A 52,259-nucleotide genomic window follows, 5' to 3' on the forward strand; every position below is an offset into this window, starting at 1 on the left:
GTAAAAGACCTGTACTCAGAAAACTATACAACACTGAAGAAAGGACTCAAGGAAGACACAAACAAATGGAAACATATTCCGTGTTCAATGGATCAGAAGAATTAACATCATCAAATGTACATACCACCCAAAGCAATTTACAGATTCAATGTAGTACCTATTAAAGTACTGATGAAATATTTCACATAGAACAAACACTTCAAAAATTTATATGGAACCATAAATGACCCCAAATAGCCACAGCAATTTTGAGAAAGAAGAACAAAGTAGGAGGGATCACCATACCTTTTGATCACTATACCTGACATCAAAATATATTACAAGGCCACAGTAATTAAAACAATCTGCTACTGGCATAAGAACAGACACATAGACCAATGGAACAGAATAGAGAGCCCAGAAATAAACCCAAGTCTCTGTGGTCAATTAATATTTGACAAAGGGAACAGAAGCATAAAATGGAGTAAAAATAGCCTCTTCAACAAATGGTGTTGGGAGATCTAGACAGCTACATGCAAAAAAATGAAACTTGACCACCGATTTACACCATACACAAAAGTAAACTCAAGATGGATAAAAGACAAATATAAGTAATGCTACCATAAAGTCCTAGAGGAGAACATAGGCAGGAAAATCTCAGATATTCCATGTAGCTATATTCATCGATATGTCCCCTAGAGGAAGAGACATAAAGGAAACAATGAACAAATGAAACTTCATCAAAATAAAAAGTTTCTGCACAGCTAAGCAAACATGAGGAAAATGAAAAAGAAACCAACTATATAGGAAAATGTATTTGCTAATGATATATTGGACAAGGGTTTGATCTCCAAAATATATAAAGAACTCACACAACTGCACTCCAGGAAGAAAAACAATCCAATTTAAAAAATGGGCAAAGGACTTGAACAGACACTTCTCTAAGGAGGACATACAGACAGCCCAGAGACATATGAAAGGATGCTCAGCATCACTAGCCATCAGAGAGGTAACAAATTAAGACCACAATGAGATACCACTTCACACTGGTGAGAATGGCCACCATAAACAAATCAACTAACAGTAAGTACAGATGAGGTTGTGGAGAAAAGGGAACCCTAGTACATTGTTGGCGGGAATGCAGACTGGTGCAGCCACTGTGGAAAACAGTGTGGAATTTCCTTAGAAAACTAAAAACAGAACTGCCTTTTGACCTGACAATTCCACTGCTAGGATTATACCCTAAGAATATTGAAACACCAATTCAAAAGACCCTATGCACCCCAATGTTCACAACAGCACAATTTACAATAGCCAAGTGCTGGAAGCAACCTATGTGCCCATCCGTAAATGGGTGGATCAAAAACCATAGTATATTTACACAATGGAATACTAGGCAGGAGAAAGAAAGAAGGAAATCCTACCCTCCTCAAGAGCACAGATGGATCTAGAGAGCATTATGCTAAGTGATATAAGCCAGGTGGTGAAAAAAAATACCATATGAACTCACCTATAGGTGGAACCTAATCAACAAAACAAACAAGCAAGCAAAATATAACCAGAGACTTTGAAATAAAGAACAGACAGTAGCCAGAAGGGAGGGGAAAGGGAAATAACAGGGGAAAGAAGGGAAAGGGTCACCAAGGAATATGTATAAAGGACCCATGGACAAAGCCAAAGAGGGGAAGGATTGAAGGTGGGAGGTGGGGGTGGCTAAGGTGAGGGAAAGTGGTGGCAGGAAAATGGAGACCATTGTGCTTGAACAACAATAAAAAAAATTTAAATAAAATAAAATCATGAATTTGAAATTTTTTAAAATAAGTAAACAAAGCAAATCACCTGAACAAACTACCTTTCAAATCTAGATTCCTATTCTTGAAGTTGAAAGTCATATCTCTGTTTATATGACAGGTCTGATAGCTCAGTTAGGAGTGTGGGCTCCCAAGTGTCAGATTAGAGTCCATCCCAATCTCAATATCTTTCTCTGAAAAATGGGGTAAAGGAAATAAAATAGCTCAAAGAAGTGTTGTTATGACCACATAAAATTATACATGTGAAGCAGCAATGTTCAAACTTTTTCATCTCCTGGCACATTTAAACTAATTACTAAAATTACTATGATATGCCAAAATATAATTTTTGTCAATCTGACAAAAAAAATAGGTATAACTTTGATTCATTCACACCAGGCAGCTATTGTTGCATTGGCTGTTGTCTTTTTTTTTTTTTAATTTGACAGCCTAAGGGAAAAGAGGTCAGTCCTAGCTGGTGTAGCTCAGTGGATTGAGCACAGGGCTGTGAACCAAAGGGTCACTGGTTTGATTTGCAGTCAGGGCAAATGCCTGGGTTGCAGGCCAGGTCCCCAGTAGGTGCATGAGAGGCAATGACACGTTGATGTTTCTCACCCTTTCTTTCTCCTTCCCTTCCCCCTCTCTAAAAATAAAATAAATAAAATCTTAAAAAAAAAAACAGGTCACTGACCCTGACTAAATTGTCATGTACTGCATGTTTTAAAAATTCTTGCAGCACACTGGTTGACAATCACCAACATAAAGCAGACAACAAGCTCAGTCCTAATGTGGTAAGCACTTTTTATGACTATGGTATAATTTTTATTCCATTTCTTCCAGAGAAAAACAAACACACAACCAAATCAAGGTAAAGAATATCTGTATTTGAGAGAACAGTCTGGGGGAAAACCATGCCAGCACTTCATGGAAGTTTTTCAAAGCTAATGTTAGAAATCTCAGGAATGGTTTCAAGAAAGATACAACTTTATGGGCTGCAAATAGAGAAGAAAAAGTACAAAGAAAATTACTGAAGAGGTTGCTGAGGAGAACTAATATAAAAACAAAATAAACAAAATAGAAACAGACTCACAGATATAGAGAGGAAATTGATGGTTGCCAGAGGTGAGGGGAGTTGAAGGACTGAGTAAAAAAGAGTGAAGGGATTAAGTACAAATTGGTAATTATAAAGTAGTCATGGGAATATAAAGTACAACATAAGGAATACAGTCAGTAATATTGTAATAACTATGTGTGGTGTTAGATTGCATACTAGAAATATTTGGGGAGACACTGTAAAGTATATGATTGTGTAACCACTATGCTGTACACCTGAAAATAATACCAAATAATATTGGATGTAAACTGTAATTGAAGAAATAAAATTTAGAAGTTAAATAAATACAAAATTGTAGGTGCTTTGAAAATAGAAGTAATGAAGCATGTGTTTTTAGGAAAGATAAAAACCAGATTTAAATCTACAACATTGGCTTTTGGGGCCCATAATGCCTGCTTAGTTCTGAGGTGAGTGATCCATCACAGACAAGAGGCTCCTTGGCTAAGGAGCCCTCCCAAGGCCCCTTTCACATCCTTGTTCCTCAGGCTATAGATGAAGGGGTTCAGCATGGGGGTGACCACGGTGTACATCACTGAGGCTACAGAGCTTTGCAGGGAAGAATGGGTCACAGCAGAACTGAGATAGACCCCCAGGCTTGTCCCATAGTACAAGGAGACCACGGTGAGGTGAGACCCACAGATGGAAAATGCTTTATATTTTCCCCCTGTAGAGGACATTCTCATTAAAGAGGAGACAATCTTAGAGTAAGAAAAGAGAATTCCAGTGACAGGAATCACACCCAGTAGGGCAGTAGCCATGTACATGAAGACATTATTGATGAGGGTGTCTGAGCAGGCTACCTTGAGAATCTGAGTCAGTTCACAGAAGAAATGTGGAATTTCAGTTCCTACACAGAAGGTCAGCCGACTCATCAGTAGGATATGAACCAGGGAGACCCAGAATATGATGAACCAACACAACAGAACCAGCAGGCCACACAGGTGTGGGTTCATGATGACCATGTAGTGCAGGGGGTGGCAGATGGCCACGTACCTGTCATAGGCCATCACAGTCAAAAGGAAACCATCCATTCCAGCAAAAATCATAAAAAAGTACAGTTGAATGAAGCATCCAATGTAGGAGATGGCTTTGCTCTGTGTCTGGATGTTCACCAGCATCTTCGGGACGGTGGTGGAGGTGAAACAGATGTCGACAAAGGACAGATTGCAGAGAAAGAAGTACATGGGTGTGTGCAGGTGGGAGTCTGAGCTGATGGCCAGGATGATGAGCAGGTTCCCAAGTATAGTGACCAGGTACATGGACAGTAACACTCCAAAGAGGAAGGGCTGCAGTTCAGGATCCTCTGAGAGACCCATGAGGAGGAATTCTGATACTTCTGTGTGGTTTCCTGTTTCCATGCCACTGGTGTGTCTGCTGGAGGAGGCAAAAGCAACATTTAGGGAACTGCCAACTGGCACATCAGCTTGTTGTCTTTGCTTCTACCTTTGGAAGGACCTCCTTCACCCTCAGTCAGTCCTTCCAATGATACTGATTCACTCAGACAAATGGTAGCCATTTTCATTTCAAATGTAATTAGCCTGTGTTAAATTTATTAGAAATCTCTTTCTATCTCCTACTCACTTGTCCTAATTCTACTTTAAGCTACATAAATCAATTTCCTCTATGATATGACCCTTCCAAAATAATTGAAGACATTTAATATCTTTTCTTTGATAATCTCCATACTTTTTTCATTTACATAGCTCTATAACAGATGTTAATTCCTGGATTCTCAACTCAAAACAACCTCAATTCTATGACCTGATGCTTCCATTGATGTGACAGTTAACTCTCTAGTGCCTTATTTTACTCCTGAAAATGTTGTTACTGCTGTTACTTTGTGAGTATTAATAATGCCTTTGTGCAGAGTAGGATCTCAGTAAATTATAGCTATTATTGTTATACTATCATTATTAATCTATTCCTCTAATTGCAATGATCTTTGATATAGAACTCTTCCAAAGTGTAGTATAGAGATGTGATTCACAAAATGGGATTTTGCGTGAGACTTGCTACAATGGAATTTTGGTCCACCCACTTCCTATGTGTGTAACCTAGACAGAGTTCTCTCATCTCTACGAGCTGCAGATATCTCCCTTCTATAATGGGTGTCATAGATATTTTCTACACTGTAAGACTAATGAGTGATTTAAATGAGATGATGCATGTGATTTTCCAAAGCAGTTCCTGTGACATACAGTGGACACCTGAGAAGTATGAACTTTTGTCCTTAGCATCACAACAAATCTGTCTGGCATGGCCATCATTAATCAGTACTGCCTACAAACTGGGCCAGCCATCAAAAATGGAATTCTGATCATTATAAACACAACAGATGTGTTACCTCTTTTGATCACCATGCAGCACTTCTGCTTAGTGCAAATCCTTATGACTCCTCTTTCTGATACTGCCTGCCAGGTGGATTCTTCAAAGGAGAGGGGAAAAACATGTGGACTGCATAGGTAAGAGGGGTAAACAAAATCACAAAATCATTCAAATAAAATACAAAGCATGTGTGACAGCATATGCTCATGTGTACATGCTCTTGAGTAAAGGTGCATTGCATTAGAAATCCAGTTAGCCCTGGCCAGGTAGATTACTCAGTTGGTCGGAGCATTATCCCATACACCAAAAGGTCCCAGGTTCAATTCCTGATTGGGGCACATACAGAAGCCAACCAATTGATATTTCTCTCACATTGATGTTTCTCTCTGTCTCTCTCTCTCTCTCTCCCTTCCTCTCTCTAAAATCAATAAACTTATCCTCAGATGGGGATTAATTCTTTTTAAGTTGGCAGTTAATTATAAAAAAGTACTGATAGATTTGATTAACAATATTCAAAGTTTCTATAAATTAAATAATCCCTAAAAGATTGAGGCAAATTTAAGATGAAAATAAATGTTTACATTCTCTGTTAATTACATAGAGGAGAAAAAAAATCTCTGAGGACCCATTTAGTCTGGGGAGGTGGATGGAAAAGGCCTTTCTGAAATATGAACATTTGAACTGTGAGAGGAAGGATGGGTAATTGTTAATCAGAGAAAAAAGGGAAAGGGCCAGCTTTGGCGGCTGAGAGAAAAGAATTCGTGTTTGTCCCGAGGGTCAGCAAAGTTGGAAAGAAAAGGGATCGGAAAGGCCACTGTGATGGAGAACAGAGTATGGGGATCAGGAGAACAGAGGGTGTGAGGTTCATCTATCAAGCATCCTGAAGTATTCCTTGAAGTGCCTCTCACGTTGGTAATTTTATGTTTATTTGTGGATCAGATGTCATGACTGTTTTGCTCACCCTTGCCTTCCAGCAACTTGCATGGTGCCTGGCACATAATAGGTGCTTAACACATACAAATAGTAGATGCATAACAGAGATTGAGACTGAAAGCATCAACTATAACAGAAAAAAAACAATCTTCAAGGGTATCATATGCCTGCATAAAGACACAAAATAGAATAGTAAAGTTAAATGTATCCATATCTACTTTAAAAGAATAATATATCATAAACAAGTAGTACCTACTCTAGATATGAAAAACTGGTTTAGTAGTAAAATGTTTGTAAACATAACTCACAAAAAAATAGGCCAATAATGAAGAATCATAACTATAATCACAATAGAAAATGTGTTTGAGAAAATTTAACAGCTATTACTGTGTTTAGCAGCCAGGACAGAGCCTCTCACTAAGTGAGGAAACTCTTAGGAAATTGCTAAGGACAATTTCTTAACCCAGTAAAGAACGGCTATTTTAAAACTACAGCCAACAGTATATTCTACACTAAAACCCTAAAGTTAAATGAATTAAAGCCAGGAACAGGCCAAAGCAGTCTGCCCCAGCATCAATCATTCCTGAATCAGTAATCTCCAACATCAATCATTTAAATATCAATAGTCTACTGAATATTTAAAGAAACTGGTTAGACACTCTTCTGGTATGGCTCAGTGGATTGAGCACCAGCCTGCAAACTGAATGGTCACCAGTTCGATTCCTGGTCAGGGCACATGCCTCAGTTGCAGGCCAGGTTCCCAGTTGGGGGTGTGTGGAAGGCAACTGATCGATGTGTCTCTTGCATATCAATGATTCTCTCTCTTCCCTTCTCCCTCTCCTCCCCTCTCTCTCTAAAAATAAATAAAATATTTTTTTTAATTTTTAAAGAAATTGGTAAGATGAGAAAAGGAAATTAGTCTGATTACCAAGCCTTGGAAACATGCACATAATCTGTAAATAATATTGTGAGCATTGAACAATGGAAACAGTTAAGTCCGCTCTGCTGCAAAAATATTTAGGGAACATGATAGAAAAATCCAATCATGTAAAGAACAAAACAGACAATACTTCATGTAGCTCTCCAGTGAGTAGTTAATAAATAAATAATTAGACACAGAATATCCTAGAGGAGCCTACACTTACGAGAAAGAGTTGAAAAGTGTTGGAGACTCTGGGAAATAACTCTTATTGGAGAAAGGCTCTAAATTCCAAAACCAGAGAGAGAAGGAAACAGAAAAAGAACTGGAAAACACCAGCTTCAGGAGAAACTAAAGTACCTTAAAGCTACAGGGACTTCACCTTTCCCAGTCTCATTATTCTAGAAGGAAAAGTCCGGTACCCACTTTTTCTTCTCTTTTTCTTCTTACTCTGCCAGCCCCAGTAGGACACAATGACCCTATGTAATGGTTGTCAGTGAAGCCCTCTGTTATCTGAGGTATGTCCCAGAGAAGTCCACCTGGGTTTTCACATAGGCTGGGATCAAAGGATTATAGGAAATAGGCAATAGGGACATGCTATTATCATCTCAAGGGTTGAATTCTCAGAGCTCCATATTAAATAAATTGTTTTATTGACTTTACTTTCTCCAAACAACACAACTCCCTTGGGACACAAAGATAGCAGAATGGAAAATTTTCAGCCAATGTTGTATCTCTTAGGCAACAGTAGGGAAAGAAGGTATTTTCTCCCAGCAGGAATACTTCTGTTTGGTTAAACTTCAAAGTAACAGGTGTCCCCTAAGGAATGTTTAATTTCCTCAAGAACCAAACCCAGGAATTTCCTACAATGCTCTTGCCTTGAAGAATCTGAGACTTTAAGAATCACTTGGTGTTCACAGTGTCATGCAGGCCAAGAGGTCCTTTCTGAAGAAAAGCAAAGTGGTTAATAGTTTGGGTTCTGTTGAAAGGACTAACCAAATGGAGACTAAAAAATATCCATTGACATTTACTGGTGACATGGCAGCCTTTGTTGATAGTGAGGGGTGCTCCATTTATTAACTCTGTATCAAGGGGTAGGGGCAGAAATCATTCAGCTAAAGTGAGTGGAAAAGTGACTATTGAAATAAATATAGGTTGCAAACCTAAGTCACCTATACAGTTTGTCAGGGTAGGGGAGAAGAGAGGGGAAACATAGCCTAAAGGAAGTATAGAGTATGGGGGAGTTTAAATTTTTTCTAATAAATAATATGAAAACACAATTTCAAAGAGACAGATCATATTTAGTGCAGGCATTAGAATACACAGGAGCTCTGGCTACTTAATTCACAAGATGCAGTATATACCCTCAATCAATGGCAATAATAATATGCTGTACTTTCAGTTCATAGAAGTCATGCGTCTAGAAATCAAGGATTGGAAGTACAGTTGGCCCCTTGGAGTAAGTTGGTTCTCATGCAGTTGAGCCTGTCCTGAGTGAGGTTGGCGTGAAGGGAGGGCTCTAAGGTGCCAGAAGAGTGTTAAAGGGCAGCTTTGGCCCTAGTCCCTCAGGGGCCTCCTTAGATAGGGATGGCCCCTCCCCCTGCGTCAGTCAGGCCCTCAGCCCCCGCATTGAGCTGCATTGGGAAGTACAGTAAGGGTGTGGCTGTGGAGTGTTTTCACCCACTGTTCTCTCTTCAGAAGCCTTCAAAGTAACCTTTGTGACTTTTCTCCAGAAGGAAAAGAATTTCTGCTGTGCTCTGCTGAGTCACATTGCTCCAACCCCCAGGCCACCAGTCCTCAGGGCCCCAGAGATGCGGGAATGCTCTTGTGAACACTGAGAAGATGGTTGTGGCCTCTTCTTTTGTATGGGTAAGAATATTTCCATTTGAAAATATTGTCATCTGAAAATTTGGCTTTACCTTTGCCTGTTCTTTATTTTTGACCATTACATACAGACAGAAAGGTAAAATACTTTCTGTATATTGTAAACCAGGTTGATTACACTGTAATAAAGATAAAAGCATTTATTTGAGCCAAAGGAGCTGTGCAGTCTGGAAGATACACATTCAGTTAGCCACTTAAATTGTGCTCCACTGAGACAAAGAAGAGGCTGTCTTTACAGGTAAAGTTACTGCCCAAGTTCCTAATTTTATGTAAATGAGGCTCCCAAGTTGTACAGTTCTGATTGGTCTAAATTGTGCTCTGCCTAGTTGGTCTAGATGCAAATGAGGAGATAATTGGTGTGGTTCTGATTGGTTGGGACAGGTCTTAGTCCATTGGTTGGAAGACAAAACCAGGGTTTCCCTACAGTGGTTGACTCCGGCAATAGGCAGGACATTGGACAGGAGGTTGAAAGCTCGGTTTGTGAATTTTCCTGAAATTCAGAGTGTATGGGAGGCCTCTACAGTGGCTGCTAGACTCTAGTCATAAATTTAGGCCCTCTGCAGTTAACCACGAGGAGTCCATTCCAACAGGTATATTTCTCCTCGGGTTTCATATTTCCTCCTTTTGATCAAACCTGTTCTCAGACAGTGTTAACTACTGATCAGGTCACTTCCTCCCACATTAATGCCAGAGTGGTTTGGCTACCAGTTCCTGTTCTATCTAGTCCTTTGGTGTCATTCCTGTGGTTGGGCAGTAGCCAATAGACTAACTAGTGCCATTTGCATACAATACATCTCTGGGTACCTGTAGAATTCAGAGAAATTCTCTAAGGTTAAGTGTATCCTGAGATGCAGAATTAGCATGGCCTCAGCAGGGTTCCTTACAGTATCTTATAGAACAGCTAGAGCCATTTCAGAGGATTTGGAGAACAAACAAAAACATTCATTCTACAGTATCAAGAAAAACCAGGGAAAATGAGTGAAAGGTATTCAATGTCGGGAGTCAAAACCTAAACCCATCTATGACAGATTTTACATATATAGACTGAAAGTAAAGAAGTGGAATTTCCCTCACTGGTTTTATCAACTTTTCAATTACACTGAGTAATGATGAAATTGATTCCACTGGTAAAAGTGATTCCTTTGTGCACTGAGGAGTAGTAGTGAAAGGAGATATGTTCCAATGGGTCAGAAGTTACCCAGTGCATAAGCTCAACATGAAGAGTATGTCCTCTCCCCATGACTGAACACATGCAACAGCTGACCCTGCCCTCCTCAGCTCTAGTGAGTAAAATTCTGCCCCACCTCAAGGCTCTCGTACTAAAGGGAATCTTCCTGCTGTTACAACCTGTGGAAAGATACACTGCTTAGTGGCAGCAGTTTCCTTTGGAAAGTCCTCCTCCCTCTCCAGGGACTCACAGGCCACTATTTATGTGAGAAGTGGCAGAGTCGTCAAGGAAATAGAAAAGATGGAAAGAAGGCAATGACCTGCAAGAGAGGCAGGTCTGGGCTGAATGAAGGGCCAGAGCTGCACTGACTGCAGGAGTCACCACAAGATCAAGGGACAAATCCCGTGGGACACTCAATGGATGGCCCTCCTAGGGGCTGAGGGAGACAGCCAGGACTAAGCTTGTCTGGGATGGAATAGAACAATGTGAAGTCTGTATTATGAGGCAAAGCTGGAGAACACTTGTCCCCAGCATCGTCACTAAGTTTTGTTCACAGTGGGACAATCCTACAGTCTCCACTGCTCTGTCACAAGAGTGCTTTCCATTCACTTCCCCAGAGGGTATCCACATCCCTGTCAGACATGGCCTCTGGCAAGGGAGGCTCTCCGGCACCACTTCAGCCAGAATGGCACAGCATAAATGGGCTCAGTGAGGAGTGTGCACAGTGAAGCAGTCATTGTCATTACAATGTAAAAGCATGTCAACCCAACAGGAGAATCCATGTGACTAGAAGATGATTAAGTGTCAGTCCTGTAGGCCCACTTTTGCCAGGATGCAACCGGGAAGGTGTAGCAATGAGACTGGACTGGCTTGGCTTTCAGTGAAGAGCAAAACACATCATGCACAGGGATGGTAAGGGCCGAATCGCTAATGCTTAAAAGAGATCTATAGAACCACCTCAACCACTATGCCTCTCAGCAAACCCTTAGATTTCAGGCTCAGGGTAATTTATCCCACATTCAGTTTCTTTTAACTGTGAATCACTTTTTCCATGGCCACAAAAGAACTGAGAGAACAGAAGGATTTCCCACACTTTTTACAATACATTTTCTCTACAGAGTGAAGCTTTAATGCAAGTAAAATGAATGGAAATGACCAATAGCTTTCTCACATTGTTTACATTCTTGGGTTTCTCTCCACTGAGAGTTGGTACATCTTTACAAAGGCCTGAGCCCTGAGTGAAGGGTTCCCACATTCCTTACATTTATAGGATTCCACTTCAGTATGAAGTTCTATATGTTGACCCAGGCCTGTGGAGGCAGTGAAGGATTCCACATTCCTTACATTCACAGGGTTCCTCTAGGAAATTCTTACTTAACAGGAATATCATCCTCTTAAGAATTTGCATGTAATGTGAAGGTAGACAATATATTCTGAACATGGAAAGTGCATCTCCAGTGTGAGCTTTTCCATGTTTCCTAAGATGAGAAGCTTGAAGGTAGACTTTCCCACAGCTGTTGCATCTATAGGGTTTTCTGCAGTGTAGATTCTCACATGAACTTAAAATATAAATACCAAAAGGTTTTCCCACGTTCTTTACATTTAAACCACCTCTTAGGAGAGTGGGTTTCTGTAATTACTCCTATGTTTGTGGGATTAATAAGTGCTCTTTCCATTCTTTCCCTTCACAGAGTTTTTCTCCATTCTGACTGCTCATCTGTTCAGGAAGGCAAACTTTATTACCAAAGGCTTCCCCACTACCACTGCATTTGAAGGCTTTCCCTTCACACCAGTTTCCCAGTACCCAGAATCTGGAGTCAGGCTGACAGCTTTTCCACACTGATTAAACCTGGAAAGTTTCTCTCCAGCAGAGGTTTTCTTCTGCAAAGCAAAGAAGCTTTTTTCATACTGATAACCCTCATGAGTGTTCCCTCCATTTTGAGATCTCCTGGGTGTCTTATGGCATGCAGTTTTGCTGAAGTCTCTTCCACGTTGCTTATAGTCACAGAGTTCTGACCTGTTGTGTAGTCTATCATGTTGATGAATAAATAAATGATGATTAAAAGAGTTCTCACACTCATTAATTAATCATACTCCAAATCAAAACATTAATACAATGATGATTATGATTTTTACCATTCCCATGACATTCATACTCTTCCAGTCCTGTTGATTTCTTGTAAGTTGAATGATAAATCCTTCTGCCAGAATGATGTGCCATCAACTCTAATCTTAAAATACTCTGGTACGATTTCAAAGATTGTTTTAAATACTCCAAGTCTCAAGATTTTATACACACACACACACACACACACACACACACACACACACACTTATGGGGATTCTAAACAGTTTCAAGCTAGGTTTAGGACCCCTAAATTCATCATATTCAGAATATCGTCCCAGAGATATTGCTCCTTTTAGGGGAAAGCCACTTTCCTCAAATATATATCACTTGTGCTGATCTCTCAAATGAAAATCCCAAACTTTTCTGAATGTGGAAAATAAAATATATCTCTTTCAAACTTACTAATCTTACCATTTCTATCATATTGAATGTGTTTCCCCACCCTCCCCCCAAAAAAATACCCTGGAAATAAATGTAAATCTTTGCAAAAAGAAGTATAGGTTAGAAAAGTTAAAAACAAGTAGGCTCATTTGTGTTTGTTAACAAAATTAACATGCTAAAGTTTTAAGATTTGAGGAATTTATGTCAAACATTTACTTATCATAAAGATGTAGAATCAAAATTCAGTAATTGATTAACAAACTATTCTATTAAAATTAAATATCATGGGGGAAAGAGACAGAGTACTATCAGAAAACAAAAGTAGGAAACTTTTACACAGACATAATCAAAATAATAATCTTGGAAAAGAAAAAAGAACAAGTCATTTTGTAAGATCATAGTAAATTTTGGATAAATATGAAATAAGTACATATGAGAAGCTGAAGAAATCCCAAAGCATCTCAGACTGATAATCTCAGCCTTCTGTGAGAAAGCACATCTTCAAAAGTTTCATCATTATAACTCCAAACATACTGAAATTTTGCCTGGGGATATTCTCAACAACTACTCACCTTGGAGGATTCCTCTCTCCATTGTCCTCAACTCTTCTTGTCCCAGCCAGAAGATCAGATTAGGTTTGAACAACTGATACCCAGTTCACAAGGAAAGATATATAAATGGAAAGAGCTCCTAAAGAAGATGACAAACGCTCCCATGAGTTTGGTCCTGTGTCTCTAATGAATGTAGCAAAATTATATCAAATGGGATAAAAATGGAAATATCACCTCTTTTATGCCACAAAAAGACTGTTTATCTCTGGCCTCAGAAACCCATGTTCAGACATACATACTGACTTAAAAAGCATTAAGGCTTTTATTGAAATGGTAAATAAAGTAAATACAAAAAGAGATGTTCATTCTTATGGAGGAACCACTACACCAGTGACTGTCGATCTTTTGTGTCCATGAGAAACATTTAGTGTTTGTTAAGCACATGTGACTGGCCCCCCCATACCAGAGCTGATTCAATAGGTCAAAGGCAGAGTCTAAGGAAACCCATTTCTAAGAGAGTGATGATGATACAATCAGTCCTGGAACCACATTTGTACTGAAAACACCCAGATTAAACTAGTGTCTGTTAGTTTCCATTATATTCAGACTTAATGTCACTTACCCTGCAACTCAGTAACTACACAATATATATCTGTTTAGTAAGACACTGCAGGAATGATGGGCAGATTCTTGTAGGCCACCAACACCACATCTTTGTATAGAATTTCCTGAGTTAGGTCCAGTGAAGTCCACTCCTCCTCAGTGAGGTCCACAGCCATGTAGGAAAAGTCACTGAGTACTAAACCATCATACACAAGCTGGCTTCAGCAAAGTAACATCTCCACCAATGTTCACTTGGGAATGACAGTGAAATATCCAATAAAAATAGAGAATACAAGCCCTGGCTGGTGTGACTCAGTAGATGGAGTGCCAGCCTGTGAACCAAAGGGTCACCGATTCAATTCCCAGTCAGGGCACATGCCTGGATTGCAGGTCAGGTCCCCGGTTGGGGGTGTGCAAGAGGCAACCACACATTGATGTTTCTCTCCTCTCTTTCTCCTTCCCTTCTCCTCTCTCTAGAAATAAATAAATAAAATCTTTTTTAAAATACAGAGAACATAAGATCTCTCATCCTCCATATTCTTTCCTCTATGTTCACTCACTTCAGTTATGGCTTTAATGAAACCTATAGTGCATGGACTTATCTCAATACAACAAACTTACAAACTCTTCTTGTGTATTTCCCTCTTGCAGCACAATCCTAAGAAAATTGAAGACACTTGTAAATGCTGATGAATAAATTCTTTTGACAAATTCACATTTTCATCTTCCTTACCATGTCAGCACACCCAGAAAAATAAAAATTATGCAGTCACCATCCAGAGAGACAATATTATGTACTAATCATTGTACTACTGAAAATATTCAGGATATTTTCTCACATTATGAGAAATTTCACATTGGGAGGCAATTCACCAGGAACTCAGTCCTTGAGTGGTTGTATTTCTTTAAGAGCTCTGGACACAGGTCTATCTAGGAAATGTGTCTGTCTGGTGGATGCAGTTTGTTATTTTGTGGAATAATACACTTTCTTCTGACCTGAGACAATAACTTGTCACCATCCTTTCTTTATCTAGCTTTTCCTTAGGAAGGCAGAAGGGTCCTTAGGAAAAAAAATCTACAAATAAAGAAAGAAGGCATGACCACCCAGAATACTGTAATTCCCATATTCACCTACCTGGAAGTCATCCTCTTCTAGTTTGCAATTCCCAAATACCACTTCACGCTCAAGAACTTTCACACAGAATTTTAGTAAGACGGCAGACTAGATAAATGCTGTGCTCACCTCCTCCCAAGAACACATTAAAATTGCAACTAATCCCAAAGAGATAAAAAAATCATAGTATACAGAAAATTAAAAATGTGAGTGATACAACGTGAAGTTCCAAGACCAAGATTTCCTCATAGATGGAAGCATGTGGTGCAATACAGAGCACACACTCATGGGTAAGGTAATCTTCCATTTCTAGTAAGCCCCCTAGGGGCTTACTAGTCTAGTATCAGTTCTTATGAACTTTCACACTATTTTCTGTATGTATGCTGTAATTGTAACTTTTAAATATGAGAAAACTCACAGAACAGCAGCATAAAGGTAAGGTAGCAGAAATAAAAACACTGCATTTGTAATCAGAACATTTGTAATGGAATCATTTAACCTGTAGCTGATATATAATGTAAATTTACATATGTTCAATAAAAATCATATCTAAAAAATTTTTTAAAAACTTGTAGCTGATGTTCCAGATTGAACTTTTAAATCCTGTTAAAATGTTCACAAAGTAACTAAAACCACAAAGGTTGAAAATAAAAGTAGTAAAAAAAAAAAACACATTGAAGGGTGTGTGGTAGACAGAATAATGGTCTCCAAAAGATAGCCATGTCGTGATACCTGGAAATTGTAAATATGTGCGTCAGAAAACACCATCTTTAATTGATGCATTGAGGGATTGTTGACACTGGAGGGCCTGTCCCTCCCAGGGTTGACCAACTCCTAGAGATAGCTGAAGTCATCCCAGAATAGCCCTTTAACATGCAAATCATCCAATCCAGAGCCTACTATCCCACATCCCTCCGTTTTGGGGCTCTCAAACTCTAAATAACTATCAACCTGTTTTAGTCACCCCAGGGTTAGGGACCATCTAGGGACAGCCCCTGTGCCCAAGAGCCTGTTAAGATTATCTAAACTAAAGAATGACAAACCAGTTTACTCTATCTTACCTACTCCTTCACTGTGGCCACACATCTCCCCTTGCTCACACTGCCTCCTGACCAGCCCCACTGCTTCCCTGGGTAGAGCTCCTGTATGGCTTGCTGTGCCTCCTGCTTCTAGGGAACTGTATGCTAAACTTCATCCTTCATGACAGTCATTTCCATGTGTGCTTGCTTTCCCATAGACAATTAGGACAGATCCCAGGTACCCTTAAAACAATATGAGTTTACATGGCAAAGGGAAATTAAGGCTGTACAACAGCTGACTTTAAAATAGGGAAAGTATCCTGGACTATGTAGCTAGGCCCAATGTAACCTCAAGGGTCCTTAAAAGTAGAAGGTGGTTGAGAAGGCAGCATAGGAAAGACTTGGACTGATGTTGCTGGCTTTGGGGATAGAAGGAGGAGACCAGAGGCATTAAGAGGCTGGAAAAAGCAAGTGAGCAAAGTCGCCCCCAGACACAGTCTTACTGATACCTTCATTTTAGCTCAGTGAGGCCCTTTTTGGACTTCTGATGTCCAAAATTTTAACAGATCAAGTATTCGTTTTTTTATGTCATTACCTTTGTGGTAATTTATTAAAGCAGCAACAGACAACTAATACTTAACGTAAAGCCAGGATATTAGGGCAAAGACTGTAGGTTTAAAAGGGAGTACCTATCTTTGCTGAGATGTTTAATGACAGCTTTGCACACTCTGTTCCACAAAGTCAGCTTTTGAAAATGTCCCCAGTGCCATTCATGGTCAAATCCCAGTCATGGACACCAACCTTAACTCTATTCCTATTTCACAGGCCAATACTCAATCCATTTGCCACTTCCTCCCATGACCCCAATGGCTAAAGTAGCATTTCCCTGGGGCTTGCCAGTGCTCAAGTGAAATCATCTCATCTAATGGCTTTAAGCGCCATCTGTACACTGATGTCTCTCAAACATTAAGTAGTCAGCTTGATGAGAAGCTGGTTTTTCTCCTGTACCAAGAAGTCTAGAAACAGGCAGGCCAATGGCATGTGCAAAGACACCAATGCAGAGAAAGTGTCCCTGTGTTTTTCAACCAACCACATTTTATTTGTCTGTAGTTTTTATCCCTATAGCACAAAATTTATCATCCAAACTCTAGGAATGTATCTGATTTTGAGGCAGGGTAGAGACAGGTGGCTGTATAAGAACTGCCCCCTTTTTAACAACTTCTCCTGAATCCACACCAATGACTTCTGCCTACTTCTCATTAGCCATATATCCAAGAACACCTGAGAAGAGGAATGTTTTTTAACTATGTGCCTGAAGATAATCTGGATCCTATTTACAAGGTACCAAAGAACAAAGAACACTGAAGAGACTAGATACTACTTGCCATACAAAGCCAGAGATAATTTTTCTATAAATAAACAAAATATCCCATAAATGAGCTATCATAAATAGCCCATTTTATGATCCACTTGCAAATACATCAGAAAGAAGTAACCCCCCCAAATTATAAAATTTCCCTATATCACCAATCAAATATCTCATAGTTCAATGAAGACATTATACTGTAATAAGGAAGTCTTTAAAGCTAAACTATAATGAAAACACCATTATATGAAATGAGTTTAATATTGCAGACACTCTACTTAGAGTGTCTTTGAAGGCAATTGAACTCATAATACAAAACCACCACAGAGAATTAAGGGAATGGGTGCTTTCCTTGAGAATAAGACACACAGAAAGACAATCTCATTGTCATGTCATTTATTTCAATTTCTCCTCCAGGAAGAATTCCCTTGTGTAAGAAGAGTCCCTAAAACCTTTCCAAAATTCCTCGCACTCATAGTTTGTCCCTCCAAGGAGTACTTTACAAGTCTCTTGAGAGTTATATATCTACCAAAAAACATTCTGACACTTTTATATTCATTTAGTTTCTTTCCAGGTGCATTTTCACATGTAGTGTAAGATTTATAAAATAGATACACCATTTCTCATGTACCCTACAATCACAATTTCTCTCCAGTGTGAATTATCATTTTACTAAAGGTTGAAAGCCAAAAAATACACTCACATACGCATTCCTGTATGTTAACATTTGTAACATTTTCTGCCTCTATGAGATTACCAAAAAATATTAATGAGGCAGAAATACACGTTTCCCACATATATTTCCCTCATAAGTTTTCTCTCCACTCTATGTTATGACTTACTCGTTAACACCTGAACAATTTTTAACATTTTTTACATTCGTGAGACATCTTGCACGTTGAAGCCTTCAGGAATTTCTGAAGACTTTCTCCACAGAGTTTTTAAATGTTGAGTTCTTAAAAGATGTGAGCAGCACATGTGGGTCTTCCGGTACCTTTTCCACTCACAGGGTTTATGCCCATCTGCAGTCTCACATGGACATCAAGTCCTAGACACTAAGTAAAGGTTTTATACCACATTCCTTACACACAGATGGTTTTTCCTGACTTCAGCTGTCATGTGCTATTAGAACATGCAAAATAGTTTAAGGCTGTATGTCAGCTTTACCTTCACATGGCTTTTATAGTAATTTTAGATATGTAAAAGTAATGTTAAAACAAAAATTAACCAAAAAGGCTTTTGCACATGCCTTATATCACAGAAGTTTTTCTCTCAATTGTGAGTTCTTACACATTCTCTAAGGTATGATCAATTACTGCTCTCTCACATACCTTATATGAGTGGAAATTCTGCTCTGAATAAGTTCCCCCATATCATGTGAGGATGAAACCTGACTAAAGCTTTTTAATATTCTTTATTTGTAGGAGACCATTCTGCATGGCATGGTCCCAGCCCCCACTTGGAGATGCACAAGTCCTACCCCCATGAATAGGTTCTCCCATGGTGAATCAGGTCTGCAATGTACCTAGGCCACTTTGAGACTTATTTTTGCTAAAACTCCCTCACCCTGAATTGAGGTAGCAAACGTTTACTGCAAAGTAACTTCCTAAAATCCATGGTAAACCTTCCAAGGATGAGTGTAATGGGTTCAACTACTTTTTCCTTTTCATTTGCAAATATTCTTCTGTGATGTGATTAGTGGCATCATCTCCTTTGTTTTCTGTAAAAGATAACCACCTAAAGCCAACATGTGCATAGCAAATGAGGACCATCATGTAATGTGCCAAAAAACCCAATGAAGGCTAGTCACAGCAAGGGCCTCAGCTTTTGCTCCCCTTGAGAGAAAAGCCATGCTCACCCTTTTCCTCCAAGGGACTCAGTAGTCCATGTGAATGTCTCGTGTCTCATCCACAATGTGGCAGACCCCACAAGCCAGGGTCTGCATCATTTATTTTCATAAGGTCTTTTTTTCCCCCAATGAAAGGGAAACTTTACTGAGGCCTAAGGGCCAGGGTTCAGGCAGGAGGCTGACCTGTGGGCTGAAGAGGTGGTGGAGGGGCCTTATTTGACCTTCTTGGGGCACAGGTTGTTGGTATGGCCACATTTCTTTTGGAGTACTAGACAGCACAAGGGTACAGGTGGGTGTGACATTTGTGGCAGATTATCTTGTTGCAATTGTACTTCTGGGTGAGCTGGCAGAGGGAGGGCTGCATGATGTCCCCCCACAGAGGAGGCACCAAGTGCAGGGTGAACTCTTCCTTGATACTGTATTCTGAAAGAGTGCAGCCATCCTCCAGCTGTTTGCCCAGAAAAATCACAGACACAGCTGGTTGGGCAGGGTGCTTTCCCTGTCTTGGATTTTAGCTTTGACATTCTCAGTGGTGTCACTGGGCTTACCTCCAGGGGATGGTCTTGCCAGCCAGAGTCTTTGAAAAGATCTGCATCTCTGCACCTGCTGGGGAGGCTGCTCCCCACCTCAGCCACCTCACCGAAGAGAAAGAGCTACTTTCATAAGGTCTTTATCCAGATGAGTTTAGATGTGAATAAATTCTAAGGTCTGAGGAATATTTCAGGTTTTTGCACATGCCCTAGTTCTTCGGTGTTTAGTGAGTGCTGAAGATTGAGTGAAGGCCTTCCCACATTCCTTACATGCATATGGTTTCTCTCCAGTGTGAGTTCGCATGTGAATATTGAGGCATGTGGCATATCTAAATGCTTTCCCACATTCTTTACATTCATAAGGCTTTTCTCCAGTGTGTGTTCCCATGTGCATGTTAAGATTTGTGGAACGAGCAAAGGCTTTCCCACATTCTTTACATCTGTAGGCCTCTCTAGTGTGAGTTCTCACATGGGTAGTAAGGCCTGATGACTGAGTGAAGGCTTTCTGGCACTGCTTGCACTCATATGGCTTCAGTGTGCATTCTTACATGTTGGTTAAGCATTGAAGAATTATTAAAGGCTTTCCCACACTGCTTACACATGTAGGGTTTTTCTCCAGTGTGTGTCCGCATGTGTAAGACAAGTCCTGAGGAACTGGTGAAAGCTTTCCCACAGTCCTTACATAGATATAGCATCTCCCCACTGTGAATTCTTCCATGCTTTGTAAGGTATGAAGAATGAACAAAGGCTTTTCCACATTCCTCACATTCATACAGTTTTCCCCCCACTGTGAATCCATACGTGTAAAATAAGTCCTGTGGATCAAGTAAAGGTTTTTCCACATTCCATGCACATATAGGGCCTTTTTCCACTGTGAATTTTTATATGATCTGTAAGGACTGAAGAATGGGTGAAGGTTTCCCCGCATTCTTTACATTCATATGGTTTTTCTCCAGGGTGGTATCTCATCTGTGACATAAACAATGACTGACTATCAAATGTTCTCTGACAATCTTTGCATTCACACAATATATCCCTCGTGTCTGAGTTGTTTGGTGCCCAGTAAGATGTGAAAGCTGACTGGAGGCTTTTTCAGGTTGAACACACTCAGAAGTTTTCTCCCCAGTGTGGATTGCCTTGAAGGTATGAATAAAGTTATTTTTGAAGGCTTTTCTACTCTGCTTACCCTTAGAAGTTTTGTGTCTAAGGTGAGTCACAGGAAATGGGTGTTCACTGAATACTTTTCCACAAAATTTGGACCCACACTGGTTCACTGCAGCCCTGCTTCTCTCCTGTTAACATATAAACAATCATTAAAGACATGCCCACACTCACTATAACAGAATGTCCCCCCATCACAACTTTTTTGCACTGGAATCATTATCATAATTAATTTTTTCCCTATTTACATTCAGTATACAGAGTTTCTGTCCTTTTTTCAGTTAGTTCAAGTTGAGGACAGTACCCTACAGTATATTCTCTACTTTCACAGAGCACCTTAGAGAGTTTTTCTGGTAATTACTTAAACCAAACTGGGTTTCAAACACTGGACAACAGAGTTACATATATGTGGGTGTTTATTTGTGAGATCTCTGTGGATAAACAGATTTGAAGTAAGTTTACAGTGCTCCTCAAATTCTTAATATTCAGAGATTCTTTTCACAGACTCTGCTTTCTCTGGATAAATAGCATTTATCTCATATAATTCGCATGGATTTTTTTACTTTTGGCCCTGATGTGGAAGACAAAAATCACTTCTTGGAGATCTTACCAATTGTACTCTATTTGGTGTTTTGTCCACAGAAATATCTTGAAGATGTGTGGAAGCTTTGGTTTTGAGTTGTAAATCCAAGGCTAAAAGAAGTAAAAAAATTGAAGTTTGGAGGAAAATTGTAGGATCAACTGGTTCAAATACATATTGCACAGAAAATGACCTCACAGAGCACAGTGCACAGGGAACTCTAGGGCTCCTTCCCATCAGAAAACAACAAGCTTACAAAAACAATCAGAACCAACTCTTGCAGAATTTGGAATCTCATCAAAAGGTACAATAGCCAAGAGACACTTAGGAAAGAAACCAGCAGCTATATTTCCCCAAGAGGGTGTTTTGGCAGGTAAACCTGCCACCTGTCACCCACACTCTCCAGAGAAGATATAGCCACAGAGATGGCAGGACACACTCCTTGAGCAAGTTGCTGGTACCAAAAGGAGCAATACGGGCCTTGTTCTCAAAGAACTGCCATTGTGTGTTTTGATCTCTTGGGCACCTTCCTTGGAGACTAGTACAATGGAGACTAGTAGCCCCCCTTTATATCCACTCACTAAGAGTTCCCAGGAGTGAGGAAGCATTCCAGGAGGTTCCTGCTGAAAGTGTACACAGGTGCAGGTGAGGTATTGGCCACAGAAGCATAAGGAAACAGAAAAGGGTTGGGACAAGCCTCAGAAGAAACAAGTTGGGGATGTTATCTGTTGGTGAATGAGGGCTTTTAAAAACTTGAGTGTTTCCAAGGAAATCAAGAAGTCTGTGAGCACACCCAAGGTGGGCTGCCTGCTCCAAAAGGCTGGAGAGGACCAAAAGCTTCCACCTCCAAATGACCTTAAGAATGCCCTTAAGCAAGAAAGGAAGGCTAAGGGAGAGTTGCAAAGGACATGGCTAAGCATTGAAGAAGTGGCTCAACCCAGAAACAATCAACAAAAATTAAAAGAGAATTTTTAGTTTTCTTTTCTTGACTTAAGGCATTTAAGGAATTTCTGTCATTGTAAAGTAATGACTAAGCTAACAGAACATGTATTTCAGGGGCTACACTAAAAAATATGTAAAACATACAAAACATAATGGATGAAAGTCACTAAATTGCTGGTGAGAGTGTAACATGGTACAGCCTCTGTGTAAAATAGTTTGGTAATCCTTAATAAATTAAACGTAAAATAACCACATGACCCAGTAATTCCATTCCTAGTTATGCACCCAAAAGAGTTGAAAAACACATATTCAAGTATTTGTACACAAATGTTCATAGCACAATTGATAAAGGTGGGGGAAAAAAGTCCATTAAAAGGATAACCAGATAAACAAAATGTGATATAGTCACAAAACTGAGCACTATTCATTCCTGTATCACCACAGGAATGTGCTGATACATACCATAACATGGATGAACCTTGAAAACACTATGCTAAGTGAAAAAAGCCAGACACAAAAGCTCACATGTTGTATAATTCCATTTATAAGATATATACAGAATAGGTAAATCCACAGAGACTGAAGGCAGATGAGTGGTTGCAGGGACTGGCAGGAGAGGTAAATGGGGATGACTGCTTGAGTACATGGTTTCCTTTTGAGGTGATAAAAATATCTTGAAACTAAAAAGAACTCATGGGTGCCCAGCACTGTGAATGTACTCAATATCCATGAATTACACTCACTAAAATGGCTTATGTATGCATGTTGTACCTCAAAATAAAGTATATGGTACATGTGTATGTCTAAATATGAATGAAACATAATAAAAAAGGTGAAACAAAAAGAAAAATGGGCCACAAAAAGTGTGGCTGTGTTAGGAGTTTGGTAGTAACAAGGGTATGCTGTCAAAACTGTAGGCAATTTATAAAGCTTAAGGCAAAACTCAGGCTGTCAGTAAACAAAAAAGATGATAGAATCAGGACAAGATAGGAAGGTACTGGGAAAAGAGCTCCCTACAAGAAATGAAATTTTCAAATAAGCCATACAGATCTTTCTGAGAAAACACAAAAACGCTGAGATCAATGGAAATTAAGGGTAAAGGGAAGTTGAAGCTTCCTGAGGAAACTCAGAAACCAAATGGCCTCAACCTTCTCAGAAAAAGAGTATATATACCTTTAAAAGTTTGCAAAGTGGCATTTGCAAAGGTACTGGGCCTTTCCCAGGCTAGCACTGCTCTTCACAAGCTGTAGGTTCTGCTTGTGAACTCACCCTGCAGAACTCCAGTTCCTGTCCTCAGTTCTTCTGCGCCTTCCAATCCAGAGTTGACACCAGGTTTGCATGGCTCATACCTTGCTTAAGGGGAAAGTACACAGAGGATCTTGCAAGAAGTGAAAAACATATCCTTGAACTAAGAACCAACCCCTTAGCCTCCAGGGTTTCTCAAGACAGTGAAGTCTCACTTTAGAAAGAGTAAAATAATCAAGAAAAATTTTGAATAAATCCAATAAAACTGTTTTAAAAGAAACAGAAATCCAAGCACATTCTCTCTCTCTACCCTCAAATGCCTGTAGGTCTCTAAGACCTAAAAACTATGTCCAACCTCACACTTGTTTAAAGCCTTAAGATTCTTAGTCCCTACAGGAAATAAAGTCATTTATTTACATAGAACTTCATTTTCATGGCAAATCCTCTAGACATTAAAGGCCCATGAAACCAGGGACTATGTCTGTCTTGTTTATCACAGTTTTCCAATTTGACAGCAAAGGTACTTCAGAAACTTTCATTTCATAAAGGACTCAGTAAAGAAACAATGTGAGCCATACCTAGAGTAATGAGATTCTTATAGTTCCCCAACATCACATCTCTATAGAGATCTCTCTGCATTTGATCCAATAACGTCCACTCCTCGTAGTCCACAGCCACACCCTCAAAGGTCACTAAGTGCTAAACCATCAAATACACACTGGCTTTAGCTGAGTACCGTCTTCATTGATGTCCTCAGAAAGATGTATGAGGGACTGAGGAAGGTAGACCAGAGGCCTACAGTATTCCTGAGCCCAGATCTCTTCTCTCTAGCTTTAGATACTGTCTGGTTATTACACCCAGTCACATGAATTTACCAGTATCACTGGCATGTACTGAACTTCTCTTACCACAACCTTACCATGGGCTCTTCATGCTTTATTCCTCCTTTACTTATAGGCTGCTGTTAGCACTGAACACAGTGTAACACTTTGTAAAATCTAGTAACAAAAGAATTGCCACAGCTACACAAATTTCAAAAGATTAGATATCTTCATTTCCTTCCACAAAATCTGTCGTAATACTGGATAAAACAATAAGCATGATTGAGGATCAGAAAGAATCACTAAATTATCTGAGATTAAAAAAATCATTTCCAGCACACATGAACTGAGATAGCAGGATTCCTACAGAAATTCACTGAGAGTCATTCTTTAAGCAGGGTCATAATGCTTTAAGCAGCTTGGGGTCAGGGCTGCCTGATAGAAATAAGCATGACATTTCGAAGAAAGGTCAACTTTCTACTCACCTGAGAAAAATCCATCGGTAACCCAGTTACCATCCTTTCCTCAATTTTCCTCTCACGGAAACAGAAAGGACCCCAAGGAAGATGACCTCAGAGAGAAGAATGGCATGGACTTCAAGGCCAGTCCAGTTCCAACAATCACATGCCCCTAAGCTGTCCCAGGCCATGCATATAACACACCATGAACACTACTTCAGTAATATGACAAAGCACCTTTGAGCTACCTGGAGTGAGAAAATGGTTTGCAGTATTTTGCTACCCATGAGGAACAGGTTAAAAATTTCATCTTAGAGTACACACATTAAAGTGCAGAAAGGCAGAGCTGTTTAACAGACATGGTAAGAGTCATAAATACTTTGCCCCAAAAAACACATACTCACCTTCTTGCATCCCAATTCCAGGAACCTGACTTATACACACCTGGCCATTTCAATCCTGCTTACATGGCCCACTGCATGACCACTCAGCCCCTAAGCACTGGATGTGCCATTTGTGAGGAAATTATATAGACAGTTGGAGAGCATCAAAAAGAACTCACCACTCACAGGTCAAATCAATGGCTGGCACACTGGGAATCTGACAGTGAGGTTTCCCAGAACATTCCATTTCTTCATCAGCAGAAGCTTTTAAATTTAAATTAAGGGTTGATCTCATTTTCTCTTCATATGCTAGAGTGTCTAGGTAACTGGCTTGCAATGTCAATCATCAAGCAACAGAGATTTTTTCGATTATCAAACACTACTTTTTAGCCATCGCTCTGCAGATGAAACATGTGACAGTCATTAAAAGCTAATACTGCCCTGGCTGGCGGAGCTCAGTGGATTGAGTGCAGGCTGTGAACCAAAGTGTTGCAGGTTCAATTCCCAGTCAGGGTACATGCCTGGGTTGCAGGCCATGACCCCCAGCAACTGCACATTGATGTTTCTCTCTCTCTCTCTCCCTCTCTTCCATCTCTAAAAATAAATAAATAAATAAATAAATTTTAAAAATAAAATAAATAAAAAGCTAATACTGCCCTTACCAGATAGCTTAGTTGGTTACAGCATCTTCTCAGTATGCCAAGGTTGCAGGTTCAATCCCTGGTCAGGGCAATCCAAGAATCAACCAATGAATGCATAAATAAGTAGAACAACAAACTGATATTTCTCTCTCTCCCTCTCTCTTTTGCCCCCTACCCCCTTCCTCTCTCTCAAGTCAATATATAAAAAAATTAAAAACTAATACTTTACTATGCAAATATTAGTAACTGCCATTTACTGAGCACCTGTTAAGTAGTTCTACATATATAAATTTCTTTAGTTGTCCAAACAACCCTCCAAGTTGGGTACTAATACTGTCATTTAATAAATGAGAAAACTAAGGCTCACATATGATTCGTAACTGACCCAAAATCACCAATTAGGAAACGTGAGCCAAGAGTAGACACAGGTTAGTGTGTCAAGCACCAGATCTCCCATGGCTGTAATTCCTGACATGACCAGAATTCACTCTAGACCCTCTACTATCCATCATGAAGAGAAATACAAAAATTTTTATGAAATCAGAAGGGGTACTCTCCCTGAGTACCCCTGCTGAAGCTTGATTGCACTTGGAACCTTTGCCTCCCTCAGTCTCATTTCTTCATTCACTCAGCAGATATTTAATAAGGGCCTTTCTTATGCTAGGCCAGGCACTAGGCACTAAGGAGGAAACAAGCATCTCATAGTTCAACTGGGCAATGCAGATAATGAGCAGATAATTGGTATCAGTTGGTGATGAGCAGTATAGTTGAAGACAGAATCAATCCCATTAAAGTATAAGGAGTACCACACAGACAAAAATATAATCCTGATACAGAGATAAGACTAGTTGGGGATAAGATAAACATAGAACTTCAGAAGACTGGTAATTGATATGTCGCTTACAAAATTAGGGTTCCAATTTTGACTGAGACATCCTAACTTGAATATTAGGATTTTAGAAAAAAACCCAAAATGCATTTCTAATGTTAGGTACTCCAACAGGGTTTGAATCATTTTTCTTTTATGTTGAAATTAAAGTCCTCCATACTACCTCATAATTAACTACAAAAATTATTATGTGTGTGTCACCTTTTCATATTACTATCACTTCTTTTTCCCATTAAGTATTGAATTTATTTTTGCTCCTCCTTTCAGTATATTTTATTCTACTTGTGTATTTCTCACTCAACCTTGAGGTAGTGTGCTACCTCAAGGTTCCATTTCTTGAAATTCTTTTACTGAATTACAGCATACATACAATTAAGGGGGGCAATCATGAAAAAAAAATCTGTGAACTCTCAAGAAATGATCAGGCCCAGGTTGGCAGCATTCAGGCCAAGAAGTAGAACATACCCATATCCAGCATCTCAGACATACTCCTTGTCTTTTTCCCAAATTACTAACTCCATGCCTCCCGATCACAACCACTATCCTGACATTTAACACTCGAGGCTATTCTGTGTGTTTTTTAATTTTAAAGAAACAGTACCAAACAGCATGCATTGTGTGTGTGTGTGTGTGTGTGTGTGTGTGTGTGTGTGTGTGTGTCTGGTTACTTTAATTCAACATATTTGTGAGGTTCCCATTATTTCATCTATCTACCTATGGTTTGGTACTTTTCTTTGCTGAAGTTTATACCATGGCAAATGTATGCCACAGTTCATCCATCTTCTCTTGATCCACTTTTTAAAAAATTTTTATTTACTGATTTGAGAGAGAGACACTGATTTGTTGTTCTACCCATTCGTGCACTCACTGGTTGATTCCTGTATGTGCCCAGAGTGGGATTGCACTGCAACCTTTGCATAGCCCAACAAAGCCCCAACAAACTGAGCACCCGACCAGGGCTTCTTGATACACTCTGAGTTATTTCCACTTTAGGATGCCTCAAATCATGATGCTATAAACTTTATGTTTAATTGGTACACATGTGCATGCCTTACTGGTTTGTTACCAACAGATATTTAGTTGATACTCTTTAAATGTGTTTCTGCTAACAGTGTATGCATAGGTCACTCTTTTTAGTTTTACTTTTAACCATTCAGTGTGTAGTACTTACCATACTGTAGGGTTATTTTCAAAGATTTTATTTACTTATTTATTTTTAGAGAAAGGGGAAGGGAGGAAGGAAGAGAGGGACAGAAACATCCCCCAAATGACTCTCACTCACCCCCCCTACAGGGACCTGGCCCACAAGTCAGGCATGTGCCCTAACAGGCAATCAATCCAACCTTTCAGTTTGCAGGACGTTACCCAATCCACTAGGCCACATCAGTCAGAGCCACACCGTAGTTTTAATTTGTATTTTCCTGGTTGCTGATGATATCAAGCACCCATTCACATACTTGTTGTCCATTTATATATTATCTTTACCAAAGAGCCCATCTAAACCTCTTGCTCATTTTTCCCTTGCATTTTCATTTTGGGTATTAATCTGTAGGAGTTATTACATAACTCTTCGTTGTTACATGTGAGGCAACTAACCAAAGTTATTAAAGGCCAAATAAGGTGATTAAAGGCCAAATCACCTTGCTCTCAAAGAATGTATAAATGTGGCAGGAAAAGAAACTGCTCTCTGTAACACTTGCAAGTTTTGTCTGGACAAAAGCTGAGTAAAAGTTATTTTTAGAAAAGGAGCCGGCTAGCAGAGTTGCTAAGTAATGTTATCTGAAGGTCACTAACCCTGCTCCTGCTTCTGAATGCTTGCTTTCAGCAGCTGGTTCCCCCTCCCTTTCTGCCTGTGTAACTAGTATATAAAAGGACCCCTAACCCAGCCTTTTTGAGCTCAGAATTTGAGATTCTCCTCTGAGCCCACCCGGGGTAATAAAGTTTGTGCTTCGTTATCTCCCCGAGCGTGGATGAATTTTCCACAACATAAACACACATGGAGAGAGATGCAGAAATACAGTAGATATGCAAAATGTTAACAAGTGATCAATGGACAACCAGGTAACACCTAAATAACTTATCGAACTTCAATAACGGAAGCCCACAGCCCAGGCATTGCTGGCCAGAGCTCACCTGGACGCACTGCATCGCCAGTTGGTCAGGAGAAGATGACCTTGGGGCCATTCCCCAGAAAATATGTAAATGTTTTCCCCTCTGGAGAAAGGGCAGAAAAGTTGATTTGGCAGCTTTTGAAGAGAGGTGCATGGAGGGTGGAGAAAAGCCCTGCCTCCACCCAAGACTCAGTGCCACGGCCCGGACCCCACGGGCAGAGCAGGCACCGCTCTCAGAAGAATAGTGGCAGCCACAGGAATCCTCGGACACGGGGTACTGGCAAGGAGTAGGCTCAGTGACTCCTGGGCAGCGGGAGTGGCTGGCCTAAGCACCGAGCCCTGATGCCGACAGGCGAGAAAACCTATCTCAGACACCCAGAGGAACGTGGAGTGACACGCAAGCCCGCCAGAACTTCCACTTCCAGTCAGTACGCCCTCAGAGTAAGGGGCGGAGCCTCAGGAGCTCTGAGATCCGAAGACCTACTGCCAGGATAGAGACCTACAGTACTTAGGTGGCGTCTCTAATCCATAAAATGGTCTATCCCTTCAATTCACCCAGTTCTTTCTTTAAGACCTTTAGTTTTGAGATACATTTCTCATAGCATACAATTAATCCATTTAAAGTGTACCATTAAGTGGCTTTTAGTATATTCAGAGTTGTGCATCCATCACCACAATCAATTTTGGTTCATTTTCATTATCACAAAAAGAAACCCAGTACCCTCTTAGCCATAATCCCCTACCTCACTCTCCAGCCCAAGGCAACTACTAATCTACCTTTTGTCTCTATGGATTTGTCTAGTCCTCACATTTCATATTAGTGGAATCTAAAAATATGTAATCTTTGGCTTCTTTCATTTACATATATTTTATTTTTAAAGCACATTTGGGGGTTTTTTAAAGATTTTATTTATTTATTTTTAGAGAGGGAAGAGAGGGAGAAAGAGAGAGAGAGAAACATCAATGTGCGGTTGCTGGGGGTCATGGCCTGCAACCCAGGCATGTGCCCTGACTGGGAATCGAACCTGCGATGCTTTGGTTCACAGCCTGCGCTCAATCCACTGAGCTACGCCAGCCAGGGCTCATTTACATATATTTTAAAGGTTCGTTAGTGTTATAGCATGAAATTGTACTTCATCTCTTTTTTTATATTTATATTTATTTTTGGTTTTAGAGAGAGGGGAAGAGAAGGAGGAGAGAGAAACGTGGATCAACATACCCTGGCCAGATGGAGCCCACAACCCAGGCATGTGCCCAACCAGGAATCAAACCAGCAACGTTTTGGTTTGCAGGACATGCCCAACCAAGTGAGCCATACTGCCAGGGCTACTTCATCTCTTTTTATAACAGAGCAATACTACATTGTATGGATATATAGACATTTATCCATTCATCTGTTGATGGACATTGGGTTGTTTCCACTTTGGGGGTTGTACAAATAGTATGGGATGCTTTTTAAGCAATGCAAATGAGAAAATAAAAACTAAATTTCAAGCTCAAAAAAAAAAACCACAAAAACCTTGAAATACAATATTAATACAAACCAAGATATAAAAAGTTACATAAGATGTTACACTACAAAATAAGCATCAAACCTAAATGGGCTGATTCTGGTTCCAGGGTTTGGGGTTGGGGGGTGGAGATTTTTGTTTGCTTGGTTAACAGTTTTCTTAAGATATAATTCACATACTATACAGTGCACTCATCTAAAATGCACATTCAGTATTTATTATATTCAGAGTTGTGAAACCATCACAATTTTTTAAATAATTTCATTACCTCCAGCTCATTTTAGTCCTAAACTGCCACTAATCTATTTGTCTCTATGCAGGTGTCTATTCTGACCATTTTATATAAGTTAAAGGAAAAATACTATATGGCCTTCTATAACTGGTTTCTTTCATGTAGCATAAATTTTTCAATGTTCATATATGGTGTAGTGTGAATTAGTATTTTATTACTTTTATTTGGTATAATATTCCTATCAGTTGATAGTCATTTGGGTTGTTTCCACTTTTTGACCATTGTGAATAATGCTATGAAATATTCATGTTTTGGCTACATTTAAAACAATTAAGAGTGTAAAATTTTGAGTTTAGCAGTGGTGAACTATGTGGAGAATTATGACTAATTCTGCTGTGAACAATGGTGTAAAACAATGTCTATTGCAGGGGGCTGCCCCCTCACTGGTCATGCAACAAGGATTATTAGTGGGGAACCTGGTGCTAAACCATACATAGATGACCTGCTTCTTGGTCAGGTTTCATAGGTAGCAGAGTTGCTCCCTCGCTGCGACTTCCTGAAAGTCAGCCCTCGACACAAAGGGAAAAAACGTCTACTTGAGTCCCTGCTTTTGGTTCTTTGCATATACACCCAAAAGTGCAATTGCTGGATTTTATGCTACTTCTCTGCTGAATTATTTGAGAAACAATTTTCCACAGTACTCACACATTTTCACATTCCCACCAGCAATATGAAAGTTCCAATTTCTTCACATCCTCACCAGCATGTGTTATTTTCTCTCTCAGATAGTAGCCATCTTAATAGACGTGAAGTGGCATCTCATGTGGGTTTTATTTGCATTTCTCTAATGATTAGTGATGAACATCTTTTCATGTGCTTATTAGCCATCTGCATATCATTTTTAGAATGTATTTAAGTACTTTGTCCACTTTTAATTGGGTTATTGTTTTTTTGTTGTTGTTGAGTTCTGGGAGTTCCTCAGAGATTCTGGATATTATTACCTTATCAGATATATGATTGATACCTTATTAGATATATGATACTAATACCTTATATTTTCTCCCATTTTGTGGGTTGTGTATTCACTCTCTGGTTATTGTCCTGTGATGCACAAAAGTTTGTAATTTTTATAGCATTTAGCTTATCCTATTTTGTTGCCTGTGATTTAAATGTCATAGACAAGAAAACAGTTAAATCAGATATTGTAAAGATTTTCCCCTATGTTTTCTTCTAAGAGTCTTAAAGTTTTAGCTCTTACATTTAGATTTTTTTATCCATTTTGAGTTTAGTTTTGTATATGGTATGAGGGAGTGGTCCAATTTCATTCTTTTGAATGGGAAAATCCACTCGTTTCAGCACCATCTTTTGAAGAGCTTATTCTTCCCCCATTGAGTGGACTTGGCACCCTTGTCAAAAATCTATTCACCACAGGTGTTGGGTGTATTCTGACCTCTCAACTCTTTTGCATTGGTTTTTATGTGTATTTTCAGCCAGTGTGTTTTAATAATACTTTTACTTCCTGAAAATTGGTGCTTTAGCAGCTACAAAATGGCCTAGCTATTAGTTCTCAAGTAAACCATGGCTCACACAAAAACATCTAGAGATTTTAGATGGCCCCAAACCATAATCTCTAACAGTCCTAAATATGCTTACTCTATCTTCCTCATTCCTGTGGAAACCAGAGGATGGTGCTTGCCCACAGTTCTGCTCCCTTCCTCTGTCTTATGACCAACTCCAGTGCTTCCCCTAAGTAGTGCTGCATGGAGTGTTATGTTTTCCCTAGGGAACTGTGAATATGTAACAAAAGTGTGAAACTCTTTCTCATTTCTCTTGACCTGTATCTGGCTTCACCATACCACACCCCAAGTAATGTAATTAAAATAACTGGAACAGTGAGCAGGATTATTTGAGCCCAAATGAGAAAGAGATGCTATTGGACTGCTCTTGGGTTACTAACTGGATTCACTAGATGGCAGAGGAGGTCCATTCACTACAGACTGGGTAAGTAATTGTGATATTTATGCAAAAGATCCCTATGCAGCAATTAAATAAACTATAGATACATGTGACAAATAAATATATGAACAAAAGCATGTCATGTAGGAATATATTAGCACGCTATTGTTACTGTTAGTATTTAGCTAGAAAAGAGGAGTAAAGGAAACTAGAGATTTAGTTTAATAAACTAGGAAGCATAAACCTACTTGCTAGCCAGGAAGCTGTGTTACAGGGTGCAGCCAAGAGGGGGGATCCCAAATGGGCATTTAAAATGGGGTCCAGAACTCAAGGTGTCTAGGAGATTTTAGGATATCTTCACCCCACCCCACCCCCAGGTGTGGGTTGGGGGAAGGGACACGTGGAGCAGGGCCTCTGAGAGCTGTTTCGAATAGCAACAGCCTTGTAGCTAACCTCTGGTATGGTCATTTAACATATCTATAGCCTTTGGCTGGTCGCTTAGATATGTTAAATAGCTGTGGCCTGCTCTGAGCCAGGGGAATGGAAGTAACTTCCCCACCAAGATGACAGGTCCCCCGAGTTACAAGTTATAGCGCCTGCGTGGGAGCTTGGAGATGATTGGCTCCAGGACTTGAGGCCACACCTGCCCAGACTCAAGATGGCAGTCCAGTAAAGCTGGAAGGGTATGAGTTCTGGCAAGTGAAGCCGAGTGTAGGAGTGTTACAGAACAAACAAGGGGGGGCCTGGAACAATATACTATTACTGAAAGAAGGCCCCGGGTCCGTCATGTTCGCCGCCAGAGGAAAGACATCTCTCAATGCCAGAGATTCGTGAAAAGGAAAGGAAATGTTTATTTAATGCTATACAAACTTAAAGTAGTGACCTAATGTCTTTATCAAAAATCCTAAAGTCCCTTAAAACACCCACAAACAGGCACAGTCCTTCCTTCCTTCCCCCTTTGCCCAGTCCAGAGTACCGTATCTCAGGAAAGGAAACTAGAAGTCCATGGCTCAGGCAGTCCTCTGGTTCTTGCCAGTTAGTCCTCCATCTCAACTGGGAGACCTCCCTGGGTTCCCAGCACTCTCAGCTGAGTCGCCGGGATCTCTGCTAAAACCAGGTGGTGGTTCCCCTTCTAAAGCTGTGGGGGTCCCCACTCTGTCCAGGCCGCATGGTTCTCCCTCTCTCAGAGCTGTGGGAAGGGAGAGTCCCCACTCTGTCCAGGCCGTGTCGTTCTCCCTCTCAGGGATGCGGGAGTCTTCACTCTACTAAAGCTGTGTAGCTCTCTCCAATGGCCGTGATCCTCTCTGCACCTCCACAGCCATATGGTTCTCTCCTCTCAATGGCTGCGCATGGTTCTCCTTCCTAAAGCAGCATGGTTCTCCCCCTCAATGGCCGCCAAGTCTGGGTTTTAAATCCCCGCAGCCAATCTTCCTCTGCAGCCTCATTTCTGACCCCTCCCACACTCGGATTCACATGCCAGAACTCGTATCTTTCCAGTTTTACTGGGCTGCCATCTTGAGTCTGGGCAGGCGTGGCCCCATGTCCTGGAGTCAATCATCTCCAAGCTCCCACGCAGGCACTGTAACTCGGGGGACCTGCCCCCGTTACGTCTTGGTGGGGAAGTTACTTCCATTCCCCTGGCTCAGGGCATGGCCACAGCTATTTAACATATCTAAGCGACCAGCCAAAGGCTATAGATATGATAAATGACCACACCAGAGCTTAGCTGCAAGACTGTTGCTATGCAAAACAGCTCTCAATGGCCCTGCTCCATTTGTCCCTTCCCCCAACCCACACTGTGGGGGGAAGGGGGGGAGACATCTTAAAATCTCCTGGACACCCTAAGTTCTGCACCCCATTTCAAATGCCCATTTGGGGTCCCCCCTCTTGGCTGCACCCTGTAACAGGAGGAGTCAGAAGTTGGGCTGCAGAGGAAGATTGGCATGGGGATTTAAACCCAGAGGCACAGCCCTGAGAGGGAGAACCATGCAGCTGTGGAAGTGCAGAGAGGATCACAGCTATTGAGGGAGAACCACACAGCTTTAGCAGAGTGAAGACTCCCGCGGCCCTGAGGGAGAGAACCACGCGGCCTTGACAGAGTGGAGACTCCCGCAGCCCTGAGAGGATGAACCACGTGGATCTGGCAGAGTGGGGACTCCCGTGGCCCAGGGAGAGAGGACTATGTGCCTTTGCCAGAGTGGGGACCCCCACAGCTTTAGAAGGGGGAACCACCACCTGGTTTTAGCAGAGATCCCAGTGACTCAGCTGAGAGTGCTGGGAACCCAGGGAGGTCTCCCAGTCGAGATGGAGGACTGACTGGGAATAACCAGAGGACTGCCTGAGCCATGGACTTCTATTTCCTTTCCTGGGATACAGTACTCTGGACTGGGCAAAGGAGGAAGGAAGGAAGGACTGTGCCTGTTTGTGGGTGTTTTAAGGGACTTTAGGATTTTTGATAAAGACATTAGGTCACTACTTTAAGTTTGTATAGCATTAAATAAACATTTGCTTTCCTTTTCACGAATCTCTGGCATTGAGAGACGTTTTTCCTCTGGCGGCGAACATGACGGACCTGGGGGCTTCTTTCAGTAATAGTATATCGTCCCAGGCCCCCCTTGTTTGTTCTGTAACAGCTGCAGCTTCACACTCCAGGGAATTACAGCATTTCTCCAAAAGATTAACACTCTTCCCTTCTCCTCCTCTTGTACCACACTGCCAGGTAAAAGCAGGGGAAGGCAGGCACTTGTGCAATATAAATCAAAATGGCGCAGGGGGAGGTGCTGACCAAAGAGGCTTGTCAGTCTAGCCTGGGGAAAGAGGAGATTGGTTAGGAGGTAGGCCCATCCAAAGACTGAGGAAGCTTGGGAAGTTCATTGGTTGTTTTGAAAAGGCACCTAATCCATCCCACACCCAAGCTAATACAGTCCCAGAAGAACAAAGAAGTTCTCTCTCTCCTGCCCCAGTAAACTGCCCTTGCCCTGAGTGTTTGCACATCCTCTCTCCATGCTGCCTAAGCCATGCTGCCTTAGCAACTACATAGCCCATGGCCATGCAATTCTGTAAAAGAGTGCAGCCAGGGGGTCCCCAAAAGATGGATTTGTAGTGGGTTCCAGAACTCAGGGCATCCAGGAAATATTAAAAATATGGAGTGTCCTCACCCCCACAAGTCTGAGCTGGGGGATGGTACACATGGAGCAGGGCCATTGAGTTGTTTTGCATAGCAACAGTTTTTGCAGATAACCTCTAGAATGGTCATTTAACATATCTATAACCTTTAACTGGTTTCATGGATATGTTAAATAGCTGTAGCCATGCTTTGAGCCAGGGAGAAGGGAGTGACTTCCATCCAAGATGTAACTTGGAAGCAACTTCCCCTGGTTACGGAGCCTGTGTGAGAGCTTGAAGATGACTGGCTCCACAACACAGGGCCATGCATGCCCAGACTTATTAGGCAGCCCAGGAAAGCTGGAAAATATGGGAGTGCTGGCACGTGTAGCCAATTGTGGGAGGAGTCAGAAATGGGGCTGCAGAGGAAGATTAGAGCTGAGATTTAAACCCAGGTGTGGCAGCCATGACAAGAATCACCACGCAGCTTTGGCAGAGAACTGCCATGTAGCTTTGGCAGGGGAGAATCACACAGCTTTGGGCCTCCCTTTGCCACACAGCTTAGGAAGCTGGAAAGCAAGATGTAGCAGCCATGCAGAGCTCTCTCTTAGCAGTTTGCAAGAATGCAGGAGAGACATTGCAGAAAGGAAAGGGGTGAAAGGACTCTTGCTGGTGGGCCATGAGAAGGTGCCATGTGGTTTTGGAATAAGAACTGGACATCCCAGCAACACAGCTGATGGTGCCGGAAACCGAGGGAGGCCTACCAGCCAAGGACAGATTACTGGAAAGAACTAGGGGCTGCCTGAGCCACAGACTTCTGTTTCTTTTCCTGAGATATGGTACCCCAGACCAAGCAAAGGGAGGAAGGAAGGACTGTGTGTGTTTGTGGGTGTTTTAAGGGACTTTGGGATTTTGATGAAGACATTAAGTCATTACTCTTAAGTCTGTATAACTTGAATAAATAATTCCTTTCCTTTTCACCAATCTCTAATGTGAAGAGCTATAATTCTCTGGTGATGGGCAAGGCGAACCTAGTACAGGGGGACTACAGGAGAATGGAGAGTCAATTAAGTAACATTGTGGGACCCCCTGCCCTGGTGACTAGTCAGGGAAAATCACGGGAGACCACATGCACAGTAGCTTTAAAGTAATACAACTACTTGCACATACATAGTAAAAACCTGCCAAAACTAGCCAGGAAGGATCTGCCCTATAAAAATAGAGTCGCTCTAGCCCATGAGGTCAATCTCTGCTAGGAGTTGGCCTGCTCCCATGTTCTCTGCCATAAACTCTGGGTGTTTGGTTCAATTCTTTGTCCCAATCACCAAGAACCTGTGACAATTCCACATGAATGCTTTAGGAGTAAGCCTGAAATGGGCTACAACTAGAAACACAGGCTAAACTAGTCGGATGCTGGACTGAACTATACTTTAATATGGAGCATAACCTATGGGTAGTGACCTTCATCCTGGTCTTACTAAAGACAAGATTGAACTTTTTCCATGTTGAGACAGACAGAGATGGAATGTTGGGGAGTCAAGAGGGAACCCCCTTAATTTTACATCATCAATAAACCATACCGCAGAGCCACATCCTCCTGTGTGGGTATCGGGAAATTCTTTTCCCTTAGGCACCACAAGAGCCCCACTTCCATCCGTAACACCATTATGTAGTTTTTTTCTCTTGATTTTTAGTACCCTTTTTTGAAATAACTTAAAATCACCAGAAATTGCAAAAAATAATACAAAGTTCCCATGTACTCTTCACCAGCTTCCCCCAATGACAGTATCTTACATAAGCTCATGGTACATTCTCAATACCAGGCACTGACATTGCTGTAATGCTGTTAACTCAGGTACGGGCCTTACAGGAATTTCACCAGTGGTTACTTGAACTCTTTTCAGGGGGAGGGGAGGTAAAATAATATAGTTATGAGGTTTAATATATGAGCAATAAAATTCTATAACATTTTATCACATGTGTACATTCAAGTAACCATTCTCACAATTGGGATACAGAACTGTTCCTATCATCACAAAGACACTCCCTTATGTTAGCCTTCCCCCAACCCTTGATAGTACATTGTTATGCAAGATAACAATATTGATAGATTTAAATATCACAATGGTTTCCTGAGAATAATCATAAAGGTACACACATGGGATTTCTGAGGTAGAGCCATCTTCAATCTCTTGGCTTAATTAATGGGTGCAAGTTTATTGTTTTTAACTGTATGTATACATTTTCTTCCATTTTTTCTCTGTTTACAATTTTTAAAGAAAAATGCACAATGGAAATCATAACTATTACCACTGTCCTAGCTCTGGGGTTTCTGTGAGGTCTACCCCTTAGACCTCACAGAAAAAGAGAAGTTGAAGAACAGTCAATGGAGGGGTGTGTTTGAGGTGCTACAAGCCAAACTTAAGTCAACCCAAGAGGAGCTGGATACCCTAACGGAGAAGCAGTGGCAGTGTCAGGACACAGAATAGAAGGGGTAAATAAACAAACTTTAAGAAGACTGAAGCTAAGGAGAGAGCTGCAGGAGGAAAATAGGGGGGTGCAGAAGGAGGCTAGGAAGCTGCAGTAGAAGAATGAGAGGCTGCACCAGGAGAGTAAGAGGCTTCACACCATTCAGTCTCAGAATCACATAGCAGTTGCCCAGTCCCAGCATCAGATCAGTCCCCTCTACACCCCACTTCAGCAACAAGCTAGGCTCATTACCTCTCACAGGAGGTGGGACATTGTGAAGTTGTACCCTCTCCAAAGGCTCCCTGAAAGAACAAAAGGAATCCCTGGCTGGCGTAGCTCAGTGGATTGAGTGCGGGCTGTGAACCAAAGTGTCGCAGGTTCGATTCCCAATCGGGGCACATGCCTGGGTTGCAGGCCATGACCCCCAGCAACCCCACATTGATGTTTTTCTCTCTCTCTCCCTCCCCTCTCTAAAAATAAATTAAAAAATCAAATCTTTAAAAAAAAGAACAAAAGGAGTTTTGAAGCATGTCAAAGTTACTCATGGTTAAACTCTTTAGGACAAAGCAGGAAAACAAAAATAATACTAAAACAACAAAATTATTAAAATTGTGGAGTGAAATTCACTAGGTGGAGTGCTATTGTTCTTCAATAAATAGCACTAGTTGAGAATTGTCAAGTACTCTGAAGTATAAGGGACAATAACTATGATGAGAAGGGCTCTTGGGTTTAGTGAATTGTTAAGCAGTTATGAGATTGGTTGGAGACAGTGCACTTTTGTAAGTGTAACTTTGCTTAATAGTAAATAAAAATACTTAAAGAAATCATAACTATTAAGATAGTAGACATTGGTATAATATGTTAGGAATCACAATAAAAAACTAGATTGCTTTACAAATTAAAAGACATTCTCAGATTAGAATTTTTTTGGATTCAGCTACATCCTATTTACAAGATACACACCTAAAACTTAAGTGCACATCCCTGGCCAGGTGGCTCAGGTGAAGTGTCATCCTGTACACCAAAAGGTTACCAGTTCATCTCAGTTGGGGTGCCTGCAGGAGGCAACTGATTGATGTTCCTCTCTCACACTGATGTTTCTCTCTCCCTTCCTCTCTCTCTAAAAGAAATCAATAAACAAATCCTCAGGTGAGGATTTAAAAAAAATAAACTTAAGTACACTGAAGATTAAAATGAGGAGGATGAAAAAATATATAACAAATAGCAACAGAAGAAAATGAGTAGCTTTATTAATATCAAAATAGACCTTTTAAAAATATTTCTCTTTATATCTCCAATTTTTCTCCCACTTTCTCTTCAACCCATTTCAATAATGTGTTTATGGCCCTGGCCAGGTAGTTCAGTTGGTTAGAGCATATTTTCCATATACCAAGGTTGTGAGTTCTATCCCTGGCATATACAAGAATCAATCAATGAACACATAAGGAGAAACAACAAATTGATGTCTCTCTCTGCCTTTCTCAAATTGATAAATTTTTTAAAAGATTTTTTATTTATTTATTTTTAGAGAGGGAAGGGAGGGAGAGAGAGAGAGAGAGAGAGAGAGACATCAATGTGCGGTTGCTGGGGGTTATGGCCTGCAACCCAGGCATGTACCCTGGCTGGGAATCGAACCTGGGACACTTTGGTTCCCAGCCCACACTCAATCCACTGAGCTGCGCCAGCCAGGGCAAATTTTTTAAAAATTAAGAAAAAATGTGTTTGTGGGCAATAAGTCACAGAATCAACTTTGACTAGGTCATCAATGACTTCTATTGCTATTTTGATAGTTATTATCAAATCCAGGTAGAAGGGATGGAAAAGGGCCAAGGAGGGCTGCACAGGGAGTCTCAGACCTCAGCACAGTCTAGCCAAGTTTGGGCCAGGCCACTGAGGGTTCTTGAGCCAAACCATCGCCAGAGGGGCACTGGGCTTTCACCATTACTCCTGCTGTGCTTAGTCACTGCTAGAAGTAGTCTTAGCACAACTACAGGGGCAGGTTCTCAGGAGAGGCAGCAACCAGGGCCATCAGCCTGCTAATACCCCAACCTAGATACCAAAGGTGGGTTATTATGGCCACCATACTAGCAGAAAATGTCCTCAACTGGGAGTAATAAAAACTTCCTGAGAGTAAGAAAAGAAATCCTGGTAACTCCCCACTGTGAAACTACAAAGAGGATTTTTAAAAAGAATGTTTATCTCATGTAACACGAGTGGAGAAATGAGTGATGAGGAACTGGTGTAACCACTCGGAGAAACCTCTGGGAGCAAGGAGCATTGTGTTCTGGCTGTACCATCTTTGCCTGAGGCTTCTGCCTAATGGTCACAAGGTGACTTCCTTCCAGCTTAAACTTTTGTATCCAATTTTTAGGCACAAAGGAGGATGAACAACAAAGAATAAAAAGAGTCAAAGACCTGTTCCCTGTTCAAGAGTTTTCCCAGAGGCCATACCAGCAACTCTGCCTACCTATCATGGGCCTGGACATGGGACATGACTATTCCCTCAAGAAAGATGAAGATAGGGACTTCCAGCCAAATGGAGGCACTACACTTTGCCTCCTCACACAACCAAAAGAAGGACAACAACAAATTTAAAAACAAAAATAACCAGAACTGCCAAAAAATCAAACTGTATGAAAGTCAGACAACCAAGGAGTTGAAACATTCATCCAGACCAGTAGGAGGGGTGGAAATGGGCAGCCAGGGCAGAGTGGCAGCTGGAGGAACCAGGTAGGTGAGGTGGCAGCTGGCAGACCAGGCAGCACTCATTTGCATGTGGAAAACTGGGAGAAACAACTGAGGAACAAGACAGACCATGCAACCCACAGTTCCAGCATGAAGAAATAAAGTCTCAAAACCTCTGGCTGTAAAAACCTGTGGGGGTTACAGCAGCAGGAGTAACTCCAAGCCTCACAGGAGAGTTCATTGGAGAGACCCACAAGGTCCTAGAACATACACAAACCCACCCACCCAGGAATCAGCACCAGAAGGACCCAATTTGCTTGTGGAAAGTGGAGGCAGTGACTGAAAGCCAGTAGAAAGCTGAGAAAGTGGCATTGTTCCCTCTGGGACTCCTCCCCGACATACAGGCCACAACACAGAAACTTGGGTTGCCCCACCGTGGTGAACACCTAAGGTTCCGCCCCCTACTAACAGGAGCCCCTGAGACAAAAAAAAAAAAAAAAATACAGCCCAAATGAAAGAACAGATCAAAGCTCCCAAAATAGAACTAAGTGATGAAGACACAGCCAACCTATCAAATGCAAAGTTCAAAACACTGGTAATCAGGATACTCACAGAAATGGTTGATTATGGTCTCAAAATAGAGGAAGAAGTGAAGGCTATGCAAAGTGGGAAAAAAAATGTACAAGGAACCAACAGTGATAGGCAGGAAACTGGGACTCAAATTAATGGTTTGGACCAGAAGGAAGAAATAAACATTTGGCTAGGACAGAATGAAGAAACAAAAATTCAAAAAAATAAGGAGAGACTGAGGAACCTCTGGGACTACTTTAAATGTTCCAACATCCAAATCATAGGAATGCCAGAAGAAGAAGAGGAAGAGCAAGAAATTGAACACTTATTTGAATAAATAATGAAAGAGAACTTCCTCAGTCTGGCAAAGGAAATAGGCTTCCAGGAAGTCCAGGAATCTCAGAAAGTCCCAAAGAAGCTGGACCCAAGGAAGTATACAACAAATGGGTTTGGTGGGTTTGATCCCTCATTGGGGTGTTTATGGGAAGCAACTGGTCAATGTTCCTCTCTCACATGGATGTTTCTCTCTCTCGCTTTCCCTTTTTCTCTCTGTAATCAGTCAGCAGTGGCAGCGGGGGCCACAGGAAGCATTGGTTGTGATTCTTCCTCCCAACCACAAATAACAGACAGAGGGCCAGTGTGGACCCCAGCTAGCTTGGAAGCACCAGATCATGAAGAGAACTGAGTCTGTGAAGACTTGCTAGGAAACTCTCCACTACAGGGACTCTGGTTGATGAGTCACATTGTTCCTTATGGAAAAGATAAAAACTTTCTCGGCTGTCATCTTGGCTACTGGCTGTTTCTTGTATATTTTGGTAAAATGTCACATAAAGAAATTATGTGCTGTTATTATCAAAAGAAATCTATACAATGAAAACAAATATGCTCCACAGAGTCAGCCCATTATGTGCCTCTGTTACAAATCCAAATTTCTGCATCTAGTGCTTTGTTAACACAGCTTTGAATCTCACTGTTCATATTCAATACAATGGAAAATGCCCAAAAAACCTTCAAATGTGACGTGATTTTTCTTCGTCATGAGTGAACCTGTTTGAAATCAGCATCATCTTTCCTTCAAAAAGTGGAATTCATTATTTTACCTTATTTTTTAAAACCAATAAATCTTATCTTATGGAACAACAAAATAATAATAAGAGAGAATCAATCAACAAAAAAAAATTTTAAATAAATTATATTTCCAATCCTCAAAAAAGGATGTTTGTGGGAGGAGAGAAAATTGAATAGGTTGTCTGCTAGTAACATTCTTTTATTAATGTTAAATTTCATAGTTTGATTATAGAGAAAAAGTGTCTACTGGGACACAGTTCTTGATGGGCAGTTCACATGTCCACATGTCTTACTGTGTTCTGGACTGTGTCTTCAAGGATGTTCATATAGCAAACCTCCTCACAGCAGGGGCAGGTTTGTTTGCTGCTCAGTCTAGGGCAAAGATCGGGCAGGTTTGTTTGCAGCACCTTAGAAAGGCCTGGTGTTCCTCAACTGTGACACAAACCCCTGCATGTGGAGCAGCCACCAGAGTTGATTCACATCACCCGTGTGGGACTTGGGAGGCAAGGGAAACTGACAAGAGCCGGAAGCTAATGTTTCCTGCTATAAACATGTAATGTTTCCAATAAAGTCCTTGGTCTCTGACCCAGACATCTAGTGTCTTTGGTCAACATCCATGAAACGTTAGCTTACAAGCAGGGGAAAATCTCAGATCTTCCAGTTCCTGACAATGGCTTTGTTCTCAGGATAAATGCTAAACAAGGATGCTGAATACTAAAGGAAGGGAGAGAAACACTAAAGATGTCACATATCTGTAATGGCCATTATAAAAGAAAGTTATACACAAGCAAAGAAAGATATAAAACTGTCAAAAATATTGACAACTGGTGAATCCAGATGAAGTCATGGGATTTGGGAAAATTCCCCCAACTAATTTTTATACAACTAGCATATCCTTTTTTTAAGATTTTATTTATTTTTAGAGAGAAAGGAAGAAATAGAGGGAGAGAAACATTGATATGTGAGACAAACATTGATCAGTTGCTTCTCACACGCTCCCACTTAGCCACAACCAAAACATGTGCCCTGGAATCCAACTAGTGAATTTTCCGTTTGTGGAACGGCACCCAACCCAGTGAGCCACAGCAGTCAGGACAAGACTAGCATATACTTGAAACAATAAAAGAGGACAGCATGAGGAGGGGGAGACTGCAGGCCAGTCTCACTCAAAGATGCAAAAATCCTACCATATTAGCAAACTAGGAGCAATGATGTGTAATAGATAAGTGATGGCCAAGTTATCCAGGAATGCAAGTCTAATTTCACAGTGGAAAGTCCATGAAAGTAACTTGTCACACAAACATGTTAAAAAATAAAAGTTATATGTATTTATTCATTCATTCATTCATTCATTCGACAAATACATATTGAATCTCTGCAATGTTTTCTACCATTGTTCTTGGGGTTTCAAAATACACCAGTGAACAAATATTATCATTTCAGGAGATGCAGAACAAACATTTGATAAAACCCAATATCTGTTCATGAGAAAGAATACTAATACCCTAGGCAAAGTAGGGAACCTTCTTATCCTGATAAAGTTGTCCACAAAAAGTTTACAGCAGACACCAAACTGAAAGGTGAAATATGGAAAGAACGCCCCTTAAGTCAGGAAGAAGAATGCCTGATACCACTTTGGGTTGATAGGGTTTAAGCCACAGCCAGGTACAGTTAGGCAACAAAAGCATGAGAAAGGTACAAGGATTCAAAATGGATCAAATAAAATCTGCACTTGTAAATATGATTATCTGTAGAAAAAGGTCTATGTATGAGTTACTAAAATAAGAGTGAAGCAAGTTTGCTACAAGCTGAACTCCTCAAGCAAAGAGAAATATCTATGAGAACCAGCAAAATACATATACTTCTAGTCCTTCTCCAGAAACATGTAGCCTCATTTAGTTTGAAGTAGCCAAAGCCTATGAAAGAAAACCATTCGATGTTTCACAAAAAGTCCAAAAGGACTTTTAAAGCACACAAGGAAAAGAACCAAATTAGAAAGTGCAGGATTGAAACTACAGCTTTGTTAACATTGGACAAAATCAATCCACTTATGTTTTCTAGGATGAGAGATATGTTTTGCATCTGAACTGGGGTCATGATTATAGGGGTGAATATTTAAAATGGTGTGTTTTACATACATGCTTAACCCATAGACACAGACAACAGTGTGATGATGGCCAAGAAGGCAGGGAGGGTGGTGGGGGTGGGGGAAGGTGGGCAAAGGGCAAGGAAAATGGGGACACCTGTAATAGTATAAACAATAAAAATAAAGTAAAACAATAAATAAAATAAAATGGTGTGTTTTTATGTGTAAATTAAGTTTTGACACAAAATTATAAAATTAAACATAGTTTTTAAGAGATAGTGAAAGAAATTATTACCTATATGAAATACACATTTGAAGACTTTTTGGTCTTCTTAGAAATATGGAATATAAAAATAACAGATATATTTAACTATAAAATATTGTGATTCATCAATTAGCACAAACTGCCATTTCATGGAGTTCATCAATTGACTTTGAACATAAATTATGTGGTCAAAGATGAAAAGATTTTACCATATTTGTCTTCAAAGTGCTACCCGTTAAAAAAGAATGTTCACAAATTTGTATCAATAATGTTTAGTTAATTTTTAATAGACATTCATCTCTAGCATCCAAAAAACATTAAGAATATATTTGTACAAAGAAAAGCTACATTTTTAATATTCAGTTGACCTTTGAACAACATGGGTTTGAACTCTAGGTTCCCCTTATATGCAGGGTTTTTTTAAACAGCTCTGTTGAGGTAAAATTAAATGAGGTAAAATTAAATGAGGTAATATTAAAACAGCAAATATTTAATTTATACAATTTGATGGGCTTGGACATATGAAAATGTCAATGAAACTACTGTCATAATCAAGGTAAGAGACACCTCCCAGAATTCTCCATGTCTCTTGTGTGTGTGTTGTGGGGGGGGTTGTTAAGAGAACTTAACGTGAGATTCACCCTCTTAACCAACTCTGAAATGGACAATCCTGTACTGTTAATACAGGCACTGTGTTGTGCAGCAGCTCCTCAGAAAGTAGTCATCTCCCACAACTAAACTGCCCATTGAACAATAACCCCCCATTTTCCTCACCTCCTCACCCCTGGAAATCACTATTGTACCCTTTATGAGTTTGACCATTTTAGCAGATTTTTTCAATAAGTACACAGTCAGCCCTCTACATCCCCATTTCACAACCACAGATCCAACCAAAATATAGTTTTCAGCCCACAGTAGGAAATCCATGGATATGGAGGGCCAACTATATGCATCTGTCTGTCATTTTTTATAAGGAACTTGAGCCTCTGTGGATTTGGGTATCCACAGGGTCCTGGAACCAATCTCCTACAGATACTGAGGTATGACTGGAGTTCAGTTTGGGGAAGTCCAGAATCATATGAAGTTAATCAGGCTAACTTCACCTAGATTTTTCACTCCACAGGGTAGATGTCAGTGATCCTAATGCCCTCATTGTTCAAGGATCAGTTGTATAGCATTTAGGAAAAAATAATTTTATGAAAAACATGAAAAAATATGGAGTTCCTAGGAAGATATCTGACAGTAAATGTGCCAGACCCTCATAGGAAAAGATATAAAACTTTACTGAAATATATTAAAGAATGCCTAAATAAATGCAGATACTGAGTTCATAGTCTGAAAGATTTAATAAGATAAAAATGTTGATTCTACTGGTACTGATTCAATTAAATACAGACATGATACCAGTATGATTTTTTGTGGAACTCTGCAAGCTTATTGTTAAATGCATATGAAGAAATAAAAGGCATGGAAAGGACAAGTCACTCTTGAAGATAAACATGTTGTAGGAACCTGCCCCTCAGATACTATGAAATAGTATAAAATTATTAAAGATGGTTCTATACTAATGCAAGGACTAACAAACAGATTAGAACAGAATGGAAGGCCCAGAAACAAAAGCATGCACATAGAAACAACTTATGGGAACTGACTTTTCGATTAGCGTTCTAGGAAAATCTACCAGGGAAGAAATTAAATGGACCTCTTATGACCCCTTATATAAAATATCAATAATGGATAAGAAAATATTTTTGAAGCTATTTTAGAAGAATTATGTAAACATTTTAGAAGTCAACAGAGTAGAACATATTTATAACTGCACATTATTGTCCCAACACAATCAGCCACAGATCACAAAGGACAAAACCTATAGTGTGACAAAGTCAAGTTTACTGGCTCATTACTGTGACGAAGACCACACACCTGAGGAAACATGGGGTGTCTCACCAAACAAAGGAAGATATGTGAACATTATAGAATTTGGCGGGAGGAGAGAGTTCAGATAACTTTAAATGAAGTTGTATTTTGATGGGCTCAAAGTAAAATGACACTCTGAGTTAAACTAAATCTAAGAGATATCAGACAATATTTAGAACTAAATAAAAATTTTAAAAATCTTGGACCATGAGGTCAAGAGGGGGAAATAGGAATAGGGGGTCCATACATGGTAATGGGTGGAAACTAGATTTTTGGTGGTAAGCACACAATAGGGGACACAGATATCAAATTATAAGGTTGTACACCTGAAATTCATATAATGTTATTAACCAATGTTACCTCAAATTAAAAATTAACTACAGACCAGCCAACTCAAGGGAGGCAGCAGCAGAGTGGCAGCAGGGGTGCAGTCAGGCGCTGAGCCCTGTCCAGGACCCAGCAGCACATGGGTCCCTGCTCAGCACATGGTTTTGGCATTGTTGGGAAAAGGGGGACTGCTGAGGGAAGCTGGTGACAGCACTAAGGAGAGAAGGCTCCTCATGGGGAACAAACTAACTCGTCACCTGAAGCCCAAGGCCAGCCCCAAGTTGGGCCAGCAATCCAGCCAAGTGAAGGCTGACAATGACTGTGAGGTCTATGAGGCAGGGACCAGGGACTCCATGACAGTTCCACCTGCCCAGCTGCCCTGGAGCCTGCTGAGTTGGATTTTGGAGCCTGCAAAGACAACCATGCTCCACATATGAGCAAATGAGAGATGCCCAAAGTATTGCCTTCAGAATCAAACCCTTCTGACCATCCAAGGGCAAATACAATTTCTCTGAACAATTCTGAAACAGAGAAACAACTATTTAAAGCACATATTCCCAGTGTGCCCTACTAAAAAGTATACCTCATGCTCACCTGTATTCCTAGCAGGGTCAGCCAGCCAGCCTATTCTTAGAATCACAGCCCAATATGTGATCTTAGAAATATTTCCTCATAAAGAACAGAGATAGATCGCTTCTCAGCCTTTTGGCTAAGATCAGGTGTAGATATCTGTTCTTCCCAGTTTGTCCTCTCTCTGAGGACAACATATTAAATGGATTTTTGAGCAGGGAGATGGAAGAGGAGCTTGCTCTGTCCATGCTGTAAGTACATGGGCCCAGTATTGCAGTACCTCCGGAACAGTGCACCCCCACATGGACAAAAAGAGGAAAAAGGAAAAAAAGGAAAAGAAAAGAGCTGGAAATAGACTGTACAGTATTTTTGATGAAAGATTATATCCACTCATATGAGAAATGGTTCCAGAGGAATACTTTAAGCAAGATCCTAAACCCAAATTTATACACAGATTTTTTTTCATACTATTTTCAGAGCTACACAGCTAATAGCTAACTGCGATAGTAACTTCATTTACTTAGAAAGGCTTTTGACTTATGCCAAGATCAACATTTGTCCCACTAACTGTTCAAATTGTTCTGAGAGCCATTATTCTTGGTATGAGTTTTGGGACAATCAGACGGTATGGATGGTGGACTACTACCAGCTCTTCAAGGACATAATTACAGTTGAGGACATAAATTTTGCCTATAAACAAAGCCTGGTAGAGAAGACCCACCTGCCCCAGATAATTCCAGGAATCGATCACTCTAAGAATAAGCATAATTTCTAGGTGATCATCATCTCAAAATTGACCATTAGTCTTGGCGGTGGAAGAAAGCACATACCATAAGTGGACAGGTCAGATTAAGCCTCCATGCAGCTGTGGAGGCCTGGCCTGGACCAGGGGACATGCTCCACCGCAAACTGCCTGTTTCTGATGAAGGAAAGAAAGCATTATAGAGAAAGTCTAGGTGAAATACTAATTGCTACTTACAAAGTGGAATCAGAGAGACCCTCAAGCCTAAATAACTACCACAGTTCCTCAAATAGCCTTCATGACAAGAGGATATTCACTGACTCCGTGTAGGAAGAGACCTCAGGTCCAGGTCTACTGTGCGGCAGTGCGTTCTGGGTGAGGCGTGCACTCCCGGAGACAATGTGCTGCCTGTGGATGGTGCCACTCTGTCATCCAGGACCGCCCTGAGCAGGAGCCGTGGTTGCTCAGTGCATCACTGCATTTTCCTTCAGATTGGTGACATAAGAACGGCTGAAAAGTATCTTCAAGACGTGAAGAAAGTAACAGAAACTGGATGGGCTGTACGGGTTAATAAACAGAGCTTTCCTTCAGAGCTTTTGGTCAGAATAACTTTGCAGAAGCCCACAGATTCCTTACAAAAATTTTAAGGAGTAACTCAACAAATGCAGTGTCCAAAAGCAATGCCACCATGGGTCTTCTCTACTTGGGCAATCTTAACATCTCCCTGCAGCAGCTTCAGGTCTTGGTGCAGCAGGACCCCAAGCACTATGTGCAGAGGGTGTGCAACTCAATCTGACCACCATGCACGAGCTAGAGTCTTCCCAGCACATGCATAGCAAGCAGTCCTGGCTCCAGGCAGTTGCCAGCAAAGAAGGGAACAGCTTCAACACTCAGTGCCTCAAGCTGGCCTATACCACTCCTGTTCTGGAAGCACCAGGTCTTTGTAAACTGTACATTGCAGCTAATATATGAATGTGACTGGTGTATTGGTGAAGCCTCTCTCACTGGAGTCTAGGAGCGTGTCTCCTTGGTCCAGAGCCAACCAAGGCTGTTGTGCAGTTTGCTGAACTCCAGTCAGTTCAACCCCGCAGCTCTGCACTGCTTGTGATTTGGGGTAAACTTGCCATTGGGATGGTGGTCACAGACAGAGAAAATCCACAGGACACACTGGGTCCCTTTTCTTTATTCCTAGAAGCAGCATTGCTTGGTTTATTAACTCTGAATATCCTCAAAGAAAAGCTGGAAAATGAAACATAAACCATTCTCACACTGTGCCTAAGTGTCTAGTACATTTAATAAAAATGGAAGGGCACCAAAAATTAATTAATTAAAAATAATTACTTTAAAAACCCATGTAATATTGCTAAAGGGGTATTTAAAGGGCTATATATGGCCTTAAATGCTTTTACTAAAAAGAAAAAACACACAAACTGAAAATTAAAGAATTAGATCTCCAGCTTAAGAATATGACACTGATTTGATTTTTTTAAAAAATGTAAGCCCACATTTGCAACATTTGTAAAGTTTCTCTCCCACTCTGAAGTTCCTTGTGCAGAAGGTGAAGGCCCAGCAGAAGTCTTCCCCAGACCGAAGATATTCACCTGAGAGGTCGATGGCGCTTTCCCACATACTTCCATTCCTAAGGCTTCTCTTCACTATGAGTTCTCACATGTTTCCTATGGAATGAGTGACTACTGCAAAGTTTCCCACAGTCATTGCATTGGTACACCATCTCTCCTGGAGGTCCCCTCTTGTGGGCAGTCAGGTTGGAGGCCCTACCGAGGGTTTTTCCACAATCATGGCATTGGTAGGGCTTTTCCCAGAATGGGTTCTCATGTGCACCATCAGATGGAACTTCCTGCTTATATTTTCACTGCTGTCACTGCGCATATAGTTTCTTCAAAGTATGCACTCCCCAGTCAGGTCACAGCTCCTTATGAAGACCTTTCCACAGCCACAGCATTCATACAGTTTCTCCCAAGTGTATGAACCCTCCCATATATGACCAGGCTTGAACTAGATCTGAAGAATTTCCCACACTGGTCACATTCATATAGTTTCTCGACAGTGCATGTCTCCAAGTGTGTCTGTCCTAAGAGGTTAGTGGTGACTAAAAGATTTCCCATGCTGAAGACATTCAGATGCTTTCTCACCAGCATGAGACTGAGCATAGACTTTATGGGATGAAGAATGGCAACACTTGCCCACATTCTTTACATTCATTGCATTTCTCTCCTATGTAATTTTCTCTTGGGCAAAATAATGTTAGAACTTCTAATGACTTTTCCACATAGATTACATTCATGGAGTTTCTCTCCAGGATGCCTATTGATTAAGGATAAGTGGTAACTGGAAGATTTCTCACTTTCCTTTCATTCACAGGGATTCTTCCCTAGAAAAAATCTGCAGTAAGAAGAAAGGAAAATCCTGCATTAGAAGTTGCTACCATTCCCAGAGCATACCTCCTGCTCCTGCCCTCTTTGAGTCCTTTCAAACTGAGTGAGGTAGATGCTCTGTCACAAGGTTCTGTCAGTCATGCCACTCATACAGCTTATTATTTACAGACTTTGTTCTGATAATTGTTGAAACAAAAACTGAATTATGTGTCAATATTCACTATCTGAGTCACATTTGTGGATATTCCTACTCATGGACTTCTCACATGAATAATCACTTTAGAATGTTCCTCAAACTCATAATACACAGAGATTCTCTCCTGAGCAATGAATGACTTCTCTTGGCTGAAGGTCACTGGCCCCAGCTGTCTGTCCTTGTGGCTGTACTGTTCTTCCACCTCAAGGCAACCCAGACTTCCACTCCAGAAAGCCAGCAAGGAGCCCTGGACAGTTTTTTTCTTTTCCTTCCAGTAGATGGTTTTTCCCAAACTTTATTCTGCTTTGCAATGGTCTCTCTGGTTTTAAGTTGAAGTCAAGACTTCTTGCCTGAAATGACTGGAAAGAAAAAAAAATTAAATTCCTATAGAAATAAATGATGAAATAAAGGTAATTTTTAAAAAATAATCCAGGCTCATACAAACTTTTTTTCAGATACTGATCCTAAGCATGAGAAGTCAATGTGACAGGAAAGAATAGACCAGCAATTAAAGACATGTTTCGAGGATTTCAGCAATGTGAAGAATTTTACAATAGCAGGAACGAGGAATGGAAAATGGCAGGTGACTTTCTAAGATATGATTCTGTCAAAAATGAGAGGGGGGTTAATAGTCTGAGAGAGAGCACTATCAGACAAGGAAGTCTGGAAACAGTGGGAAAATAAACAAATGAGTAAGTAGGGCCATGTTCCAGTAACATTTCATTTACAAAAGTGGAAATGTTCTGGAAAGAGGGAGCAGGACAGAGCTTTCACTGAGAGCAAAAGAAAGTAGGAGATAAAAAAAAATAAAGAGGAGAGGGAGGAAAGCTGAAGCTTCCAGAGGAAACACACTCCAAGTGGGCTGAGATGATCTCTCAGACAAAAGAACATCCTAGAAATTCTTTAAAGGGGTTCATTTCACCCAGGGCTCACCTGCACTGGTGTACTGGAGAATTCTTCTCTTCTTCTGTCCTCAACTCCTCCTGCTCCACCTAGGTGAGCACACTGGACTTACAGAGATGATTCCTGCACCCATAGGAGGGATGTGCAGGGATAAAAAGGAAACTCCTCCCCACAGATGGGGGCCAAAAATTTCAGAGGGGCATGTGTGACCCCATGAACAGTGACTTGATGGTACTCAGGACCCAAAACTCAAACTGCCTAATGTCATGCCCTGCAGGAACTGGGGATCCTCAGACCCAATCGCAGACACATTTCCAGAACACCAAGATTCTAATCATGAAGAAAATAAAATCAGCATAATGAAGGAATCTTCATTC

The 52,259-nt window shown here is 40.7% G+C and overlaps 2 protein-coding genes and 1 non-coding gene across 3 annotated transcripts; 1 reads left to right on the plus strand and 2 right to left on the minus strand.

Annotated features, from left to right (window-relative positions):
• Positions 1–3,302: 3,302 nt before the first annotated feature.
• On the minus strand, positions 3,303–4,241 carry LOC123828418 (olfactory receptor 7D4-like). The gene has a single exon (XM_045853364.1). It carries the CDS (start codon positions 4,239–4,241, stop codon positions 3,303–3,305), a length of 939 nt encoding a protein of 312 aa, XP_045709320.1.
• A 15,602-nt stretch (positions 4,242–19,843) lies between these two features.
• LOC123828522 (zinc finger protein 846-like) lies at positions 19,844–24,902 on the minus strand. Its single transcript, XM_045853575.1, is given in 7 exon segments — positions 19,844–20,093; positions 20,175–20,186; positions 20,188–20,468; positions 21,425–21,507; positions 23,606–23,689; positions 24,160–24,280; positions 24,888–24,902. Coding segments are annotated over 7 exon segments (846 nt in total).
• Positions 24,903–47,764: 22,862 nt separating this feature from the next.
• LOC123828646 lies at positions 47,765–47,946 on the plus strand. The gene has a single exon (XR_006787491.1). It is a non-coding gene; the product is annotated as a U2 spliceosomal RNA (small nuclear RNA).
• Positions 47,947–52,259: the final 4,313 nt, after the last annotated feature.

This window comes from Phyllostomus hastatus, unplaced genomic scaffold, assembly GCF_019186645.2.
Source record: "Phyllostomus hastatus isolate PE091 unplaced genomic scaffold, TTU_PhHast_1.1 phas_contig_98, whole genome shotgun sequence".
Lineage (NCBI taxonomy): Eukaryota > Metazoa > Chordata > Mammalia > Chiroptera > Phyllostomidae > Phyllostomus > Phyllostomus hastatus.

Coding starts and splice junctions, on each gene's coding strand:
- LOC123828418 (XM_045853364.1), bottom strand. CDS start 4,241: ATGGAAACAGGAAACCACACAGAAGTATCAGAATTCCTCCTCATGGGT.